This window comes from Ambystoma mexicanum, chromosome 5q (assembly GCF_040938575.1).
Source record: "Ambystoma mexicanum isolate Mex_15411 chromosome 5q, UKY_AmexF1_1, whole genome shotgun sequence".
NCBI lineage: Eukaryota > Metazoa > Chordata > Amphibia > Caudata > Ambystomatidae > Ambystoma > Ambystoma mexicanum.
In genome coordinates, this window is record NC_090933.1 from 855264413 (window position 1) to 855336501 (window position 72089).

Here is a 72089-nt window from a genome sequence, read left to right on the forward strand (position 1 = left end):
ATGCCGAGGGAGACCCCTGCAACCCCCCTCAAATCTCACATTCCCAATGAATACCTCTACCCCACTTACCATCGATATTTGTGCAGAAAAGTGCAAACAATCAACCAAAAAAAAACTAAATGTAAAGGGGTCCGACATTTTCATCCTATCCTTTATTATATAAAATGTAAAACTGTAGCCAGTTGAATGTTGAGGGAGACTGAACAGCATACTCTCAGAACTAAATGACTCTTAGGGGCTGACAATTTTCCAAAGTTTACAGATTGACCATTTTGACAAGTTAGGAAAAACGAGATTAATTTAGTTGCACAGGATCACACACCTTTGTTAAGAGATGAAGTTAAATATCTGAGCCCATTCTACAATTTCTGCACTTCAGCACATTTTTTCCTATCATAGAGCAAGCTATTATTTGTTACTGTTTCACTTTCATGAAGTAAATCAATACCCTATTGTTTTTAGAATTGACTTGGAAAGCAAGCAAATCACATAATGACCCAGCATGACAGCATTTAAAAATAATACTTTATAGAAGCATTTAATTCTAAAGGACACTGATTCTAACTTTATTTTCTCTATCACCAATACAACATTACAAGCACCACAAGATTAATTTATGTGGGCTTAAAAGGTTTTTTCTGGAATTTTCAATTGCATTTTAAAGCTTTAAATATATCCAACACGCAGAACTGAATACTGTTATTTTTTATGTACAGAAGTACCTTTGGAATTGTTTAAGAATGCACACTGTTGTGTGCCACATGCACAGACCTGAAAATGTGCTCACCAGAGGCTTGTGACATTTGGTCTGCTCTCTTCTGTCTAGGAATCCTTCAGTCAAATGGCCTTCATAAAAAGAAATATCAGGCAATGGGTTAAACAATGCCACTAGTAAGTGAGAAGGCAAACCTTTTCACAAAGGAAAGCACAGTACTATAAGTGATATAAGAATATGTGTCCAGGATCACTATCTTCCTCTGGCAAAGCCGGCATATTAGCCTCAACGATTTGGTTCCAGCGTCTTGAATTTGACTGCCTAATCATATCTCCCTATTAACACATTATGCTCCTCATTGGGTCTTGGCTGCCAGATTTAACAATGCTTGTTTAGAGGAACAAAACATTGGGGGTTGGCTGCCAGATTTAACAATGCTTGTTTAGAGGAACAAAACTCTATACCTGCATCAGAATGATGTTCTGTTACTTTTTATAGATAGCGCTAACTGGTGCAGTAAGTGTTACTATTGCAAAAGTGTATATATTCAAGTTTATCAATCTCAGACCTAGGAAAGGCTGAGTCGCCCTTGCTGGTATTTGGGATTGTGATCTGGCATATGAACACAATTCTCTGTAACGAGTGCTTAACAAACTGATCTATCTTTGGGGCAATTATCAATATGTATTTCAGCATTTGGTACGGCACGTGATCTACATATTCCCCACAGAAGGATGAGAATACTAAAGGAGTTGTCTATCGTGAATGGACAAACTATGTGCACTACAGTGAACACAAAAAGTATTATAGGATTCATATATTTATAAACTAATGTACTTATTTAATGATAAAATTCACAGGGACAGCAATGTGTTTTTGGCACAAAAACACATACAGAATTTACCATAGATAACCTAGAAGAGGACCTTTGCATTGGAGTGAGAGAATGTGACTTGAAGACCAGATGTTGCAGGGGAAGGTGGAAACATAAACCAAGGACAAGGACAGGACAGAATGACATAGGGAAAGGATGGAAGTGTGACAAAAAAGTGATGTTGTCCATGAAGGGTAGGGAGAAAGGAAATTAGGGTGATGCAGCAGCATAGAGTGATAAGAAACATCATCTTAAGAAAGAAGGAGAGCTTTGAGGTTGGATTTAAATAGTGATAGAGTTGGAGGAGTGTAGAGAGGAAGAGGAAGGAGATTCTAGAGAAGGGGCAGGAGGAGAGAGCGAGAAAGCAGAAATGAGAGAGAGCACACGGGGCTCGATTGGTGGCAAGGCAGTGAGCTGAGGAGGAGAGTAGGGAGCCAGATGAGCAGACAGGTAGGGTCGGGCGAGTCCATGTATAGTTTTGAACATGATGAGAAGTTTACACTTAACCCTTTGTTTCATAGATAGCCAGCCAATCTGTCGACGAGCATAGAAGGTACAGGCAAAGCGAGGAAGGTTGTAAAGTGTGTGGACCACTATGTTGAGGACTTTGTCCAGAGGCGAAAAGGCATAGTTGGGAAGGCCCTAGAGGAGATTGCCACAATAGTCAGATCTAGAAAGGAAACAGAAGAGATTAGCTGTTTAGCAGTATTGAAAGGAAGAATATGACAGAGGTTTCTGATATTGAGGCGGTTGAGTCTGGCTGCAGTGGCAAATCTGGAGATGAAGAGCGAGAAGTTCTGTGTTGGGTCGAAAAATAACACACACTTAACGAGTGGAAGCAGAGTAAGGAAGTTAGTCAGGACAGAAGAGAATAAGAGGAGGAGAGGATGAGATAGCTGTTTTGGCTGGGAAGTGGAGAACGTTATTTTTCATGGAGTTCAGCATTAGCGAGTGAGATGCCATCCAATATCTGATGGCAGAGAGGCAGTTTCACATTTTTGACAACAGCTCATTGGATAAGGAGTGAGAGGAGAAGAAGATCTGACGGTTGCCATCAAAGAGTTTATAGGAAAAGCTGTAAGAGGAGATCAGGGCGCCGAGATTTGACGTATAGTGAATGAAGAGAAGTGGACCAAGGAGAGGCCTGTGGGGAACTCCAACAGTAGGGTGGGTCAGTGGGGAGGTAAGGATGTTCCAGGACACCTACAAGTGTCTAGTGACACAGCCTGAAGTTAACCAAGCAAGGGCCTTGTCTCTGATGCCAAGGAGAACTGTTTGGAGGAAAACATGTTATTGTTTTCGCAGACATCCTACAGTTAATGTCAGTGAAAGGGCAATCAATTTCAAACATTAGGACACAAACAAAGAATGCTGCAATACTCTCAGAAGCATTGGAAATGTAAATCTCTGGCAACATTTTCATTACAAAGAACTAACTCAAAACATGCGCCAGCCTGCAGACCTCACATATGCTAACATTTTAAAAAGAATTAAAACTGGTCTGCTTACTAAAGATGCAAAATCCATCTTAAATAGTAGACTAATCCATGCACTATATGAGTTAAACACATCTGCTCCTGATGTCATGGAACAATTAACTCAACAAAATCTAAAATGTATGTCCTTAATGCCAACCCTTCCAAGTAGTAGTCAAGCCAACGAAACAATGTTGAAAAAAGAAATGCAACCCACAATGCAGATTAGCTCCACAAACAAACTAGAAGTGCACGGCATGACACTTCCTATGTGGCGACAAGCAACAGCATGACTAAATAGCTTAGAAAAATGTATCTCAACACAACCGGATAGGAGAAAATATTGACTTTGTGTCTAAACTGCAGAGTAATTCTAAAACGCACCTTGATGTAGAACCAGGCATAGTCAATGGAGCAATTGGTACAGTTGTTGGCTTCCAAACATATCCGCATCACAACACATTCAGTTTGTCAGTATACACTTTGATAAACTTGCAGAAGTTTAAAAAATTAGCTGGATAATCGGATGTTTCCTTCTTTTCAAAGACATGTACATACGCAGATAGCATTGATTGACATTGGCAGCACAGTCTTTTAAGAAGGTATGAGTTATGTAGCACTTTCACGTCTCCGTACACTCAATGGTCTATTGCTAATTAACGTTTATGCAAACAAAGTCAATGCTGACATCCTTGAATTCTGCGATACAACAGGTTGCAGGCACTATACACCCTCATATGTAGATATGTACCCTGTACCTTAAAAAAAGGATACCTTTTAAAAGACAATGACCAACTCCTGCATCACAATGCAAACAATACAATCACAAAATTGTCTAGTACAAAATCAACTGCACATCAATCACAAAGGAAAACACACAAACCGCTCTTTTCCCAAAAGTTCTGAAGGCCTATTAAACGATCCACAAACAGAACTCTCTGGTCCATTTACATTCAGAAACTCAACTGGAGTAAATTGTTATGCTAATGTGACAATAAATATTCTCTTTCAATTGCCACCAATTGTTCACAACATTTACTTTAACGGCTCATACCAGTTGTGTTTGCAAATGCTCGCCCTTCACAGAAAAGCCACAAATAATCCTGATAACACTTACAGTGTCTCAGGTATAAGGCAAGAATCGGACTGCTCTGCAGGAATGGTCAAATTTATCATAAACACACAAGAAGATCCACAAGAATACCTAATGTACTTACTATTTACTACTTGTTCTGGAAATCAAAAACATCCCTATCAATGACATTTTCAGATGTCATACACGTGGAAACATACATGCACTCTCTGCAACCATGTTTCACAAGACCACATCCCTAATGAATGATTTGTATATGTATCACTACCGAATTGTGAATCCATTCCATTGCACCAGCTTCTGGAGAATTATGCACTTTTTGCAATTCAGACAATCGTTTCACCATACAAATAAAACTCACATACCCACTATGTCATACTAATGCTTCTAAGGTACAATGCAGATGGTACCAAAAATAACTGTAAGCTTACAGGCTTCACACACAGCCAAGTATCTCTTGGACAGAAAACCTTCACAAAAATAGGTACAATATACCACAGTAGTGCAGCAACCACTTCAGGGCACTACACTGCATGTGTCAAAAAAGAAGTGGTTGGTTTGAATGTAACAGTACCTCTGTTTCTCCAAAACATAGAATACCTGAGCATTTTACAAATGCCTACTTAATATTCCGTTAACCCAAATGTATTCACTTAACTATAGAGCAATTAACAGTTACAATATGACAGCAGGTATCTAACTACATCCAAAATACTACAATAGTACCTTTGAAGGTCAATCTAGTTAGAATATGCCAACAGGTACCTTACTACATTCCCTTAATTACAACATACTTCAAACAAACATACTATCACCCTTACACTCACATAACTGTAATTAGTTTTTTTTTATCCCGTACACATTTTCTTTCCCAATGACCCATTGATTATGTAATGTTCAAACAACAGCAGTGTGTCATCCACTAATGTTGTACCAAACATAGTACTTAAAAGGTTCTGTTTATGAAGGTCTAAAAAGAGAATGTATATTTAAAACTGTATAATACTACAGATTTTGAACTATCATAATTAAACAATTATACTGTTTTTTTTCTCCACAGAAAAGAAACCAGAGATTGCAGCTTCATAACGCGACAACACTAAGTGACCACAGCAATTATAATCAACTACATATTCTAGGTGGACGCAAATTAGGGGGGTGCTTCCTGCGAGTGCTGTCCCTCTTCACTGCCAGACTGGCCAGACCTGCTTCTCCTACGTGCTTTATTTTGCTGCCTTCATTTGGACACAGCATATTTCTACTGCTTTGAACTCATGCAAATGCTATAAGCTGCAAAGACTTTTCTATACCCCTACACTACTCTGCAAAGAGGATATGGAAACTAATATTATTTTATTTTACTTGTAGTGCCTAAACTGCACCCCTTTTTCCCAGCGGGCATATCTGCAAGAGGCCGCGCGCATCGGTTTGTGCGCATTCGGGGGGGGGGGGCATACAGCGAGTGCTGTTCCGCGGTTCAGAGGTGCCGGGTGTAGAATCTCTCCTTCAGTGTGAATATTTTTTGGGCCGTGTTATTTATTAATGTCCTGTTTTCCACCTTTTTGCTGGTTATTGAAGTTATGGCCACGTGTACTCTCACATCCGATATGCCATTGGAAACAAGCAGCAAATCTACTCGCATGCATGCAGCAACCCCTGTCAGAAAAGGTACTGTGAAAATTAAGCAGTTGTGCATGTTAATGAAACAACCCAAACCATTGGGTTCGGATATTCGTTACTTTTGACAAACAAATAAGAGTAATTGTGTCCCCTCACCAAATGATAGTCCTCTAAGTACGCCTACCTACTATTAAATCAGATGCAGGTATTTTCATTACTTTAGACAATGCTCATACAAACCTACCGGCAAATGTCGAATTTGCTGCACCCTTAACAAATTCGGCCATGTTAGAGTGTGGTACACCCATTGTTTCAGAGAACGAATTAGAGCTATTCACAACACCTTTGGCTCCATTTCTAGCGGCAAAGGTGCTTGCCACTCAATTAGAATCAAATAATGAAGCAGATCAGGTTGAAGAGGAAAGTATGAACCTCTCGACCTACTCCATCTCATCACTACCAGAATTGGACCCTATTTGGAGAGTTTTCACTATCCTCAACATTCATCTGTAGCTAAGAGGTCAGTCAACTCACGTAAAGTTGAACAAGAGTTTCCATATTTTCGAACTCTTGATCAAAAAAGAGCGTCTTTATATCAAGCAATCCAGATAAGGAACAAAACAATGAAAAAATAACTCATTTGTGAAGCCCTGCTCCAGTATCAAGATTGACGGCTCAGACAGAGTGCAAACCATTCAGGTAGTCTAATTTCAAAGCCAAGAGTTAAATTTAGCTCTGATTTAGATGGATTGCTTTTGACTATATTTGATAGGCACAAAGATGATCCATTCCCAGCCTGCAGTACTATACTTGCTGCCTTTCAAAGCATCCCACATTTGAAATACATACAATCAAGTGATATAGAGGCAATCAAATATACAGACAGCCCTAGGTATGACACAATTGAGCCAGTTATTCCCTCAAGTATTGTGGCCGACCTGCTCTGGCATTTAATAAATCACCTGATGCAGGCTGGTTTTAAGCTCACCAAGCAAAAAACTAAGATTGCCTAAAATTCAACTCATAGAAAGAAAGGTGTAATAAATCACTTCCGAATCATAGACACAAGAACAATTCATCTAACTCTGATTCAAAAATCAAGCGGAAGATGTGGCATATCAGCCTCATACGATTAGATATAATAACACCCGACAAGGTGTGGGACGTCATGTCCAATTTAAAAATAGTCCTTCACCTCGACCTCAGTCAAAATGGTCTTGGCTTTCAAACAACCATCTCAGAAGCTAACTTCAGTTCTGTCCAGTAATGCCAGACACCTCGAACCATGTCCTTGTCCATGGCAATATGGACTACACAAGGTTTTTTTCACCTACTCCACTCGAAGAAACGCAATCGAGCTTCCTATGATATATTAGCATTGCAGGAGACTTGGAGAACGTGCCAACCGTCTTGGCCAGATTACCAAGTAGCCTGGATTCCATCACTCATAAAAAACAAAGGACACCCCTCAGCTGGTCTTTTGACTGCTGCTAAATTAGATTCTGGTATTTGTCTGAAAGCATGGGCCTCTCCATATCAAGGACTACAGCTAACCAAATGAGTACAGATAACACCTCTCACCCACTTTTTCCTCAAGCGGCCCTATTAAATATATATTGGAATCCGATTGCCATTGACGACAACACATTCATTATGCATATGGCACAACTTCTGGACCAAATTACCCTAGAGCCTCATTTATCTGCAAACTTAACAGTAAGCGACCTTAACGTTAAATGCTTATCTAATCAAACATTGCCTCTCTTACAATGGGCTGCAAGATGGATTACCTTAATGAAAGCCCCAAATGCCATAATTATAAATGGTACTATCTGTGGTGACGTACCTCCGGCTCCCACATAGTCCAGAGTAACATCTGCTGCGATTTTAGACTATGTATACCTCTCTGCTAACGCTATAAATAAGATCCAGACATTTACAATCATACCCTCAGATGCCAGCGGCCACAATATATTAGAAATCAAATGGACCTCGCAACCAATGCCACTTCGTACAGCATTGAATGACAACTTTAGTCTGAATTCTGGCAGAAATAGAATAAGGTAGTCACCGGCCAAGTGATCGTATTTGAAGTCTGCTCTCACCGAATGAGTGAATGAATATGTATATATATATTGCTGAGTTGTATAGAATATATAGACACACTCATGCTAATGTCAGAAAACTCAAAAGGTTCCAATCGGCCAATGTTTAATCATCGACATCCATTGAATTCAGCATTTCACCTACTCAAAATTGCATTACGACACAACCTTAGGAAATGTTCCCATGCTGAGGGGCAAAAAGCTGAAGTAATTCTTCATACACGGTATAAAAACACCATTCGCCAAATTCGAAACAAACGAAGATAAATAGATGGAAAAACAATGTTGTGGCAATACCAAACAAATGTACCTCTGAGATATGGAACCTTTCAAATAAGGAATCAGCATCTGCTACAACAACGGTTTTGGTTAACTCAGACAGTGAGTAAGCACGGGTGAAACATTTCTCGTCACTATTTTACAAATCCTTGCCACAACATCTGCCAATACCAATCATCCAGGCTGATTCAATGAATCTTAAATTCGACTACACGGACATAATGATGTTCATTAATAATCTAAGTAATTTGCGCCCGCCAGTCCCTGATGGCTTGTCGTATGCGATGCTCAAAAAATATCCCTATGAATGGGCATTAATATTAGAAATTATTTATAATGTCCATATTACTGGTCTTATTCCTAAAACTTGGAAAGAATCCATAATAATACCCATCTTTAAAAAAAGCAATCAAGACAACCCAAGTAACTACCGTCCCATAGCTCTACTTGACATCCCAGTTAAATATTTGCAAATCTAATCATGAAAGAATTACAATAATGGATGCAACATGCTGACCCCTTTGACTCTCATCAATCAGGATCTGTAAAAGGAATAGGTACATCCTTAAACATCCTCCTTTTATCTACCATTAAAACACAAGCTTTTAATACAAGTCAGCCGATCTATTTAGCCTTCCTAGATTTTAAGCAGACACTCAATTCAGTTTTGCGCAAGTTGCTTTGTTTGAAGTTGGTTCAAGCAGGCTGCCCGTCATACTTAATTTATCAATTTTATTCAGACACATCTATTAAAGTTAAACTAACAGAGATGGTCAAATGGTCTACTACCTGCAACAATTCCAACTACTTCTGGTCTTAAAAAAGGATACATTTTAGACGCAATTCTTTTTCATTTTTACATTAATGATATTAACCTTGTTTTAAACCAGACACGTTATTTTGCTCCAAAGATTAATAATGTACCGGTATCTTGGTTTTTATATGCAGATGTTTAGGTTTTATTAGATCAAACACCAGTGGGCCTTCAAATAAAGCTGACTGCCTTGGCTTACTATGCCCATGAGAAGGGATTAACTATTAACATTCAAATATCAAAGACCCTAGTACCATTACCTATATGGAGAAAATCAAGATGCAAACCTCGCTGGACCCTTAGCAACACCTTACTTGCAATTGTGAATGAATACAAATATTTAGGACAAAACATTATCAATAGCGTCACAGATCTTCCATATAGAAAATAATTGAAACTGAAATGCACACATTACTTTCACAAGCAAGGCTAATTCAAAACAGTTATGGAAGGTTTTCACACATTCCGACAATCACATTTTATAAGCAAAAATTAGTGCCAGTAATCACGTACTGTGCCCAATGTAAACAACCGCAAACCCACCCTAACTGGGATCAAATTGAAGGTTTGTACTGGGAAAGAAATATAGCGGTTCCTAAGAGTACATCAATCGCAATATTACATTACGAGCTGGGTTTGGTCTCCTTGGCCGCTACAGTGGCATGGCAAGCTTTAAGCTTATATAGAAAATGCATTAACAAATCCACTAAAACAAAGACTATCCTGCCTTTGCTATATAGGGCCCTTAATGGACCTGTCGCAAACCCATTATACAATTGGGAAATATACTGTAAACAATGCCTGATAGACGCTGACATTTCGCTTCAGACTTTGATAGAGAACCCTTATAAAGCCAATTCTAAACTTTGGTCATGGTATTGGTGCTCCACTTAGAATGAATATACAACCTATTCAATTGTTCACGATGTTGAGTTTGCCTTAAAATCTCTACATACAACCCCAGCGTATTTAACTAAGTTCCCAGATAGCAGATACTCTACAGTTATATTAAGACTACGATTGAACTTAAAAAAGTACAGTCTTCTATATGCCAAAAAAACACTAAATATGGACATTAGCTGTCGTTTTTGCAAAAATTAAGATTCTCCTGAAACACTAAAACATTTAATTGTCTCGTGTCCAAAACGGGCACAGCATAGAAGAGATGTATTTTTTAAGTATTTTAGTCAATACAGGATTTTTAACTGAAGCGATTTTATGGTCAAAGATTTTTAATGCGGAATCAGTCTTGCTTTATATTGCTATAGTTAAATTCGTACTTGGTTTGACAATTCATAATGATGCATTTTATCTTAGATATTTGTAATCCTGTGATGAATTTTTGTATTGTCTCTTAAATTCTAAAACATGAAATGGTTTTATGTAATCGTGTTAGTTTTATCACAATATTTTTATAATTGGTTCTTAACATACTCTCACTCTTGTTAATGGCAACTGTAAAATCTATTGATTGTTATGTATTCTATTTTCACTGTTCTAAATTAATTGCAAGTGTTATCATTATTTGAAAAAGTTGTAATTTTCAACTAAAACAAATCAAATTAAAAAGAAAATATTTGGTGAGGATTATCCTCAATTGTACTGCAATCATAAATACCATATACAGTTTAAATAACATTGTTCCTTCATACTGCAAACACTTTGGACTCCCACTACATTACCTACAATTACTGTACACATATTGCTAGTTTGATGATTTCGGGTCATAGTGCTACTACATTATCTATAATTGCTATACACATATTACTACTGTGGTGGTTGTGCCCAGTGCACATATTCTTGGGGCCAAGGCCTGCGGTCATAACCCCCAGAATCTGTCCACTGACCACAACACAATGAACTATATAACATGTACATGTTATACGCCGACGTGTTGAAGAACAAGTCTGCGCTTCCTGAATGGGTCGTGCTTCACAAACAGTTTGAAACTCGATTTTCAGCTGATCTAGGAAGTTTCCATCTGAACGTTTACCCATGCAAAGCTGCTAGACCCATTTTTACTGATTTTCCATCTGAAACCCAGGAGACAGCACATGCTTGGAAGAATATTAGCAGAACTACTATTTATTGGTAAAAATGACATCAGTCATGGCCACCCCACCCCCAGGAGCCACCACCACCACCATCTAGATGGCCAGGACAACAAAAAAGCACAATGATACAGAAAGAATCATGATGACCAGGAAGATGAGGTAGAGCAAATACCTACCTTAAGCACCCAGAGAGAATGATGGGTGTGGCGGTTCTTTACCACCGTTGGAGGTGTACCGAAGGCTAAGGCTTCTAATGTGAAATGCACTGAGTGCAACGTTGTACTCAGTCGCAGACAACTTGGGCAGTACACCTACGGGACCACCTTCATGTGCCCCCACACCAAAGCCAACCATTGGGATGCTCGGAGAAAGGCTGTTCCTTTCTCCGGAAGTAATAGGCTGTCTTCCTCTACCTCATCTTCCTCAACCAATACTGCCAAAACACAGTCTACTCCTGTGGGACCGAGGATCCCACCAGCTACCTTACAAGCCATAAAATAGGCTGTTGATCCATATCTTTTCAAGACAACAGTACTCTCTATATACTGCAACACACCACTCTGCAGGGGGAGCAATTTCAAGTGCTTTCAAGGCTACAATCAAGTAGCATGAGGAACACTGCCCCTTGCCTTAGATTTAAGGCACACCCAACACCTTCCCCTCTCCACCTGTCCCTATATATCTGTCAGTGGTGCCGTTTCTCTCATTTGCCTCCTTGCTTCCTGGCCTCTCTTGCAAAAAAACCCCCAAAAACACAAAAATAAAAAAATAAAAAAACACAAAAAAAGGTTCTGTTTGGAGCCACTACTAGCAGTTAAAAAACAGAACAAAAAAATCTTATAGATTCATCTACTTTACATTTTTTAATAAAGTAGTTACACTTAAAAAGATTCACCAACATTTCCAATACCATTTTGAATTATGCGAATGGAAATAATGGATAATTGTATAGTAAAGAAAAAAATTATAGAAACATTTTTCTGTCAAAAATACTTTTCTCTAGAATACAATAAGGACCATAATCCTTCATAACCTGTTTCCAGTCAAGGCATCATTAAAAGACCTGAATGGCACGTGCACACCATCATGCAGTGTAGCCCTTCTCCCCTTTTTACTTTTATGTTTCTAACATTCCATCGTTATCTACTTTCAAACACACACAAGTCCATCTAGCAATCACCTCAAAAAAATCTACATGTATACCTATCAACATATTAAACTTCCACACACCAAAAGCCACTTACCAATGTTCTAGACATATTTTCCATCTACATTTCTCTTACTTAAACCAAAAAGTGTACACAGAGCTGCTGTAAATGCACATATGCATTATGCAGTGTGAGAAGTGCATGAAAAGAAGGGGGAGTACGGATGGGCAACTGCTAAAGAGAGCCCAGGAATAAGGTGCTAAGGAGTACCAAAGTAGGAGACCACTGCCCTAGTCTTGGGGCGAGCAGTCCCAAGAGTCGGGTGTACAGCCACCAGGCCATGGGTCTGAAAGCACAATGTTGAAGAAACGGTGGGGTTCTGATGTCAATTAGGTATATGTCTTGTAACGTGAAAATGTAAATCTCTGGCAACATTTTCGCTACAGAGAACTAACTCAAAACATGCATCAGTCTGCAGATCTCACCTATGTTAACCTTTTTAAAAGCATTAGAACTGCTTTGCTTACTAAGGATGCAAAATCCATCTTAAAAACTAGACTAATCTATGAACTAAGCTGAGGTATAACCTCACATTCCGCGCTCACGTTCAGATAGAATATGAAAATCGTTCTATCAAAATTCGCCAAATGGCTTGCTTTATTTGGAAGTTTATAAGCAGGTATAATCACCTCACGTAACTTGCAAAAACCGTCTAATTAAGTAATCTCTTTTAGACACACTCTAATAATGTGGTCCAAGAGTATAAGTTTGTTAGATTCACAAATTTGCTTACTCACAAGAAATTATATATTTACCTGTCTCACACAGGAGTGATTAAATAGTCCTTGAATGGCAACTCCCAAAAAAAATTGTTTTTTTTAGTTGAACCTTTGGTTAACACACAAAAGAAATTGGATATTCATTGATTTGACACAAAAGCTATTGAAATATGAAATCACAAATTTGCCTGCTCCAAAGATACACAATTTAGAATAGCAAGCCACCAACACGTGTTTCAACCCACTAGGGCGTCATCAGTGCACGAGAATGATGCTGTAACACTTCATAAGTATGCGGATGAAAAAAGATTAAATGGCGAACAATTTGAAAGAACGTCCCTCAGAGTATGATTCCTTGATAAGAATCACAAATACCTGCCTGGTGGCAGAGATTGGTTGAAATCGCATGCGAAAAAAGATGATCAATGCGGTTTGATAGCCTGCATTGGTGTGAATGAGCATACGCTGGGCTGCTTCAGAAACATCACATTATCGCATAGTTGTGTCCATCCACGTCCGTCCTTCGTTAACTGCTAGAGTGCAGGAAGCTAATGCCGTTCGAACGAAATTATTATGTATGCCATTAAGGTACATGTTTTAAAATGACCATCTTACATTTGAGGCAGCAAACAGGTCCTACCTACAGTTCTTGAAAGATCTAGATTGGCAAGAGGGACATCAACTAGCCACACTGGATGTGACAGCACTTTATACCTCAATTGATCACAGTCTTGCCATTAAGGCTATAGATTATCCATATTGGGATTTTTCGGCATCTTACCTCCCTCATGTGGAGATGTTGAAAGCATTTCTGAAATTTACACTCAATAACAATGGGCCTCATTACGCGTCTGGCGGTAACCCTGCCGGTGATACCGGTGGGTTGCCGCCAGACCCATAAAGAATTACTGCCGCCTGACTTCCCGGTAACACAGGTGTATTACAACCCCAGGGCATCCAAATCAGGCACCGGTAATTCTGTTAATCCCAATTCCCATGGAGTCCCATAGGACTCCAAATGGAGTGGGGACCACAGAAGCACCGGCACTGTTAATAACGGTGCCAGTGTTTCCATGACGGCTTGCCTACCATGGCTGCTGTGTCTGGCAGGGTCTGCCCTGTTGGGCACAGTGGCTCCAGTAGGCAAACCCGTAGTGCGCTGGCCTGAAAACAACGGTGCCGGTAGGCTTATCGGCACTGTTGTTTCTGGACCGGCACACATGGAATGAGGCCCAATGTCTTTTTGTTTGATGATACATATTATTTGCAGACCAAGGGTGTTGCCATGGGCGCTAAGTATTCTCCAGCACTGCCCAATATTTTTATGGCAAATTATGAAACAATGCATGCTCTCATGAATAGTGATTTTGTTAAACACATCATTATTTGTATAATAATGCACTGGTCTTTTGCAATAAGGAAGCATGGGATACATTCACACTTCTGTCAGGCTTTGATTTTAGGGAAGTTGGGGTTTGGGCTGGCTGCAGGGTGGCAGAAACAGTTAAGCCCGAGATGACATTGGAATCACTAGTAGCCATCCCTACAAACATCAATTGAATACTTGCAGTACCTGTGTAGCAGTGATGGATATACAGAATGTAGTTATTGTCTCACGTTGTACTGTGCTAGTCTAAGATGTGTGCATCACCAGCAATTGCAGCAGATAATAATAATAATAATAATAATAATAATAATAATAATAATTTGGCATTTATATAGCGCTACAAACTTTTTAAGCAGTGAATCATGCAATATTTCCACAGTGCCTTCCTCTCCACCTACCACACTGGCCTTTTACGTCAAACACAAAAACACTGGCAGCCCTTTTTTCACTGCGATGTAGTGCTGTATGCCAATCACCAACACCACCTCCCCAAACATTTCCCGCACCCACAATTATTTTCAGTTCATGCAAAACAATATAACTGTTTGTGTTATGTGTGAGTGCACCTGTTGGAACAGGCTGACTCTGGACAAACTCCTCCTCTCCCCTACTGGTCATTACACTCAAGCAGTGGTGTGATGTTTACACAGCCGATCTACCTGCCACAAATGTTATGTCATGTTGATGTACACCGTACACCACTGCCATTGGCATGGTTTCCAGGTGCTCACATAGCCCTGTAATTAAAGTCGGTATGGTAGGTTAGTGAGGGAGAGAGGGATGGTATAGAGTTGTGCTCAACTGCTGAGTCGTGCAGACCCAGGAGAAAATGACATCTGTGCATGTGAGCTTTCTAGGTGTGCTTTGTGATGAGCACTGTGCTTGGTGTGTTCGGAAGGGTAGCGTCCAGGGTCAGAGTTGTTTGTTGCTTGCAGGTATTGGATTTTTAGCATGATAAGAGAGGGATTTGTGGCTTGCGCCTTTTTGGTAGGTTGTTTCACTAGCCTTCTGGTTCTGTGTAGTACGTGAGAGGTGTGAGGGTGTGGAGAAGTGGTGGTTCTGTTTTATTCTGGTGATCTCACAGTCACAAAATTCAAATGTGGTAGCACCTCACAGTAGCAAAATCCAAATGTGGAGAAATCTCAGTAAAAATGAAAATTGGTGAAATCCCAATAGCGCAAGAACAGGCAACCTTGAAAAATATCGTAGCCTGAGTAGTAAATATTATTTTAAGAAACAGTGCAAGTGTTCCAGGCGAACAGCTTGAGTAGCACACTAGTAATGAGACATTGCTCTCTTTGATAATATAAGATGACGAAACCGTTTTATCAAAATTCGCCAAATGGCTTGGTTTATTAGAAAGTTTATAAGCAGGTATGTTCACCTCACATAACTTGCAAAAAAAGTCTAATTAAGTAATCCTGTTTAGACACGCTCTAACAATGTGGTCCAAGAGTATAAGTTTGTTAGATTCACAAATTTGCTTACTCACAAGTAATTAACAGGCCGATTCATGGAATTAATGTGCGCCGAAAATTTCAGCGCAAGCGTGCGAAAGCGTGTCAATCGCAGTGCCAGTGCGAAAATCGCAGTGAAACCCACGCACAGCGATTCATGGAAGTCCGTGCGCGTGGAAATCCATGGATGTGCGTCAAAATCATGTTCGGCGCACGCTGGCGCACACGCCTTCAAACAGCATGCGCTAAGCGCACAGCGAAAGCGCACATAGCGCGGCGCACACAACAAAAGTAGGCGTAACACAGGGCGTGACACGCGGAATGGGGAACAATGCGTGAAAATGTGGGCGTCACGGGGGAAGTACAGGAGGCAAGTGCGCGGAACACCCACACGCTCACTTACAACATGTATTCATGGAATCATATGGGGCTAATGCGTGCGCCAAAAAAGACGCGCTAATCTGGAAACACGTACGCCAGCAGGAAGCAGGCGTACGTGGACCCGCGCAGCATAAAAGTGCACGCAAAAAACAAACAAGCACAGACGCCAGGATGCATATACAGTTCCTAGCAGCAGTGGTCGTGGGATACCGCAGGAGGAACAGGAGGAGGATAGTCAGGCCCAGAATTTTCACACCCAGAACCAGCCTTTTTGGGATGCCTGATGACCAGGTGTGTGGGAGGTACAGGTTTCCACCTTACATAATACTCGACCTGGTGAGTGAGTGGGAGGATGACCTCACATCACCCACCCTGTGCTCCCAAGCACTCAGCCCCCTGGAGAAGGTCCTCAATGTACTGCACTTCTTGGCCACTGGATCATTTCAGCAGACAAGTGCCATAGTAGGGGGGGGTGTCACAGGCCACGCAGTCACGCTACCTGCACCAGGTGTTGGGTAATATGGATGCACGCCCATCAGTCCACAGGCACATATACCTGCCCAGAACACCTGCAGAAAGGCAGGCTGTCGTCCAGGATTTTTACGGGGTGGCACACTTCCCCAAAGTGCTAGGTGCCATTGACTGCACCCATGTGGCTCTACGTCCTCCCAGGGCATCTGAGCACATCTCTAGAAACCGCAAGCATTGGCATTCCATCAACATCCAGGTAGTATGTGATGCCAAGGGAATCATCACCTCAGTATATGCCAACTATCCAGGGTCCACCCACGACAGTTTCATTTACAGAATGTCAACCCTAAACCGGGACCTAGAAGCTGGGCGGCATGCTGATACATGGCTGCTTGGTTAGTATAAAGGCCACAGCACATGCATGCATGTCAGATACTGAGTAATGTCACAACCCCACTAATGATACCCATCACCACCTCCCCAGGGGACAGTGCCTACCCTCGGAGCACCCACATGATGACGCCAATTCGGAACCCCACCACGCCACCCAAGGTCAGATACAACACAGCCCATATTGCAGTCCGGGGCATAGTGGAGTGCACATTCGGAGTGCTCAAGTCACGCTTTCGCTCCCTTGACCATTCTGGCGGGCAGCTGTTATACGCTCACCCAGTAGTGTGCAGGATCATAGTGGAAGCATGTGTCCTGCACAACGTTGCAATACGCCGGGGCCTGCCGGGGGACATGGTGGTGCCCCCACATCCCCAACCAGATGCACGCCCGCTGCGCATGGGAGGGGAAAGGGCATGGGGTGCGGCAGCCCGTACGCAGCTGGTGGCTAATTACTTCACCTAAAATCACACCCCTGTGGAGTGCACACAGCCCTGGCACATACCAGCTGACAATCAATGATGATGACATAAGGGACAGTCAACTGTCACAACCATACCAGCCTGAAATTGGTCACCTGGAAGTGTTACATTGTCTGCATCCCTACCTACACAAACACCACCAATGCTGTGTCATCAAAAGACACTTCTATGCTGCTAAATTCATGACCCCCTTGCAAAATACAACATGACAACAGCGCCATGTCCCCCAACCCCTCCCCAGCTCCTCCACCCAACACACCATGCATGTCATGCTATGTGAAAGCAAACAAAGCAATCCCCAAAACCTGACACAAGTGTCACAAAGTACACTGTCCCTAATGGAAACTGGCCACACACAATATGCTCCCAGTAATGTAGAACTAACAACACACATGGCCAAATAGTTACCAACAATACAATGCAGCAACACAACCTCAAACATAGGAAAAACATGACAGTAGTAAGTTAAAGTAGTCGTAGTCTTACAACCTGAATATGCCACCACATCTACCACTTCCAACTGTAGTGTTGCAGCCTTCCAAATTTGCCAGTGTACTGCATAGAACATGAACTCCATCTCGAAAGTAGATGGCCTTGTGAAGACATGAGGAATGAACCTGCAAATTTGGAGGGAGACAAGGAAGCACAAGCACGTATCAATACACCATGCAGTGTACAATACAACAACAATATCCACTAAGAATGTATACACAGTATTGACTACAGACTGCCCACACAGCTCATGGGAGTCCAACGTCACTGTGTAATTCACTGTCACTTGGGCACACACTTTGCAAGCCCATGGAAACGGGAAGCAGGAGGGGTGTGTGTCTCACGAACCCAAGCATCTAACTCAAACTCAGGACAAGGCTGCATGTGCCCAGCTGGAATACAGTGGATGCCCACGGGAGCCACACAAGGCAACACACTGTAAAAAAATTTAAAAAATCAAAAATCAAAAATCAAAAATGGCCATGTGTGGGCCGGGGGGAGGGCACCCAGGAGGTCCGAGGACAGGGTGTGCACCAACAGCCACCTGTGTGGATGTTGGGAGAAAAAAAAACACCTCCATGGGCTCATGGCCTGCACGGCTATGCTATTGTGGGAGAATTGCTGCTGTCGCTCTCATCACCCTCTGCTGCTGCATCAGGAGGTGGTGGTGCTATGGGAGGCAGCCCACGCAAAGCCCTTGTATGGTCCTCCATGGCAGCAAGCATGCAGGTGTTGAAGGTCTGATTCTGGAGGATTAAAGTGCGGAGATCCCCATGTACCACCTCAGGGGTTGCATGCATTTCTGAACGCGTGGCCTCCCGTGATGTCCGGATCTCCTCACGTGTTGCCTGCATCTCAGTTGAGAGCGAACGTGTGAGCCACTCCAGCTGCTGTTCTGACCTGTAGTGGAAGCCTCAAGGTCAAAAAGAGTCTCCCTGAGGTTATGGAGTTCTTCCCTCAGGGCTTCCCTGTGGGCCTGGGACTCTATTGAGATGGATTGGCGCAGAGTCTCCAGTGCCGCCCATCGGTCCCTGTTGGACGCCAACATGTCTTCCCTGTGTGATTGGCAAATGGAGTCTGTTGCCTGCTGTAGTAGCTCCATCTGCCATTCAGGGGGGACAATGGAAGTGGCCACCCTCTCCATTGCTTGAGCCATCATCTCAACTGATGCTGCCTGTTGGGTTGCCATACCGTACATGGATTGTTCCCATACGGTATTTCCTGGTGGCATATGGCCACCGCGTCGGCGGGCACCACACCTGTTTGGGGCAAAGCGATCTGCACCTTGCTGTGCAGGTACTGCTTGAGGCTGCAGGACTGCATTCCCCCTCTGATCTGCTGGCCCAGGAACAGGATCAGATGTTGTGGAGTGTGTCCCTGCATCTGTAACGGCCAAAGGCGGACTTACCAACACTGACATCCCCATAGAGGGTTCTACCCCTGGTGCAGGTGGATTGGACAGAACAGTATCCCTGCCAGAAACACTTACCTGCGACGGCACATAGGTCTCATCATCCGAATCAGCACCTGAATGGAGGTCTGGGGAGGTGCACCCAGAGACAACCCTGGACAGAATGGTCTGCAGCAAGATTGGGTTCTCACCCACCACCACACCACGTCCCCCACTGGTGCCCGGTCGTGCCTGAGAATCCTCCTGGATCTGCACCATCTCCTCAACCTCAACAGCATCAAGTGCGTCATCCCCTGCAAAAACATGAAAGACAAAAAATGGAAACAGGCATTAGCACCAGAGCACACAAATAGGCCTGACAAGCTACAGAACCAGTATATGATTTACACATGTCCCACATGACTATAACCCTCGCATGCATGCACTGTCACTGAGTTGGAAGGGGAGGCAAAAGCCAGACACTGATGGAAGAGCAACACATTTGCTGCATGCTGGGTAGCACTGCCATCACACATTGGCCTGTGAGTGGCATGTACAATACACATACATGACACATGCCATCACACAGATGGCATGTACCATAGCCATGGTACATTCCAAAAGTACATACATATGTCAGTGAATGAGTACTGTCAGCCATCCATGTGAGATGGACATGATGAGATGAAAAATGCTGCATAGTGTGACAAAATACGCATGTGCCACACACTGCAACACATCTAGTGTACAAAAATACAGTGATTGCAGGCCGATGTACACATCAATGGTTGTGCACTTCAACATGACAGGAAACAACTATCATGTTCCACATTCAAACAGGCCCCAAAAATGTATGTGATCAGGCCAATACTCAATCAGCCTGAATGGTCAAATCATTCATCTAACAAGGTAACACATGTGGGCCAATGTGGGGTTCATCAATGACAGAAGCATGTCACATATGTGACAATAGGGCTGAGGAATGTATAGCAAAAGTGGGAGAATTGAAACAATCAGCCTGAACGAACACTGAAAAATACAAACAATGTTGTTGCAAGATGCCACTTCAAGGGCAACTGCCGTAATGTTGCGCTAAATTACTACTGAGGGCAGAAGGGATACTGTTACACCCAAATCCAAGGCCACTGAATGTTTTGGATGAAGCACACATTGTAACGCTCACCTGGTTCCCACAGAGGCGCGGCGTCGAAGGCGCAGAACTCTGAAGATGGACAGGAAGGGCCCCTCTATTCTGGCTTCCCTGGCTCGTTGGATACCCTCCTGTGCGTGAAAAGGGAGTATTACCAACTGTGGAACAATGCTCAAGCCTCCCACTCCCTTCCAACCCTCCACGATACCTCCTCCACGATTCCCCATGAAGCCTCACCTTAGGGTTTGGAAGGATGAGCTCTCCATCCTGCTTCTGATGCAGGGGCGCGTTGAAACCCAGTTACTTCACTGGATTGAGGATTGATGGGAGTTCAGGTAAGCTTGACTGTTCAGGTAAGGCGCTGTAAAAGTTCTGTTCAAAAGTTCAAGCTTAATAATAAAGTTCGTTGTCTAATTGCAGCAAGCCCTAATGCTTATGTCTTTTTCCCCTTAGGGGCCGGGGTTCGGAGTGCCGGAGATATGGCGCCGACCCGAAGTGAAACAGTTCTGGATGAGCGCTCAGGTAATGTCTTTGCATTCGCTCATTCAATGTCTTTGTCTTTTTTCCCCATAGGGGCCGGGGTCCGGAGATGCCAGGAAGCGGCAGGACCCGAAATGCAGTGGGAATAATCCAACAGGTAAGACTTAAAAGGAAACTGAGCTTTCCTTATTCCTTTTCTCCCTCTCACCTTTGTTCTTGTCTTTTTTCCTCTAGGCGCCGGGGCGTAGCTGAATCCGGAAGATCGCTGCTGAAGATGGAAGCGCCTTGCCAAGGTGAGTAAAATGCAGCGCTGCAGCGATCGAAACGAAATGCCTTTAAAATGATGTCTTCCTTTTCAGGGCCGTTGGAGAAAAGACTCAGGGATGCAGATTTAGCAGGTAAGGGCTTTTCTTCTCCTATTCTCTTCCTTTCTCCCCTTGCAGGTGTCCCAGGGTGTTGGCAGGCGTGGCTGAAGTCAGGATGCAGGAGCTGACACGGTGAGCGTCCAGCTGCTAGGTGCAGAACAACGCGAAGCACGCGTGGCTGTTCGGGTGGGGTTTAAATAGCCTTGGAAGAAGTTCCTGGTATGTATCCTTCCACCAATCAGGTATGTATTGAATCCAAAGGATGTCTTTCCAATTTAACTCGGATTGGTGTAACATGCACCGCAGATATTGCTCGAGAGTCTGATTGGTTCTCTCGGTTTGTCCGTCGGTCTGGGGGTGGTGGCTGGTGGATAACCGCACGTCTATTTGTGCTAGTTGGCAACATTTCTTCCAAAAGTGGGAGATAAATTGACTTCCACGGTCTGAGACTAATATGGAAGGGAAACCATGTAACCGCACTATATTTTCCATAAATTCCTTGGCCAAGGTGGAAGCTGACGGCAATCCTTTTAAAGGGATAAAATGGGCCATTTTGGAGTATAGATCCACTATTACGAGAATCGTGTTGTAACCACCACAAGGAGGCAGGTCAGTTATAAAGTCCATTGACAAGGTGTGCCAAGGTGCTGGTGGAATGTCCAAAGGTTGAAGTAGGCCGGCTGGCCTTTTCTTTTGACTCTTATTTTGGGCACAGATTCCGCAAGACAACACAAATGACTTTATGTCTTTTCTCCAAGAAGGCCACCAGAAGTGGCATTTGATCTTTTCTTCTGTTTTCGCGATACCGGGGTGTCCTTCCATTAATGATTCATGATGACGGGTAATGACAAGTTCCTGCAATTCTTTACTTGGCAGAAATAACCGCTCTTGGAAGTAGGGTAAATCATCCTTAACGGTGTAGTGAGGACCCTTTTGACTCCATTCCAGTAAGTCAGAAGAGTCAAAAAGCTGTTTTACTTGAGCTTGGATGTCCTCAATGGTTTGCAATGAAGTCAAGCCCAGAATTCTTTGTTCCGGTATGATTGGCACAGGTTCTAAACTCGAATTGGGTTCTTCAATGCCTATCCGGGATAAGGCATCTGCCTTACCATTCTTGCAGCCAGGGCGATAGGTAATTACAAAATCAAATTCCGCAAAGAATAAAGCCCATCGGAGTTGTCGCGAAGATTGAGCTTTGGCCGTCTTTAAATACTGCAAATTTCTGTGGTCCGTAATTACGGTGATGGTGTGTCTTGCACCGAGAAGATAGTGACGCCAAGCCTTGAAAGCTGATTTAATAGCCAGTAGTTCTTTGCCGGTAATTGCGTAATTGAGTTCAGGTGGAGAGAATTTTCTGGACCAAAAGGCTACAGGGTGTAGTTGGTTAGTTTCTGGGTCTCTTTGCGACAGGACAGCTCCCATGGCCGAACTGGATGCATCGGTTTCCACGATGTAAGGGAGATCTGGGCGCGGGTGCTTCAATACAGATGCAGAGGTGAATTTGGTTTTCAGGTCCTGAAAGGCTTGTTCAGCCTCAAGAGTCCATTCAAAGCGTTTATTTTTCTTTAGGAGAGCTGTGATGGGTTGAACAGTTCGAGAAAATTCCGGGATGAACCTTCGATAGAAATTGGCAAAGCCAAGCATGCTTTGCACTCCCTTCACAGAGCTAGGAGATGGCCATTTGAGAATGGCGTCCACTTTCCGCGAGTCCATTCGGATTCCTTGAGGTGTCAGGATGAATCCGAGAAACTCCACTTCTGTGGTATGAAAAACGCATTTTTCGAGCTTGGCAAATAATTTGTGCTGGCGCAATTTCTCAAGAACTGCCCTAACATGGTTTCTGTGATCAGATTCTGAGGAGGAATACACCAGGATGTCATCAATATAAACGATGACACAAACATTGATAAGTTCCTGAAGAACATCATTCATGAAGTACTGAAAGGCGGCAGGTGCGTTGCACAAACCGAAGGGCATTACTTGATATTCGAAGAGCCCAAATTTGGTGCGGAATGCAGTCTTCCACTCGTCGCCCTCTTTTATACGTACCAGGTGGTAAGCTCCTCGGAGATCTAGCTTGGTGTACACACGAGCATCTTTTACTTGGTCGATAAGCTCAGGTATCAGGGGCAAAGGGTAACGATTCTTAATAGTATCTGATTTAGGGCGCGGTAGTCAATACAGGCCCTAAGGTCTCCTTCCTTTTTAGGTACGAAGAACAAAGCGGAAGAGACTGGTGACTTTGATGGGCGAATGAAGCCATTGGCCAGGTATTGATCCAAATACTGGCGCAAATTCAGGTTCTCAGGTTCAGTAAGAGCATAAATCCTACTACAAGGTAGTTGTGCATTGGGTACCAAGTCGATTTGGCAATCGTAAGATCGATGGGGAGGTAAGGCGTTAGCCTGCTCTTTCTGAAAAACGTCTTGGAATTCTTGGTATTCAGATGGTAGCTGTACAGGGTGGAAGTTACAGAGGCTAGACCCATAGCTGGATTCCTTGGGTAACAGGTTGGTTCACAATCAGGAAAAGTTATCTTCTTTGCTCGCCAGTTTATTCTCGGATTATGTGTTTCTAACCAAGGGATACCAAGAAGTACTTGAAATTGTGGGGCCTTGATCACATCAAACACGATTGCTTCCCGATGTCCGTCCTGACCCACCAGAGTGATTTCAACTGTGGAATGCGTTACAGGCCCTGAGGCTATTTCGGTTCCATCAACTGTAGTAATTACATCTTGGGTTACTTTCGGGCGGAGAGGAAGCTTAATCCTGGAAGCCAATTCACGGTCTATGTAATTTCCAATAGCTCCACTGTCTATGTATGCTTTTATAGCATGCAACTGCTGAGGCTGTTTTGGGTTCACAAGCACCATTGGCATGACAAAATGCGAGGTCAAAGAGTTTGTTTTCAAGCTCGGCAAGCGGACCCCTACGCTTGTTGGGCTAGGTCGTTTCCCGAACCAGGTGTCAATAACTCGTTATCAGTGGCTCCAACCACCTTCTTGGGTGGTTTAACTGGACAACTTTGAAGAAAGTGACCGGAAGTTCCGCAATACAGACAAAGTTGCATTTGTCGCCTTCTCTCTCGTTCCTTCTGCGTTAATGGTCCTTTAACACTGCCAATTTGCATAGGTTCGGAAACGTCAGTACTCTTGGAGTTAACGTGGGTCTTGATAGGTACTCTGGTTTCATACTTGAGCCGATCTGCTTTTCTATTTTGAAGTCTGTGATCAAGTTGAACCACTAAGTCTATGTAGTCTGCGCAGGCCTGGGGTGGATCTACTATCTGAGCTATAACATCTTTAAGCTCTCCGCGCAGGCCTCGATGAAACAATGTGATCCTTTTATTTTCAGGCCATCCGGTTTCCACAACTAGTCTATTAAAGGTGGCGATATAGGACAAAAGATCCTGATTACCTTGTCGTAAGGATAGCAGTTCGTTGTCAAGGGCCTGTCCCTGCGAGTGTCGAGCGAACAATCTTTCCATGCTGGCCTGGAAGCCCTGTAAATCCCGGAGAATGGGATCATCCTGATTTACCAATGGAATAGACCAATCGGCAGCACAGCCACTGAGGTAAGATAGTACAAAGGCTACTTTGGTCTGGTCGTTGGGGAAGGCCCCGGGCCTGCATAAAAAGTGTAAACGGCATTGGTTCATAAAAACGGCATATTTCTTGGGATCCCCCGCAAAACGTTCCGGCGGGGCCAAAGGCATGTGTCCAGGTAGATTGATTTGTACCGGGTTATTCGAACCCATTGTTGTAGAAATATCCCCGGAAACAGGTAAAGGAGTGTGCTCTGCCTGGCCCTGCAATAACCTTTTGGCCAGATCATCAGTTCTTTCCTTGGATAGGATTAGTTCCCTTCTGAGAGCATTAGTCTCCTGGCGGGCTGAGTGCACTTCTGCCCGTAATTCCCCTACAAGATGGGCCAGCTGATCTGTCTCGGAAGTCTCCATAGCGCCCAGGTGGGAAATTGTGGTAAGGCTTTGCGTTCTGTAACGCTCACCTGGTTCCCACGGAGGCGCGGCGTCGAAGGCGCAGAACTCTGAAGATGGACAGGAAGGACCCCTCTATTCTGGCTTCCCTGGCTCGTTGGATACCCTCCTGTGCGTGAAAAGGGAGTATTACCAACTGTGGAAAAATGCTCAAGCCTCCCACTCCCTTTCAACCCTCCATGATACCTCCTCCACGATTCCCCGTGAAGCCTCACCTTAGGGTTTGGAAGGATGAGCTCTCCATCCTGCTTCTGATGCAGGGGCGCGTTGAAACCCAGTTACTTCACTGGATTGAGGATTGATGGGAGTTCAGGTAAGCTTGACTGTTCAGGTAAGGCGCTGTAAAAGTTCTGTTCAAAAGTTCAAGCTTAATAATAAAGTTTGTTGTCTAATTGCAGCAAGCGCTAATGCTTATGTCTTTTTCCCCTTAGGGGCCGGGGTTCGGAGTGCCGGAGATATGGCGCTGACCCGAAGTGAAACAGTTCTGGATGAGCGCTCAGGTAATGTCTTTGCATTCGCTCATTCAATGTCTTTGTCTTTTTTCCCCATAGGGGCCGGGGTCCGGAGATGCCAGGAAGCGGCAGGACCCGAAATGCAGTGGGAATAATCCAACAGGTAAGACTTAAAAGGAAACTGAGCTTTCCTTATTCCTTTTCTCCCTCTCACCTTTGTTCTTGTCTTTTTTCCTCTAGGCGCCGGGGCGTAGCTGAATCCAGAAGATCGCTGCTGAAGATGGAAGCGCCTTGCCAAGGTGAGTAAAATGCAGCGCTGCAGCGATCGAAACGAAATGCCTTTAAAATGATGTCTTCCTTTTCAGGGCCGTTGGAGAAATGACTCCGGGATGCAGATTTAGCAGGTAAGGGCTTTTCTTCTCCTATTCTCTTCCTTTCTCCCCTTGCAGGTGTCCCAGGGTGTTGGCAGGCGTGGCTGAAGTCAGGATGCAGGAGCTGACACGGTGAGCGTCCAGCTGCTAGGTGCAGAACAACGCGAAGCACGTGTGGCTGTTCGGGTGGGGTTTAAATAGCCTTGGAAGAAGTTCCTGGTATGTATCCTTCCACCAATCAGGTATTTATCCTTCCCTGACCACACCCGGGTGGTGAAGTAGTCTTACAGGTAAAGTAGTCCCATTCAGGCCTCAAGAGGGCCTGGATGAAGCAGCAAGGTCTGCATCAGATAAGTGTGCACCCAAGCACTTAAACACATATCCTCTTCTATGAGCCTGGCGCCTAAGGCACCAGGACTGGGGTCCGCTATGAGCCTGGCGCCTAAGGCGCCAGGACTGAGTCCAAAGGGCCCCGACTTGGGCCCGCTGAGACTTCCCTGGGGAAAATGATGTCTGCCTCTGGGGTTGCTGGGCCCGGCCTGGCTCCTTAGAGGTAGGCATCATGACACACATGCACACACACCCTCACCTTGCAGTCAATCAGAACCCGTCACCCAAACAACATACACATGGATTACACACACATGCATGGGCACTCACCGGACAATGCGTCGTGATCAGGTAGTTCTCCCACACCTTGGATCTGTTCCTCTGTGATGAAGGCCCCAACAACAGACTCATGTTCAGTGAGTTTGTTGTCCTTTGGTGGAGACCCACCGACAGTCACCAGAGTAGCAGCATGATTTGAGGCCAGCTTGTTCTTTGCTCTGCATTTCAGGTCATTCCACAGCTTGTAGCAATCATCAGCTGTGCGCCTCACAAATCCAAGGGCACTTATGCGGTCCGCGATGGTCTGCCAGTGTGCCCTACGTTGACCAGGTGTGGTCTTGCACCCTGGAGTCACCAACATTTTGCGGCTATGTGCTGACACATAGGTCACAAGTGCATCAAGTTCCGGGTCATTAAAGCTAGGCTTCCTTGACGTGCCGGAGTGTGAAGCCATGTCTGGGGTCTCAGCCTGTTGTGCCAGAGCACCCTTCTTCCTCTTTTTTGAAGGTGGAGCGGAGCCAAAGTGGCTTATGCCACTCTCATCAGTAGGGGCAGAAGCACCGGTGGACTGGGTAGTAGGAATGTGGGAATGCACAATGACCATAAGTCTTGGTGCAGGCATTGGTTGCAAGGTGTTCTTGGCCGGGGGAACGTCAGTTTGATGGACCTTGACCAACACTGTTCTGGCTGGGAGAGTCAGAGCTGGGGCGGATGGAGCTGCAGCTGCCCCTGCAGCCTCCCCACCCTGCCTACTTGGGGCAGCAGATGACATAGCTGCCCCAGATCCACGTGGCTTGGTGACAACAACTTGTACCACCACACGTGGCCTAGACTTGCTGACCTGGAAGTGAGCCTGGGGGTCATCCTGTGCCAGGTCAGGTGCCACAATGGGCTGGTCTAAGAAGGGCTGAGCTGGGATGGTCTCAGCCACGTTTCCATCAACCATGGGGGGGGCATGGGTGTCCCTGATAGGTCCTCCACACATGGGGGTGTAGGGGCACCTTGCAAATCCCGGCCACGTCCCCTACAGCGCCCACCACGTCCACCTTTTGAAGGTCGGCCACCTTTGCTTCCCTTACCGCTTGGTCACCTCCCAACCATGGCACTGATGTTGTTGTGCGTACGGGAGGAGCAGTAAACTATTGTCCTGGGCAATTGGGGGTCAAAGGCGTAGGGTACTAGATGGAATTCGTACCCTAGTGCTCTAACAAGGCTGTCTGTGACCCCTGGGGGAAGATGATGGGTCACGCGATGCACAGGCAGCCTAAAAACAAAAACTAACGCGCACGCAACCCCTCATAGACCACGTGCGTGGAAAAATGAATCCGCACTACGCTGTGGCACCCAAAAACACAAAAATAAGCGTACGCGTAACACACGCAGCCTACAATGACCTCTGAAGGGGTACGCGGCACACGGGGCAAGCACAGTTGGTAAATATGTGCGCAACTCACCGTCTGCCTGGAAAAGGAACGTGAAAAAGAAGCGCGTGTGCGCGTTGGCAACACCCCAGCCAAAAGAAGAATTGTACGCTGTCTGAGGAGACAGGACAAAAGGAGAAGTGAACGCTGTTTGAGGAAACAGGCCCAAAAAATGATGAAAAATGAAAGCTGCCAGAGGTAACAGGGAGTACGAACTAGAAACGCTGTGAAGTAATTGCGTGTGAACCGACAAGAAGTACAGATTTCAACCACTCGCTCTCCACGAAAAGCACGTACAAGGAAATGGCATCCTACACGTAGCTTTTAAACCGGCCCACACATACACGTCACATACGCGTGTACGCGGGCCCTTTCCTCCAATTACACGCGATGACACTCGGACGTGCAGTTTTTCCACGTGGGCTCTGTCATCACGTGCTATGAGGGAAACACCCGCGCCGTCACATCACAGACGCGCTTACGCGCTAAGGGCCTTTGGTCCAATGAAACCGCGTACGTGTGCTGACGCGCTTATGCGCTAAGGGCCTTTCCTTGAATTACACGCAGACGTGCAAGATTTTCACGTGCCAAATCACTCCGTATCAAGCTGGCCACGCAACAACACACGAAAGACCATGCTCCTGCCCAGAAGGCCGAATTACTGCCCTCCAGAGCCCTGAGCACGCTCCCACCTGCCATCTGCTGCTGCCTGACTGCCTGCTGCCCAGGTGCCCTGCTATTTGCTGCCTGCACATCAGCCAGGGGTGCAGTTGCTGTGACCACCCCTGCTGGAACCAAAGACTACCGACTGGTATACCATCGCTCCACAGCCCAGCCCCAGGACCCAGTTGCCCACCCACTCCTGCCTCTGGGGTTGCCATGTCAGGCACAACATCATCTGGCACCACTGGCAACCCCCAGCCAGAGAGGCAGAGGGCCACCAGCTTTACTGCCACCGAAGTTGATGTCCTGGTGGAGCAAGTCCTGGGGCAGTATGTTGCCCTCTTCGGAGGTTTGCATGTCGACAAGGAAGGATGGACCAGGATCTGGATGGACATCGTGACTGCCATCAACGCGGAGGGGATGGCAGTCCGCGACTTACAACATGTAAAGAAGCGCTGGGTGGACTTCAGGTCCAGGACCCTCAACAAGGCCCGGCGCCACCTGTCGGAACACCAAATGAGGGTCCTGGAATGCATATGCCCAGCGCTCCACGTCCAAGTCCTTGAGAGGCAGACCGGTCTGGAGTCAAGCGGTAAGTGTACATACATACTGATTGTACGCTGTATGTGTCGTGGTGTGCCTTTAGTGGGCAGGTTGCACATGTGTTTTTGTATGGCAATGTATGGATGTGTATGTACAGGGGGGTGATGCTGACACATGCACGTCCTCTCATGTGTGAGACAAATGGATGGTGTATGTGTGGGTAAGCATGCAGGCCAAATGCAGATGTGGGAGCACACATGTTTGAAATTCTGTGTATGTACGTTGGCATGGTTGTGGTGTCACACATGGATTGTGGTTCCTGCTGCATGTATCTGCACTGTGTACATGTGCATGTGTGTGTATTTGACAAGTGTGCAACTGTGATACAACTTGGATGCATGTGACACTGACATGTAGAAGGCTGAATGCCAGATGTAACATGGATGGCGATCTCATCACTGTGACAGTTGGTGGACATGTACACATGCTTGTAAGTGTGGTGGTGTGTGTGCATGCGTTGTGCACTCCCCGTGTTTCATGTGACGTCAGGCTCACCTTCGGATGCTCATGCTGTCGTATGTGTATGGATGGTGCTGGCTGGTGAGTTATGGCTGTGGAATTGCTCATGTGTGTGAGTTGAAATGATATGTGTGTTGGGGATTGTGATGCCATGTCTGAAGTTTGACACTGCCACTCGTGTGCAACTGGCATTTGCGCATCAGTCCATTGTACAGTGCCCTGATACCTGTGTTCTTTCTCTCCCTGTCTGCAGCATCAACTGATGAAGAGGGCGGAGAGGGTGCTGTGGAGCACAGCGGCAGGGATCGCAACGCCAGCCGCAGACGCAAGGCCCGGCTCCCCTCCCAAGTTGTCATCTCATCAGGGAGTGAGGAGTCCAGTGCCACGTCCCAGGCCTCAGCTGCCGAGGGTAGGTCCAAGAGGCGGAGGTCAGAGTTGGACTCCTCGGCAGCAGAAGGGGCAGCTGAGACCCCACAGGGTCCGACGGAGGAAGATGGCATTGGGTCATCCAGGTTGGGGGGGGGTTGGTGGAGGAGGAGGCCGTGGAAGGGACAGACATGGGGCCTGCAGGTGGGGATTCCACTGGTGCTAGTGGTGCAGTGCAGGGGCTGGGACAGGAGGCAGCACAGGTCGCGGTGGAGGTGCGTGTGTGTAATCCTGTCCCCGATCCTGTGACTGCATCATCCTGCACCAGCAGGGATGCCTATGTCCAGACCCGTTTTCAGGGAGGGGATCCGCTTACAACAACTGGCCTTCCTCTCCCTGCGGACGTGGCTATCCGGGATCGGGTTGAGCCTGTCCTGAGTGGGATGGCGTTGCGTCAACGGGGCATGCGAGGTGACCTGCAGTGTTTTCGTGAGGACACTGCATGTCATCTCGAATGCCTTGTTGGCCGCATTGACCTACTGGGACAGGTCACCAGGGCCGGATTCCTCCGTTTGCTGGACCTTGTTCTGACCCCCTCCTCACCTGAACCCCCTTTGCACCAGTCGTCCTCCATGCCATCTTCCCACCCATGTATCACCTGGGTACACTGTGGAGCTGCCACTGACCCTGCAGCCAGGCTGGTGGAGGAAAGATCCCTGCCACAGTCGGGGGTCGGACGTCCATCAGGGGTGGCCACCTCGACAACTGCACCCCAGACAGAGGAGGACGTGCAGGCAGCAAGAGCCAGGGCACAGGCACAGCAGCAGCAGCAGCAACAAGGTGGGAGCCATGATGGCTTGGGCCTTCAACATCGGAGGGGCAGGCATTGGCCAGAGGGCAGGAGGACCCAGGACTGGAAGTGTCTTCCGTGTGGCAGCAGTTAGGCCATGCTATAGATGCAGAGCGGCAGTGGGCGGAATAGGCACGGCTCATGATGGTCAGGGCGGAGAACTCAATGCGCAGGGCTCTGAGGCGGGCCGAGTCCCTCGAGGTAATTCGCAGGGACCTGGAGGTCCAGATGTTGTCGTCCCTGCGAACCCTCGGGGCCATGGAAGAGGACCACCTCCGGGACATCGAGCAGGAGTTTGATGATGCTCTGGCCCGGGAAATCGGGAAGTGAGCCGTCGGACTAGCCCGCTGCCATTGTAAATAGTTTTTAGAGTTAGGTTTCCTTTTCGTTTTCCTTTTATTTGTGGTGAATGGACAATGCCACACACATTTGTATATAGTAGTATTTTTAGGTAGTTTGTTAGATAGGTTTCATTTGTTTGGTTGGGCTCATGGACCCTTTTCATACTCCAACAATGGATTTATTTGAAATATTTTTTGGAGTTTGCACATGGATTAATGTTTTTTTTTTTCCACATTGGATTGTAAATAGTTGGACTTTTGAGTCATTTGAATTTTTTTTTTCATCATGGACATGAAGCAATGGATGTTCTTTTCCTTTCCTTTGGATTTGCGTTGGTGGAAGGAGAGTTTGGACTGTTTTTCTTGCATATTTATTTGGATTGGTTATGATTTTCATTCACTCATCTTTTGCACATGCTTTTCATTTCATTTTTGCTATTTTGGTATGCTTCCTTTCCATTGATTTATTCATGTACATAATACATTTTCAAATTTTAGTTCCATGTGTGGGATTCCCTCATTGGGTTGATGCATGTGAAAATGTGGGTTTACACAATCAATGCCAACCAGAGTATGTGTGTGACAGACATGTGTTGATGTACATAGTTGACTTTTGGTTTGTGTCTTGAGATATGAATGTCAATGTGGGGTGGATTGGGAAATCATTGCGTCTCAAGAATAGGGTGGCGTGAAGTGTTTTTTTTGGTGTAGAAGTAGGCCATGATTGTGCATCATTATTTTGTGTAGGGGGGGACATGGTTGGGGGCCTGCTGGCAGGTGCCCTTGACTGCTGGGGGGTGGGGGAGCAGGCGGACATGGGTGGGGGCCTGCTGGCAGGTTCCTCTGACTGCTGGGGGGTGGGGGTGCAGGGGGACATGGGTGGGGGCTTGCTGGCAGGTGCCCCTGACTGCTGGGGGTTGGGGGTGCAGGGGGACATGAGTGGGGGCCTGCTGGCAGGTGCCCCTGACTGCTGGGGGGTGGGGGTGCAGGGGGACATGGGTGGGGGCCTGCTGGCAGGTGCCCCGCACTGCTGGGGGGCGGGGGTGCAGGGGGACATTGGTGGGATATGGGTGGGGGCCTGCTGGCAGGTGCCCCTGACTGCTGAGGGGTGGGGTGCAGGGGGACATGGGTGGGGGCCTGCTGGCAGGTGCCCCTGACTGCTGGGGGGTGGGGGTGCAGGGGGACATGGGTGGGACATGGGTGGGGGCCTGCTGGCAGGTGCCCCTGACTGCTGGGGGTTGGGGGTGCAGGGGGACATGGGTGGGGGCCTGCTGCCAGGTGCCCCTGACTGCTGGGGGGTGGGGGTGCAGGGGGACATGGGTGGGGGCTTGCTGGCAGGTGCCCCTGACTGCTGGGGGGCAGGGGTGCAGGGGGACATGAGTGGGGGCCTGCTGGCAGGTGCCCCTGACTGCTGGGGGGTGGGGGTGCAGGGGAACATGGGTGGGAGCCTGCTGGCAGGTGTCCCGCACTGCTGGGGGGCGGGTGTGCAGGGGACATGGGTGGGTCATGGGTGGGGGCCTGCTGGCAGGTGCCCCTGACTGCTGGGGGGTGGGGGTGCAGGGGGACATGGGTGGGGGCCTGCTGGCAGGTGCCCCTGACTGCTGGGGGGTGGGGGTGCAGGGGGACATGGGTGGAGGCTTGCTGGCAGGTGCCCCTGACTGCTGGGGGTGGGGGTGCAGGGGGACATTTGTGGGACATGGGTGGGGCCTGCTGGCAGGGCCCCTGACTGCTGGGGGGTGGGGGTGCAGGGGGACATGGGTGGGGGCCTGCTGGCAGGTGCCCCTGACTGCTGGGGTTGGGGGTGCAGGGGGACATGGGTGGGGGCCTGCTGGCAGTTGCTCCTGACTGCTGGGGGGTGGGGGTGCAGGGGGACATGGGTGGGGGCCTGCTTGCAGGTGTCCCTCACTGCTGGGGGGCGGGGGTGCAGGGGGACATTTGTGGGACATGGGTGGGGCCTGCTGGCAGGGCCCCTGACTGCTGGGGGGTGGGGGTGCAGGGGGACATGGGTGGGGGCCTGCTGGCAGGTGCCCCTGACTGCTGGGGTTGGGGGTGCAGGGGGACATGGGTGGGGGCCTGCTGGCAGTTGCTCCTGACTGCTGGGGGGTGGGGGTGCAGGGGGACATGGGTGGGGGCCTGCTTGCAGGTGTCCCTCACTGCTGGGGGGCGGGGGTGCAGGGGGACATGTGTGGGACATGAGTGGGGGCCTGCTGGCAGGTGCCCATGACAGCTGAGGGGTGGGGGTGCAGGGGAACATGGGTGGGGGTTTGCTGGCAGGTGTCCCGCACTGTTGGGGGGCGGGTGTGCAGTGGACATGGGTGGGTCATGGGTGGGGGCCTGCTGGCAGGTGCCCCTGACTGCTGGGGGGTGGGGGTGCAGGGGGACATGGGTGGGGGCCTGCTGGCAGGTGCCCCTGACTGCTGGGGGGTGGGGGTGCAGGGGGACATGGGTGGGGGACTGCTGGCAGGTGCCCCGCACTGCTGGGGGGAGGGGGGGCAGGGAGACATGTGTGGGACATGAGTGGGGGCCTGCTGGCAGGTACCCATGACTGCTGGGGGGTGGGGGTGCAAGGGGACATGAGTTGGTGATCAGTGGTGCAAGCTGACATGTGGCTTGGCTGGGGGGCATTCCCATGGTGGATGGGCTGCCTGCGGGATATGACCAGGGGTGCGGGGTAGTCCCCTGTGGTGTGGGCTGCCTGCAGGGGCCGTCAAGGGTGTAGAAGAAACACCTGGGAGGACCCACACTGCCAATTCACGTGTAGGACTCTCCGCGCACCCCTGAAATACACATACCCCACTCGCACAGGGCCTAAGGCATGTGAAACTTCCCGCGCACCCCTGAAATACACGTACCCCACTCGCACAGGGCCTATCGCGTGTGAAACTTCCCGCACACCCCTGAAATACATGTACCCAACTCGCACAGGGCCTATCGCGTGTGAGACTTTGCGCGCACCCGCGAAATACACGAACCCTGCTCAAATCACGTGTGAAACTTCACGCGCACCCCTGAAATACACTTACCCCACTCGCACAGGGCCTATCGCATGTGAGATTTCCTGTGCACCCCCAAAATACACATCGCCTGCTCAAATCGCGTGTGAGACTTCACGCGAACCCCAGTTATACACGTACCCTGCTCAAATCATGTGTGAGACTTCACGCGAACCCCAGTTATACACGTACCCTCTCGCACAGGGCCAATCGCATGTGAAACTTCCCGCGCACCCCTTAAATACATGTACCCCACTCACACAGGGCCTATCACGTGTGAGACTTCCCGTGCACCCCCGAAATACACATACCCTGCTCAAATCGCGTGTGAGACTTACCGCGCACCCCTGAAATACACGTACCCCACTCGCACAGGGCCTATCGTGTGTGAAACTTCCCGCGCACCCCTGAAATACACGTACCCCACTTGCACAGGGCCTATCGCGTGTGAGACTTCCCGTGCACCCCTGAAATACACATACCCTGCTCAAATCGCGTGTGAGACTTCCTGCGCACCCCCGAAATACACATACACTGCTCAAATTGCGTGTGAGACTTCACGCAAACCCCAGTTATACACATACCCCACTCGCACAGGGCCAATCGCGTGTGAAACTTCCCGTGCACCCCTGAAATACACGTACCCCACTCGCATGGGCCTATCGCGTGTGAAATTTCCTGCGCACCCCTGAAATACAAGTGCCCCACTCGCACAGGGCCTATCGCATGTGAAACTTCCTGCGCACCCCTGAAATACAAGTACCCCACTCGCACAGGCCCTATCGCGTGTGAGACTTCCCGCGCACCCCCGAAATACACATACCCTGCTCAAATCGCGTGTGAGACTTCACGCAAACCCCAGTTATACACGTACCCCACTCGCACAGGGCCAATCACGTGTGAAACTTCCCGCGCACCCCTGAAATACACGTACCCCACTCGCACAGGGCCTATCGCGTGGGAAACTTCCCGTGCATCCATGAAATACACGTACCCTGCTCAAATCGCGTGTGAGACTTCACGCGAACCCCAGTTATACACGTACCCCACTCGCACAGCGCCTATCACATGTGAAACTTCCCGCACACCCCTGAAATACACGTACCCTGCTCAAATCGCGTGTGAGACTTCCCGCAAACCCCAGTAATACACGTTCCCCGCTTGCCGTGTGCTGTGTGGCAGCCCTGTTTACTGGTACAGGGTTAGCGGAGCCCTTTGTGCTGGATTGGGGATTTTGATGGCTTTTCCTTGCGCGAGGGGCGTTCTTGGGGGCGTAACTGGCGCTGCTGCAGGGTCGCTGCGCCACTGTGCGCCACGGCTGGTTTTGGTAGTTAAAATCCATGAATACGCTGTGCGCAGAAATGGATTTTAGCGCACGCGGCTGGCGCAGAGATTCGCACGCGCACACTGTGCGCCAGCCGCATGTGCCACTTGTGCACTAATTTCTATGAATTACCGTGTAAATATTTACCTGTCACACGCAGGAGTGATTAAATAGTCCTTGAATGGCAACTCCCAAAAAAAAATGTGTTGAACCTTTGGTTAACACACACCTGAAATTGGATATTCATTGATTTGACTCAAAAGCTATTGAAATATGAAATCACAAATTTGCCTGCTCCAAAGATACACAATTTAGCATAGCAAGCCACCAACACGTGTTTCAACCCACTAGGGCGTCATCAGTGCGCGAGAATGATGCTGTAACACTTCATAAGTATGCGGATGAAAGAAGATTAAATGGCGAACAATTTGAAAGAACGTCCCTCAGAGTATGATTCCTTGATAAGAATCACAAATACCTGCCTGGTGGCAGAGATTGGTTGAAATCGCATGCGAAAAAAGATGATCAATGCGGTTTGATAGCCTGCATTGGTGTGAATGAGCATACGCTGGGCTGCTTCAGAAACATCACATTATCGCATAGTTGCGTCCATCCACGTCCGTCCTTCGTTAACTGCTAGAGTGCAGGAAGCTAAGGCCGTTCGAACCATTAAGGTACATGTTTTAAAATGACCATCTTACATTTGAGGCAGCACACAGATCCTACCTACAGTTCTTGCAAGATCTAGACTGGCAAGAGGGACATCAACTAGCCACACTGGATGTGACAGCACTTTATACCTCAATTGATCACAGTCTTGCCATTAAGGCTATAGATTATCCATATTGGAATTTTTCGGCATCTTACCTCTCTCATGTGGAGATGTTGAAAGCATTTCTGGAATTTACACTCAATAACAATGGGCCTCATTACGGGTCTGGCGGTAACCCTGCCGGTGATACCGGTGGGTTGCCGCCAGACCCCTAAAGAATTACTGCCGCCGGACTTCCCGGTAACACAGGTGTATTACAACCCCAGGGCATCGAAGTCAGGCACCGGTAATGCTGTTAATCCCCATTTCCATGGAGTCCCATTTGACACAAATGGATTGGGAACCACGGAAGCACCGGCACCGCTAATAACGGTGCTGGTGTTTCCATGACGGCTTGCCTACCATGGCCGCTGTGTCTGGCAGGGTCTGCCCTGTTGGGCACAGTGGCTCCAGTAGGCAAACCCGTAGTGCGCTGGCTTGAAAACAACAGTGCCGGTAGGCTTATCGGCACTGTTGTTTCCGGACTGGCACACATGGAATGAGGCCCAATGTCTTTTTGTTTGATGATACATATTATTTGCAGACCAAGGGTGTTGCCATGGGGGCTAGGTATTCTCCCACACTGCCCAATCTTTTTATGGCAAATTATGAAACAATGCATGCTCTCATGAATAGCGATTTTGTTAAACACATCATTATTTGTAGAATAATGCACTGGTCTTTTGCAATAAAGGAGCATGGGATACATTCACACTTCTGTCAGGCTTTGATCTTAGGGAAGTTGGATTTTGTGCTGGTTGCAGGGTGGCAGAAACAGTTAAGCCCGAGATGACATTGGAATCACTACGAGCCATCCCTACAAACTTCAATTGAATACTTGCAGTACCTGTGTAGCAGTGATGGATATACAGCATGTAGTTATTGTCTCACGTTGTACTGTGCTAGTCTAAGATGTGTGCATCACCAGCAATTGCATCAGATACTTTTTATGCAGTGAATCCACACTGGCCTTTTACGTCAAACACAAAAACACTGCCAGTCCTTTTTTCATTGGGATATAGTGCTGTATGTCAATCACCTGTGATCACCAACACCACCTCCCCAAACATTTCCCGCACCCACAATTTATTTTCAGTTCATGCAAAACAATGTAACTGTTTGTGTTATGTGTGAGTGCACCTGTTGGATCAGGCTGACTCTGGACAAACTCCTCCTCTCCCCTACTGGTCATTGTACTCAAGCAGTGGTGTGATGTTTACACAGCCGATCTACCTGCCACGAATGTTATGTCATGTTGATGTACAGCATACACCACTGCCATTTGCATGGTTCCCAGGTGCTCACATAGCCCTGTAATAAAAGTGGGTAGGGTAGGTTAATGAGGGAGAGAGGGATAGTATAGAGTTGTGCTCAACTGTTGAGTCATGCAGAACCAGGAGAAACTGGCATCTGTGCACGTGAGCTTTCTAGGTGTGCTTTGTGATGAGCACTGTGCTTGGTGTGTTCGGAAGGGTAGCGTCCAGGGTCAGAGTTGTTTGTTGCTTGCAGGTATTGGATTGTTAGCATGATCAGAGAGGGGTTTGTGGCTTGTGCCTTTTTGGTAGGTTGTTTCACTAGCCTTCTGGTTCTGTGTAGTACGTGAGAGGTGTGAGGGTGTGGAAAAGAGAAGTGGTGGGTCTGTTTTATTCTGGTGATCTCACAGTAACAAAATCCAAATGTGGAGAAATCTCAGCAAAAATGCAAATGGGTGAAATCTGACAGTAGCAAGATTCAAATGTGTTGAAACTTCCAACCAGCAAAACTCACATGTAGTGAAACCTCACAGTAGTAAAATTCAAATGCGGTGAAACCCCTCAGTGGCAAAATTGAAATGTGGTGAACCCTCAGAGTAGCAAAATTCAAATGTGGTGAAACCTTGCAATAGCAAAATCCAAATGTGGTGAAACCACACAAAAGCAAAATTCAGATGCAGTGAAACTTCACAATAGCAACAATCAAAGTGGTAAAGTTCAAAACTGCAAAGGTTCAAGGTGGCAAAACCTTATAATTGCAGGATTGAAACAGTAGATTTCCACATGGTGAACAAATGATGTATTCAAACTTGTGGGTCAGCATGACGTTAGGCTGCTGCGCTGTGCTGGGTGCCTGGCGAACAGGGAGATTGCCCGTATCCTCTGCCCTTTGCCAGCTGCCTGTCAAGACTGCGCTGGGAGCATCCATTAAGAGTGCTGGTTGAGTCCCCACCACCACTTCCAAACATTTATCTAGCACCACCCTCCTCCGTCCTACTGCTTAATGTGCTCAAGGAGGTGGTACATTTCATCGCACAGGCAATCAACCTGCCACTAATACCCACTGCCACCACCTCCACCAATTTTCCAGTGCGCCCCATATACTTCCATGCTCCCTCAAAATAATGAAACTGCGTGTTTTGTTTGTTAGTGTGCCTGTTCAAACAAGCTGGCTCAGTGCAAATTCATGTTCTTACCTACAGCTACTCAGTGTGTTCGAGCAGGCAGTCTGTTGCATCACACAGACAATCAGCCTGCTACTAGTGCACAATGCCTATGCTCACTGCAAAAACCTCCAACGATTTTTCATCCACCCTCAAATTCTTTTCTGTTCCCCAAATCAATTCAATGGCTTGCTTTGTTTGTAAGTGTGTCTGTTCAAACAAGTGAGCCTGGATTGCTGGGGTGTTTGGTGTTTGGGAGGAGTTTCAATACTGTTGCAACACTGTGGCTGCTTTGCCATGCTGTCTTTCTCCTAGGTCTTTCTACTGTGAGTGTTATCAAGGGGGAGGCGTTTATTTTACAAATACTCAATTTTCCGCCGAGCATGCAGTGTACCAGTGTGTTTTGGTGTTTGGGAGGAGTTGCAACACTTTGGCTGCTCTGCCGTGTTGTCTTTCACCTAAGTCTTTCTACTGTGGCTGTTAAGCCTTTTTCCACATAGCGTGCAGAGAGCCAGAGTGTTTTGGTGTTTAGAAGGAGTTGCAACACTGTGGCTGCTCTGCCGTGCTGTCTTTCACCTAAGTGAATCTACTGTGGCTGTTATCAAGGAGGAGGCATCTATTTTACAAATAGTCAATGTTCCCTGGAACGCGTGAGTGCCAGAGTGTTTTGGTGCCTGGGAGGAGTTGCAAAACTGTGGCTGCTCTGCTGTGCTGTCTTTCAACTAAGTATTTCTACTGTGGCTGCTATCAAGGAGGAGGCATCTATTTTACAAATACACCATATTCCCCGGAGTGCCGGAGTGTTTTGGTGTTTGGCGTGTGGCGCTTGCTGCTTTATTTATTTATTTATTTATTTACATTTGTTTAGCGCGCAGGCAGCCCAAAGGGCAGGCTGATTGGGAGGAAGTGAACTGGGAACTGGGTTGCCTTGTCCGTTGCAATCCCGACGAGTAGAGCATTCTACAGGGCTTAACGGTAAGCAAATGTGGCTGCTATTTCACTTCCTCCCAATCAGCCTGTCTCTTACTATGGTAACTACTAAATCTTTTTGTGCTGATTCGTAGTGATATATAATGCACATGCCATTTGACCCTTGTGTACTTCTGAATTTTACCAGCTCACTAGCAAGCATTTCACCTTTCTGGACTTTAGAATGGACTGCCTTACACAGTAAATGGTGCGTTCCACAAGAATTACTGCGGTGAAGCCGCTGCTGCCACGCTCCTATGCAACCAGAAATCACCCCTCATTGCACTCAGGGGCCAGCCAGGTGCAATCTAAACAGGAGGGCTCCTGAAAAAGCCAGAGGCCTAAACAAAGGGCCCTACCTGGCAAGTTCTCCTACTATATCAGTGGACTTTGATAATAACCATTCCCTGCTAAACTTGTGTATGAATCTTCAAAGATCAAATGATAAACAAATCAGTCTTTTGACCCAGGCACCAAATTCACACTTTGTAGATAATATTGCCGGTACCAATCTTTCTGCCACTCCAGATTTGGCAGGCTTAAATTTCGAGTTTGAGAGAAAGATTTGAAGCAAGTTTGGATAGTTCAAGGCCATCATCAGCCTCGTTATAATCTTCCCATGACACTCCATCATTCAATCCCAACTTGAATACGATTTCGGTTACAATAGATTCAGTATTGTTCCTCAATAGCGCAAGAACAGGCAACCTTGAAAAACATCGTAGCCTGAGTAGTAGATATACAATGCAAGTGTTTCAGGCGAACAGGTTGAGTCGGACACTTGTAATGAGACATTGCTCTCTTTGATAATAGAAGATGACGGCACAGGTGCTGTTCTTCCTGATCAGTCAAAGTCTTTAGACAAGGACACCCAAACACAGGTTACGAACATGGATGGTGCTTTGTACCCCAAAAATGATTGGAGCATTGATAAGAAGCCTAATAGTGAATTAACCCCACCTATAAACAATGCGCACATGGCGGTTTGCAATCAAAGCAGTCTCAAAGGAAAACAGAAGAGAACTCAGAAGTGGCAATTAACTACAGCAAAGGACAAGCAGACCGTTACGGGTCTTCCCCAGAAGCAGCTGAAGCCTCTGGATAGTGAGGAAAGACCCTGTTCGATTACCTGTGCAGCAGATGGGGATGTGCATGGGGCTCTCAGCCACTTCTCTGGTCCTTTAAGTGTTCACCGGCCTTCTCTTCCCCAGTTCTCGCTTGCTGATCAAACCGGTTTGGTGACTAAAATGCCAGACAAAGATATGCCAGCTTTTTTCTCCAATCTTCCAAAGATTGTCAATCTGTTGCCACACAATGCAAAGCTGTTAAAGCCAGTAATACTGGAAGGCATGTTCCACAACCTTCAATCCCAATTGCAATTGGTGAGGAAGATCCAGGCTTTATTCTGGTCCCTAATAACAGTTAACCGGATGTATTGCATAGTGAAGTGGACTTGCTCAGTAACCCAGGTCTTCTTGTGTGAATTTTGCACAATTCACCTGTTGTGGCAAAGGAAGTAACAAGTTCTAATTGGGACCCTTGGCTCATTCCTCTAGCTCTTCTGTATTTGGTAATGACTAGCAAGTCGGATTTAGATTTAGAATCAAATTGGTTTGCTGATTCAAAATACATCAAACTCATTGAGCCTTATCCTACAGCTGCAAGCCCATTTCTAAATCGTACTTGGCTTCTTGAGATGTTTCATCAGATCCCAAACTTGAGTATTATTTCTTCAAAAAATATTGAAAGTCTGGAATTGCCCTTTTTTCACCAGCATAACCAATGGGGCTGTGGTCTCGTTTGTCTCCTCTGTCACGGCAGAACCAATGGGGCTGTGGTCTCGTTTGTCTCCTCTGTCACGGCAGAACAGATCTATAAAAATGCCAAGGCGTTTCAAGAGATAGGTTTTGAGGTGCTGGTTTTTCAATCCACTTTGCCAACAGCCAAACTGGCTGCATCTCGACGTAGGTGGGAGTACAATCAGTAAGTTGCTACGAGGCAGTCTGCGAGCATGATAAACAAATGTTATCCCCCTTCCTTTTCTTTGTCTATGCAGAGAACCACACAAGAGTTAGCAAGGATGGTGAGTCATAAGTCTCACGTTACAGAAACTTTGTGCTGACCAGCTTGTTCAGTCATTGACTCTTTTTTCAATGCTTTGTCTTGGAATACTCGAGGCTACACTTCATTTATTACTAATCCAAGGGGGAGAGACAAACTTATGAAAGCACAATTATTCTTTTTTGCAAGAGTCTTGGCTAACGTCCCCTTTTGATCTAAATGGGCACTCTATAGTGTTTTGTTTGGATTTGCCCGCCCCCCTTAAGGGGGATTGTGTATAGGAGCAAAGGCTGACCTTTCATTAAGTGCCTATTCTGGAGTAAGAGCACATCATATTTGTTATGGCAGTTTTACCCAAATTCCCTGAGGGCACAAGAGGTACTCTGGTGGCCAAGCTTTACGATCCACCTGAGGGAGGTTCTACTGATGAATTAATGATAATTGATACTGACACTCTCAGATTGTGGTGCTCCCAGTCTTCTAAGGGTGGAATAATATATGTTAGTGATTTTAATGTTGACTGCTCGCTGCCTCCATTGGGAGACAATCGAGAGTGAAAAAATGCATGGGCATCAAAAAGAGGCAGGGAGTGGCTGGAATTGTTGCCTGAATTCGACTTGCACCCTCTAGTCCATGAAGATCCCAAAAAGTATGTTATGTGGAGTAACGTAGTTCATAGTAGCCATATTGACTTTATGTTTGCCAACTCTGTTATTTCTACTCTGTTCCCTGAGCTCTCGATGTGTCCTGTTGACATGAGTGACCACACAATGCTGCGTATGAAATGTAATCTGAAATTACAGTTTGGGGAAAGTTGTGTGTCAACTCATCAGTGAATTTGCAGGCAAATCGTCTTTTGTGAGCTACAGATAATATAAACATTCTTAACGTTATACTGATTCAAAGCGGTTACAAATATAGGGAATTTTTGATAGACAGCAATTGGGACCTGAATGAGATGTTGGATTTGATTTGCCCATCTGAACTTAGACATACAGTAAACCATAAGTCCTTGGGTAAGTTGGGTGTGCCCTATCACCTAGGTACAGCTAAAAAGAAATGAGAACTAGCTTCTATTCTACATTAACTTAGGAGGAGTGCTTTCTTACAGGGGGTGAAAAAGAAAACAAATAGCTGGTGCTCTATTCGGATATAAGTCCTGGTAACTATAGATATAGAGAAGTCAGATCTAATTGGATGTTTATCAACATTTTCATTAGAATCCATGACACTTAAAAATTGTGGCACCTACTAAGTACACATAGATTGGGTCCAGCTGCTAACAAAATATGTAGCATCAAGGAAGAGGCTTGGAGAGTACTTTTGGGAAGGAAACAAGCAGCCTGACATCCATAGTTGGGAACGCTGTCTGGACACATTTGTCAGAAGCCGATCTGGTTGGTATAACACCTAAGGCTAAAGCTTCTGAGGCACAAGGCCCCGACTGCCTGTCTAATGCTGTCATTAAGCATGATCCTCTGTTGTGGGCAGACCTATTGCATGAATAGTATCTCCATATTTGTGAGGTTGGCATAACTCCTCTGTCTGGAAATTACAGGCTACTGACTATGCTTGACTGCAGTGAAAAACATTTTTCAAGCCTTTTGCTGGAAATGTTAACATCCTGGTCCGTCATAAATAATCTTTTGAACATACAACAGACCGGTTTCAGAAAGAGCTGTAACACATCACATTCAGTCTGGGTCTTTCTTACATTCATTTCCGATACACATCAAAATCCTGAGGCATCTTTGTACATGTGTTATGTTGATTATCCTGCAGCTTTTGATAGTGTCCTAAGGGCTGAATTGTGGGAAAAATTGGAAACATGAGACATCGACCCTTCATTATTATACTTTATTAAGTCACTGTATAGTGATACATCTGTTAAGATGAGGTTGTCTAAGGAGGGCACCCAGTCTAAGTCTTTTTTTTTTAAATACCGGTATTAAGCAGGGGTGTGTTCTCCCACCCCTCTTATTCAACTTATATGTTGCATATCTAGCCCTGACATTGAACACTACCCATAATTTTCCCCCTAAGTTTGGTAGCGAGAGCATCCTTTGCCTTACTTATGCGTATGACATTGTTATTTTGATTAGGACGGCTGTGGGACTACAGCACTCGCTAGCCATCCTAAAACAGTATGTTGATCAAAATGGTCTTCGCATTAACTCAATAAAAACAAAGATAATGACTTTTGGCAAAAGGGCGTATGTTGGTGCATCTTATTGATGGAGATTGTGAGGTTCTTGTTTAGAACAAGTACAAGAATATAAGTACCTGGGCCTACTTATTAAGGAATCCTCTTCATTCACATACCTCTCTGAGGTGATCCCTCCCAAAGCCTGGCAGAAATGGTTAGCCTAAAAAAAAGTAATAGATACTTGTGGTGGTCGATCCATAGAGGCTAAGGTCACAATACCTATAATATATCAATGATCCCAGGGATTTTGTATGTTCTTGAGGTCATCGCTGAGAAGATTACCTAAGTTAGAGGCCAACATTTTGCATTCATTACTTGGCCTGCCTGGGGCTGTTCCAGTGGAGGCCATTAGACTTGAACTGGGGCATTGATGTTGTTATGGAAGATGGCTGTAGTTAAGCTCTGGGTCAAAATCAATATTGCTGGGTCAGCTTGCTGATTGCTTGTGAGTCGAACACTTGATCATGCAAAGCTCTGTTACGGAAGCATCTGGTACAGGGCCACGGAGGGCATTGTCAGCAGTCATTGTCAGGACATCGGCTTGCCAGCCTCCCTAGCATCGGAGGTGGCTTTGTTTTTGAAAAACATGGATGTTAAGTCGATAGCACATGACAGTGTATTGTGTCTGGCTGGGTTGGCCAACAGGACAAAATATGTCCTCTACACACAACAGGGAATATTTACTGAAACTGCTCACAGTTACCTGAGTAAACTGAACAGACCAGCGTTAAATCCATTCATTTTATATTTACGTTTAGGTATTTTACCGGTTTTTGAGTATTTAGGTGCCTGCAAGGGTGTATCAAGGGAGGGGCACCTTTGACAGTTTTTGTAAATTACATGTGGAAACTTTGTGCCACTTATTAATGGGTGTCCAGCCAAAGGGTCGAATACATTGATGCGAATTACAATAGTTTTGCGTCAAAAGGACCGAAAAAAAGGTCAAATGCCTTATTTAAACTGTATTTTTTTTTGGCTTCCGTATATGGAAAAAAGTGGGTTTTACACCAAAAAGTGGTGGTTTGGGGGGAACCCCCCCGCAAAATAAAAATAATAATAAAATAAAAAAGAATTCCGGTCCTTTTGACTCAAAACTATTGCATTCGAATCAATTGCAGTCCCTTTCACCTACAACCTTATTAATGGCATGTACTGTGCTCAGACCTAATTAGGAGAAAGGTTATTCTACATTTATTGCTATTCCAGTCTGACACATTCTGGGCTACAGTATATAGTGCAGAATCACTGGTGGTTACAGTGGCTGCCTATATATATGTATGGCTGCGGAAATGTTGGATGTAACTTCTCCCTTGAATAGGTGATTGACCACTTAGGTTCTTTTATAATCCATTTTTAAAGTGATTTTTAAAGTGACATATAGTTGTTATGTTTTGTCTGTGTAAAATTTAGATTTTTATGCTTTAAAATTGATTTTGTGTACATTATATATGTTTGGTGTAAATATTGGTTTTCCAACTATAAGCATTTAATTAAATTTAAAAAAAGAAATGAAGAGAGCCCAGTATACAGTCCTCTTCCAGCCTACAGTTCAGGCATGCATGTTGCATCACACAGCCATTCAACATGTTACTAACCCCCACCACCTGTGATCACCACCTCCAACAATTCTTATAGCAACCCCACCATGTGTTCTAATCCCTCAAAGTTGTGGCACAAACATTAAAATGAACTGCTTGTATTCTACACTCAACCAATCAAGCAGCCCCAATATATATCTGCAAAGAGAATTGTTGAGGTGCCTGTAAAAGAAAGTGACATTTCTCAAAAAAAGCCACAGCCAAAGAATCTGCCACAAATGGCTACCACCTGTAATCGTCACCTCTAATGATATGTGCAGCAGCCTCAAATGTGTTTCTGTTCCCGAACGGTTGTGGCAAAAATGCAATTCAATTGCTTGTATTTGAGCACATGTTCAATCAAGCAGACCCAGTGTATTAATGGAAAGCACATTTTTGAAATGCCAGGCAGAGAAAGTGAAATCTGTGAAAAAGTCCCATCAACTATCCTGATAAGGTTTATCGGGCAAAGCTGTGGGCTGTGCTGGGGCCTTTGAACTGCCCTGATGAGCTGATCCAGGTGCTGAGATTGGTCCACAATAGGAACTAGGCATGTGTACGATTTGGTGACCAGGGCCAGTGCACATCCTTCTTTGAGGTGAACCTTGGGGTTCGCCAGGGCTGTGTGTTGGCCTTGGTTCTTTTCACTCTCTATATAAATGGGTTTTACCAGGCTCTGGTTAATACTGGAGTGAACTTTACATAGGTGGGCAACCGGGCCCTCCCCCTGATAGCATATGCAGATGACACTGTCCTCATTGCTAAGACAGGTAACGCTCTCCAGAAACTGATAGAGGAATCCACTAGGTTCGTGAATGCTCTATACCTTAAGGTCAGCAATAATGCATGTGGGCATGGGAGGAAGTAAATTAGGATGCGCCCCATGTTGAGCGATGGCTCAGTGATACCCTGTGTGCACAACTTTGATTATCTTGGTATCCATTTCACCTCATCAGCAACAGGCCAGACACATATCAACAGGTGTGTTACCAAGATGGGTCAATCATTGTGAGAATTTCTCGATTTACAGCCAGATTTCAAGGTCAACCATTGAAGATGATTCTGGAAGTCTACAAGGCCAGGACAAAGGCATCCAACAATTACATGGCATTTTTCTGCTGCTTTTAGAACTTGTTGCAGCTACAAATTAAGGAAAATAAATTCCCGAAGGGTCTTTAGGGCCTTCCTCTGTATGCTCGATCATATGCTGTTCACATAGACTTAGGCTTGAGTCCAATTGAGGATGACTGGACTTTGCCGCAGTGTTATTTTGTCTTAGACTGTGGGCCAACGACAGAGCATCTGTGACGCATCATGTACTGAGTGGCATCATGGAAGAGGATGGCTACTGTAAAATCCCCTGGCTAAAATACATCCAGTTCAGACTATTCTAGATGAATTCCAATGTTTTCCCCCTGTCCAACAATCTTCTGAGTGTTCAGGAGAAGAACCCCTATAAGAAATACTTTGTAACATTCTTTAAAGCTCAGAGTGAGACACAGAGATTGCAGGTTAGTGCATATAGAAAATAGCTCAAATAAACAGGATATACGGTATACACAGTCCTATCTCACTTTTGGTAATCTGAGAGCTGACAGATGGGCTATTACGAGAGCCTGTTTTAATTCTCTCATGCTTAGAGCTGACACAGTAAAATGTCATGGATTCCCAGAAGAGTCTAACTGTACACTATGTGACTGCGCCATGGAGGACATTATTCACTTTGTCTTGTTCTGCCCTGCGTTTGGTCACATTAGAAACCAAACACTTGTCCCAGTCCTAACTGGTGCTAATATTAAACCTTGTCATCATGCTTGTTTATCATGCAAGCCAAAGAAAGTAAAGTAGCATTGGCACTGTTATCATATATCAAAAGGTCACTGAGAATCCGGAAACTGCTAACACGATTTTAATGTCAGATTGTTTAATGGTATTAACATTTTATGTTGAAATCTGTATGGCATGTTTAATGGATTTTTCTATAATCTGAATAAACATATACAACTAATCACGCTCTCTCCTATAATATTAATGCATTACATGTAATGCTGCTTTGTTTCAAAGATCAAAAAGCCTGAACCAAAAATGAAAATGCTCCAACTCCCATCAGCAACAGACACCTGAAGCATCTCTTTCTTTAAATTGTCCCTCTTATGTCTCTCCCTTTAAATATCTTAAAAGCACAATCCAAATAAACATAGACATTAAAATAAAATGTTCCAGCTCTCAAACGGCAACAGGCATCAGTGCACACAACCCTCCTCCCTCTCTAAATAATTCCCAGTGACTGCTAAAGAGCTCCACCAGGCCCCCGCTAGATATAGCTAGGTGTATCTCCCTGACCTACTAAGTTACCCAAATCTCTTAAAAGTTTGGGAAGTTCAGCAAATCCAGTAAAAGTGTGGGTGATTTGGGATTCAGAAAATGTACATCCGGCTAAAGTGGCTCCTGGAATACCTCCCAATTGATTCTGGAGTAGCTGTCCAGTTGATTTCTCTATCTGGGGTGAGTCTTCCTCTGTGATGGGACACTGGCACAGTTTGTGTTGGTGGGCTCACAAAGGCCTGAAGGAAGTGTTTGGTTTACATTTTTCTTAGTACTCTTCTGACAGTAAAAAGTGAGTGTTTGACTGTTGGGGAGCCAATGGAAGGACTTGACCAATTAAAATGTGCATTATCATCAATGACAAAGTGTGCAAATATTTTAGATTATTAATGTGGTGCATACAGAAATATGATACTTATGAATGGATTATGTGCATCTGTGGAGGGACCTCACAGACAAGGCAAGTTGTCTTTCTTTATTTTTCCATTTTTCAATATCGCTTGGCAATGTTGCCTGAAGAACTGGGGTGAGTTTAGGCTTTTGGTTCTCTTTTATTTCTGTTCTCTCATGTTTTTAAGGTTAACTGATGTGGCTAAGACTTTGTCTTTCATTTTAATACTTCCCTGCATTGTAGACACTCACGCTGGAAATGTAACTTTCTTCAACAAGCCTAGGATGATTGAATGCTCTAGTTGAACTGGCCATGGCATGAAAGGTGAGCATGGGTCCATTGTACATAAAGGACACTAGCAGAAGACCTAGGTTTATTTAAATGCCTGCTCTGGTGAGGTGCAATGATTTTTTATTTTATTTCTTGAACAGCCAGCTGGGTACGTTTTCATTGACTGCCTCCTGTGTGGTCTATAAATCGAGGGAGGGATAGGTTAATGCACAGATACACCAGGGTTATACGCACAGCAGTGCCAAACTCTGGTAGGCACTTTTATGTCCTCACCAGGTGCTTGTATGGAAAGTGGACTAGGATTTCAGGTCTTTTTTCTTTGCTGACTGGCACAGATTGCAGACTGTGCAACTGTGCTCATAGATGAATCACTGAAGTGAATGTGAAGCCCATATTTGTTAGAAGCTGTCGTGCAATATTCACTGTACCCCTCCATGCTGAGTAATTTGCAACCAGTTGCTGGTCTTCACTGATTTTTTTAAATTGTTCGGAGCAACTGGTTACATTGCAGTTATCACATTCTGTAGGTAATGTGCTTATAGATCGGCTTCTATCCTGTTTCTGCTGTAAGCAAGAGACAGAAATGACTTTGTTAACAACATGGGATGAAAGTCTTTAAATACTGATAATGGACATGCTACCCTTCTTCTAATGTTCAATCTATCCATGACATTTGACACAATGGTTTGACACCTTACTGTCAGGCTTATCCAACCAGGTGCACATCTCAGATCAAGCCCTAGAGTGGTTCTATGCTTTTTTTGTATGGGAGATTGCAGTGAATTGTGCAGTTCTGCAGGGATCTCCACTGTCACCTTTACCTTTTAATATGCATATGTATGATTGCGATTTGAAATGTTTAATACATTTGGACTACAATTTCATTTGTATGACAACGCCTACCTTAATGTCATTTCATAACATTCTTAAGACATTTCTTTTCTTCCAGTTATGGGGTTCTCCTTTTATCTGGTGACTTTACATCCTAGATATTAAATGCTGCCCGCCTTGATCCAGTTTAATATATCCGTTGTGACATATGCATCAAATTAAATAATCCTGAGCACCAGCACTGATCAAGTGGGCCTGCGGCACTGGTTGAAGAATTGAAGAGTCTTGGACCATGTTGTGATATTTGCTTCAAGTGTCAGAGCAGGACACAGCCTGACTACCATTCCCTATTTCCTGGCAGAACACTACTCTTACCTGGGGTCATTCTTTCCTCCTGCCAAAGTGATCAATCATCCATTCCAGAGCCCAGACATGGACAAATATGGTGGGCCCACTCTTCTTTTTTTTCACTAAGTTCACCTTGGGGGTGCAGTGCTAGACTTTGGGCCTCATTATGAGTGTGGCGGTCTGGAAACAAGGGTGCCGGTAAGCTCTTCGGCACCCTTGTTTCCAGACAGCCTAACTACAAGTCTGTCTGCCAGGGCAGCCGCACCCCACTCAGCTGACCATGCCGGGTGCAATGGCCCCGTTAGGCAGAGTTGTCATGGAAACATCGGCACCATTAGCAATGGTGCCAGCGTCTGGTGGGACTCCACAGGAATGGGGACTTACTGAATCCCCCGCCTTACTTGCCACTCTGCTGGGACTTGACATTTCCTGGTTGCACTGGAAAGTAAGGCAGTGGATTCAGTGTTTAGAGGTTGGCGGCAACCCTCCGGTAGCACCGACGGGTTACCCCCGACCTCATAATGAGGCCCTTTGACTCTCTCTTATTTTTTCTTCCCTTTGTTCTCTTTCATGCTGGTGGACCTATGGCTTCATGGACCCAGGCACACAGAGAAGGCATCCTACTGTTCCTTCTTTGATTCCCTGTGAGTAAGGAAAGGATATGCAGGGTGCATTGGCAGACCTAAAACTTGCCTGAGATTTCCCTGTCAGGACCACTCAATGCAGCAGCTATCTCTTTTAACATTTCTCTCAGCTGTCAAAGGTCCCATTTTGGGATCACTTCCAGGCAGGCTGAGCACTGAGTTTAAAGCGGCTTCCCTGGCTCCCAGTTCAGCTGAGTAAATTCTAGCGCTCTGGATTGCGACAGTGAAGCTATCAGACTTAGTACCCAGAGAACATCTTCCCTCGCCTTGGTTCAATGCTGAATGGGCACTTGCTACAATTTACATGGATTTGGAGGTCTTATGCCACCAAACCTCATTTGTCACATTTGCAGTTGCACTTCTAATATCAAACCTTTCAGTTTGTAACAGTGTTCTTCCAATGCTGATAACCTACCAACCTAGCTGCTTACTCATGAGCTCACAGGCTCTGCACACCCGTCCACAATACTATACCTAATGCATACAACATATAGTTAGGCTGAAATGGAGAGAAGCATAATCTGCATCACATAACACTTGGTGGTTAGTTAGCATTTCATCTAATGAATGTGCCAGAGTCACAAATTACCACGTTCGAAAAAAGGAGTTTTATTTACATATTAAAACCTACATATTTGCTATTATCACATGACCCTCCAAATGTCTCCCTATTTGCATATAAAATCAATCACATTTGGTTGAGTATAACAAGTAATATCCCCATACTTGAATCCATCTACAATGTCCCAAACATGGGGCATCAAAACATATGAGCTTTTGCAACACAGAAAGTCCATTCCCGCATGGGTTCAATCCAATTTCCACTGACAGTGACACAAAAGCCCAGTCCAATCCTAAAGACTCTGCTCAGTTTGAATCACAATTCAAAAGTAATACTGTAAAAAGCATTTAAAAGCCTACTCTGAAGTTTCCAAACTAAACCTAATGCTTAGACCAATACATTATTCAATATAAGTCAATGGTCCTCATTATAAGGTTGCCGGTCCGGTAACAATAGTGCCGGTAAAATACTGGCACCGTTGTAACCAGAATAGCAAACTATGAGGTCTGCAAGCGGGGGCCATTCCGCCCACCAGGTTGGACCTGGAGGGCGGAACGGCACCCGCTCGCAGACCTTGACGGATGTACCGGCACCATTCATGAATGGTGCTGGTGCATCTGACCTCCTCATTCCCATTGAGTGCAATGGGACTCAAATGGTAATGGGGAGAAATAGTTTTCCACGCCCGGCAATTGCCAATTACCGGGACCACCAGGCCGTAATGCCCCAGTAAGTCCCCATTGCCGGAAGCCAGAAAGAAAAAGGACTCCGGCGGCAGCCGTCCCGTTTTTACCGGCATGGCTACCGCCAGACTCATAATTAGGCCCATTATACCTTCATAACATCATATTTAAAGCACATTGTTCAAGCAAGCAAAACCCATTGCAAATAAGGTGTAGTCCAACAGCAAACACTCCCTCTAATCAGGGTCTCAAGTGCCCAGGACGTCAGGACGTCAGGATCTCAGCAAGACCACGAACCAGCCAGCTCCTGAATAGGATACTGCCCTGGCATATAAATAGGGGTCTTCTAAAAATGTCCTTACCATCAAGCTAGCTGTCATCTGGTGGGCAGATCCCAGCTTCTAATGATGGGCTGTGGAAAATGGATTTTAGTGCCCTCTCCCATCTGTTTAATTTAGGGAAAAGAATTTAGAAGTACATTTATTTATTTATAACGTGCCTAATACTGTACCTGAGTTTCGTTTACAAGTGCGGATCCATGATTTGTACCTCTGTTGCTCTGCGTTGTCTTGTTCCCAAGACCAGCGCGTTGCCTCTGTGCTATCCTCCATTCATATCTCCTTTGGTAAGTATCTGAGTTATCAGTTCTTAGCTTTGCAAGGTGCTCTGAAAGTGTCTCTTTGCTTTATTAGTTTCAGAACGTGGCGACAATATCAGTCCCTTTGCAGGTTACTCGAAGAGCATCTTGCTTTAACGTGTCATGCTGTTTAATAAGAGCTGAGTCATGGCCCTCATTATAAGTGAGCCAGTTTGGAAATAAAGGTGCCAGTAACAACCTTTTCCGGACCAGCTCATTTTAAGGCTGCCGGTAAGGGTTGTGAACTACCAGCAGGCCTGACCTGCCCGTAGTTCTGGCCCCTACCAGCAGATTTTTCACTGAAGCACCCACCATTACTAACAATGGCAGTGCTTCAGGGTTATTATTCTAATGGAGTCCTGGACTCCACGGGTATGGGAACTTACAGTTCCCCGCTGCCTTTGATATCTTGGTAGCACCGGGATATTAGGCAGCGGAAACGGTAAGGTGAGTCTGCCGGTAACTCGCCAGTAGTACCAGGGGGGTACTGGTAGACTCGTGATGAGGGCGAATGTCTTTGTGTGTACATGTCTGTGCAATGCCTCTTCTCATCGGCAAAATGCCTTCAATATGAAGAATGAAATGGATTCCAAATCATGTCCTGCTAGTGCAGAAATTTTAAGCATATGTGATTCTTGCACCGTCCTGCTTATAACTGTCTATTTGAACATGTTTGCGTGCATACATGTATGGATTGTCCTGCTCTTTAGAAGTACTAAACACTTGGCTATATCGAATGCCAATGTGTATTCAATGTAAGGCAACACATAAATGTGGCTGTTAGGCTAATGCAGGCCTCTAGCGCTTAAGTTTCTTCTGTTATATAAAGCAATACATTGTTATTTCTAAATAACTCATAGTGCACTGCTCTTTAAACACATAGCACATTACTGGCTTACTTGCTTCAAGGCACTATATTATAGCACTATATTCAACTTGGCCCTGACAAGCCAATGATGCTCTACTTTTACCCTGAGGCAGCAGAATGGGTCCTACCACATGACACAGCTCAGTCCTGTATTTTGGTTGACAATCACTTTTATTTGCAGACACTGGGCTGCACCAAGTCTCATGTCACCTGCATGGGTAACATTGTAATTTTTCAAAATTGTTGGTAAATTGGGCATTTCTTATTTGTAAACATCAAGGTGTGTGGGATGTTTATTCTGCATGAATTAACTGATGGGGTTTCTATATACGTTATTCTTACTAACATGGGACCACATTGTTTCCTCAAATGTATTTCAGGCTACACCCCTTAAAATTGATATCCCCACCCAAAAGAAATAATGGTGCCTAAAAGCACCTTTACCGGCAAACCTGCCTTACTGTCTCCGCTGCCCGATATTACGGTATCACCGGGATATTATGGGTGGCAGAGTGAAACTAAGTTCCTATTTCCATTGAGTCCATGGCCCCCACTGGCAAACTTGAAGTGTGCCGGTCCAGTAAAAATGCTGAGCTGGAAATACTGGCAGTTTTACCGGACGGCACACTTGGAATGAGGCCCATTGTATATGTACAAACTTTCTGCATAATCAAAGCACACTTCCCCTGTTGCTTTAATTTTTCAGCAGGTTTCTTTGTAGCTGTTCCACCAGCATAAAAGATTTGTTACACTAGGTCTGCATCAAGGCACATGCATAGCGGTGTTATTGCCAAAACCCAGTGCTAATACAGCTGAGAATTATCCCCAGCCTCCAGCTGGAAGAAAATGAACCCAGTTGCCATGAATCAACCCACAGGTGAACACAATGCACACCAGACGGCTATATAAGACCCACTCAGGCCCTAAACACTGTTTCCAACACCATGCTGCCATTATTTGCTACAAGCTGGGACAGACAGTTGCTCATGCTGTGCTTGGACCTCAAGATGCAGGACAGCCAGGACACAGGCAATACAGGGGGCAAGAAGGGGTGAGGAGGAGAAGGAAGTGTGCAGCCCCAGCAATGCAAGCACCCATCCTCAGGGTCAGGCCATCCCCATGACACTCAGTGACCCACAGTTGGTAACTCAGTATCGCCTGGACAGGGAGACCATCACTGAGCTGCTGGCCACAATACATGACATTGGGAGCAGGATTAGCATCCGTACAGCTGTGCCCCCGCTGGTGATGTTGGTGACAGCCCTGCAGTTCCTGAAGACAGGCACCTTCCAGCACTCCATGGCCATGTTCCATGGCATGGCACAGTCAACATTCTGTTAAATCATAATCATGTATTGCCTCCTTATTAAGAATATTTGCCTAAGCCCATTCGCGTTACAGGAAGAACCGTGTTGCAAAAGCTCCGATTTTGGGTTGCCACCATTTTAAGACTCATCCGCCATTTTGATTTCAACTCATGTTCCATGTTCTAAAATGGTGGACTGTGTTTTCATCTTGCAGTCAAGCTGAACAACCTTTGAGTTCTGTTAATGTGTAGGGTGTCTGAGAGCCGTCTGTTCAAAGAGACCTTGCACTTCATATGAACTGTCATTCAAGTGTTGTCTGTGTTCACGAGCTTCATCCTTGTATAAACATTGAAACAATGAAGAGTAAATGTTGGTCGTATGTCTTAGCTGAACTACATTGTAGTGACTCTTGAAATAAGGCTTACCGCGGCGCGGATCCGAGAACCTACAGCATCATTGTATTTTCATGGAGATGTAAACCTGTATAATCCTTTGCATAATATTTTAACATCTGTCATGTGAACTAGGCACAAACTCTAGCCTGTGAAACATTAACGTGAAGAGAGGCTGGACAATGTTGTAGAAATTGTATAAATATGCTTGTGTTTAGATGTCCAACACTCTCTTTCCTCACTGTGTCAGCTGGTACATGCAAGTTGTTGGGAGCCAGAAAGCTATCTGTTTTGCTTTGTAAACTGTACAGTAATAAAAGATACTTGTATCTTTTCAGCCGTGATTGGTGTATTTCATTTGTGGTACTCAGCCTCAATATTTCTTTGTTCTTTCAGATGGCGCCCAAAAAGGGACGCTCAAGATTGATGCCACCTCATTGAAGAGAAGACGCGGCTATCAGACTGGGATCGGACAGTGAGAAAAAAGGGGGCCCCTTTTCTATGAGAAGCGATACCTCGACAGTACTGCATGATCCGATCCCTGAATGGTGAGCATGCGGTCCGAGATGGCATCTTGACGAGGGTCCATATAGTGAGACGGGCAGTTTTGCCTAAATCACCAACCACGAGGGTCCTTTGTCCTTTGTAATCTGATCGGACCTCCTTAGTCCTTTGCAATCAGGTGAGTCGTGCCCTGATTCCTAAGTATCCTGATTTTTGTCACGAGCACAAATGATGCCAGGTAACACCAGTAATCTGACTTGCCTGGGAATTTGTCTGACTGTTTCAGGGAATTATTCCGCAGGGACAGACAATCTTTGGAATTTGGCTGACCGGCCCCACAGGAGGGGTCGCCGGCATGTACTATGTACTGTAAGTATGGCATTGGTAGTATAGTATTCATCGATATTTGACATAGACAAACTAGACATGCTCCCGAATTTCAGTGGCCAGTCAATGTTAGTTTTGAGATTGCCCGAATAGAGTATTTAGAGTCCATATTGGTAAAGAAAAAAGCTAGACCTGCAGCATTTGATATAATTCAGAATTGGAAAAAAGAAGCTATGCAGTAAAGAGAAGCATGCACGTCGTCATATGTCAAATTCAGAAAAGGCATTATTGTACGATCAACAAAAATAGTCAGAGTATGTTGGAAAATTGGATAGGGCTTTTCAACTTGGTGTACAGAAAATATATCCATCTAAAGATTTTCATGTCTCCGATGAACTCATTGATAAACTTTTAAATGAACGTTGGCCTGGTGCCACTGCACCACCTCCTTATGTACCTATTCCTGCTGTCTTACCTCTTCCCGCCAAGTGCTGAATCAAAAGTATCAGAAGTTGTTGGCTAGTTAGGTCTGGTCTAACGTGGCGACATGTTATACTCTCTACTATCTGTATCCTTTTAGCCAATCCGTTTATTGCAGTAGGTCACGTCTTGCTGGGTTGTGGTTTAGCCGAAAGAGACCACAAAAGCAGGTCAAGTTGAAAAATAACCCAGAAAATGCACTGCACCCCAGGTTGCAAAGTGATTGATTTATTGCATCTAAAGATGTGTCCTTCCTGATGACATGTGTTTCGGCCTTTCTTTAGGCCTTTTTCAAATCAGGTCTGCTTAATCGAAACAACAAAAGCATAGGATATTACAAAACATATTACAGAAAAGAAATCAAGAAGCACGCACAATTAATATCACCAGTGTGCAGTAACAATATGTGTATGAACAGTAGTGTGAGAAAATAATGAATAGAAGCATATAAATAAAACAAAATAATAAAGCCAGATAAAAAGGGGAGGGGCGTTGGGGAGGATGCAAGGGAGGGGAACAAGAGAAAAACAAAGATAATGTTTAGTTTGTTGGTTTTGTGCATGTTAAGTATCCATGTGAATGTTCCAAGAAATGATTAAGTGGTGCCATGTTACCTAGTTATCTTGTATGCCCCTTAATACGTTAGAAAGCATCTCCGCTCATCATTATCCGGGTTAGAGCCCTTGAAAAGAGAATAGGTTGATTGTCACTCTATGTCTCAAAGGGATTCTGTATAAATATGGTGATTCGAATATTATTAATTCCCTGACTTTTCATATTGGTTATAAGTATTTTAGTTAGAGGTAACAGCCTTCTATCTGTGATTAGGTATCTCACAAAAATTCTCATCCTAATTCACATAAAGTACACAGGATTAGCCCTGTGCTTATGAAATACAATCACTTGTATCTACAGCTGTGCGCGCATATTCGCGCAGCGTTCCATCATCAATGTTAAGTTCAAGGTATCCGCCTTGATACTCCTATCATATACACATCAGTTGCATAACACGGGATTGGCCCTGTTCTTAGAAAGTGCATGCACTTGTAATTATGGCTGTGCGCGCATGTTCGCGCAGCGTTCTGTCAATACTTCACTTTGCAGAATGCTAATTGAAAGGCAATCCGCACATCACAGACGGTCTGTTACCTTCTGACGGTGTTGAAGCGTAAAATCGCATGGTTCCTTGACTCCAGGGGGCACCAAATGGCGTCCTTTCCCTGGTTATTGTGTGCAAAGGTCGTCATGGCAACGAACTCACAAGAGTCCATCCTCAATGTTTTTATTGAGGGGATGGGAATACATTTGGCTGTAATGTGGAATAAATTGACAGACATGGATGTCCCACAAGGGTTGAGGGATTTGAATGTTTTAGCCTATTCAAGGGATACTGCAGAGAAAGTAAATGAACATGTCGAGAGGGTTTTTGAGTTAAGAAGGGAGTTACAGAACTATGAAACAGATGGTGATAGATTGGATACTTTGTACGTGCAGAAACAGTTCCTTCCTCCTTGTAAGTCAATGAGCGAAGAGACACAAATTTGCACAAGGGATGTGCTTAGATGGATTTCAGATGTGTCGATATCTCCCATAGTAGTGTATGATACCTTTAGTTAGAATACTACAGAAATGCAGAAGAAAGTGTTACAGCTAATGGTAGAATACCTACAGAATGAGTGTGTAAAGAAAAAGATGTGTTGTCCTGCAGAATTGATGATTATTTATAAGAGAGCTTTTGCGCCTGATTCTGCTTCCACCACTTCAGAGCTCGACCTAGCTTTGTAGCTTAGCAAACGTTCAGAGTTGCCTACTTCTCAGTTGCCTACGAGAGAGGCTCCTCTGACATTTGTTCCTAAAGTTGAGATTGCAGCTAATGTCGCACCAGGTACAGCAGCCGCTACTATTGAAGCTCACTATGTATCACAATTTGTTAATGTCCCGTTCTCCAGACAGGAAGTGAACACTATTAGACAGTTGATTCCAGACATTAGGAAAAATCCAACAGGGTTTTTTAAAGAAATATAATCTGTCTTGCATTTGTCAGTTTTCACTCTGGTTGATATAGATGTGTTGTTCACTTTGATCCTACCTGCTCATTTATGAAAACAGATTAGAACTGTAGACGATCAAGCAGGGCTGGGTGACACATGGGTTAACTTGGTCAGGTTAGACGGAGAAAGGAAAGCTGGTGAGAGACCACTGCAAGTGATACTGACTTTGCCAGACAGGATAGTAACAAAATTAAAAACTCTGGTTCTCGAGAGAAGGTTTGTTTGGGACAAACTCACTGCTTGTACCCAAGGGAAATCTGAAGGTGATACCGAATTCTTTAATCAGTTCGAACAAGTATTTTCACAATTTAGTGGACAGGATTTAAGCACCAAAAAAGGGAAAAGGTTGTTTGTGGATACATATGTGCATGGATTGTTGCCTGATTTCCAGTCAAAAATTGTGACTTCTGAAAGCGCTTGGCAACCTAAATCGCAGTCTGAAATATTGCATATGGCTCAGTATTACAAAAATCAATAATGAAAAAGAGAGGATCGAAAAGAAAAAGAGAGACCTGAAAATCAAAGTATTATTGCAACAGATAGTTAGAGGACCTAGAGGTGGGAGTACACAGATTCGAGGTCAGTTTGTTCCACTAAGTAATGCGCAGTTGGGCCCTGTACACATGAACCAATGTGCTTATTGCAGACAAGAGGGTCATTGGCGAGCACAATGCCCGATCCTTCAGCAGAGGTCGAATAACACGTATGGTATCATGGGTAGACGATCCAGAGGCCGCCCTGTGGTAGGGGGTCCTGATAAAAGCCAGTTCGCTCAAAATCCACAGCCATTCTTGCAAGATAATCTGCAACCTAGCATAGATAGCAGGAATATGTTTGATAATCCTTCAACTGCCTATCTTTCTGAAGATCATGTTTTTGATGATATATTGTTTCGTTAGGACAGCCTGAAGCAGGGTCTGGAACCAACGCCTATTCTCATCAATCAGAAAGGGCCCTACGTTGAGATGAAGGTGGGGAGTAGGAAGCATCTATTTTTGATAGATACAGGAGCAGAGAAGTGTTCCATTGATCATTCACGGGTTCCAGGCATTCCACTGCCAGGGCAGAATAACGTATCTGTAGGGTTTTCCAGCACCCCAGTGCTTAGTCCGGTTTCTTTGCCGGTACCGATTACATTGGGCCCACTCACGGATTGCTGTCCATTTCTTCTAACAACAAATTGTGGTGATAATTTGTTGGAGTTGAATCTGTCGAAGGAATTAAATGCGGTAATTCATTGTTCTTCGGATGGAGTACGTTTGATGATTTCACCCCAGCAATCTTCTGCCTGAACGTTTTTGACTAGACATTTGCCTCCTGAATTTAGTGAAGTTCCGGCGTGTTTATGGGCAGTTGACGACAATGATGTCGGTATGTTGCAAATTGAGCCTGTTAAAATTGTTCTGAACCCAGGAGCTAAGTTGCCACGTATTCCACAATGTAACATTTCAGTAGATGGTGAGCAAGCTCTAAAGAGCATAGTTCTGATTTTGTCCACCTTGGAGTAATTGAGGAAATTGCAGGAAGTTTGTGCAATAGCCCGATTTTACAGGTGTATAAGAAAGGGGATAATACAATTCCTTTTCGTTTCATTATTGATTTACGCGCTATCAATACAATTGTTGCTCCACATTTTCCAATTGTGCCTGATGTAACCATGATATTAACAATGATCCCAGCTTCTGCTACACATTTCAGTGTGGTGGATTTTAAGAATGCCTTCTTTAGTATTCCCATACACATGGTTACTCGATATTTGTTCATATTCACCCTAGGGGGACACTTGTTTACATTCACTCGTGCACCACAAGGGTACACGGAGAGTCAGAGCATTTACACAAGGGCTTTAAAAGAACAGCTCGATACACTTGAGTTGCCTTCCACTTGTACATTGTTGCAATATGTTGATGACCTTCTCTTATCTGCAGACTCAGAAATTGCTTGCAAAGAGGGTACCGTGTTGTTGCTTATCCATCTAGCGGAGCATGGGCATAAAGCTTCATTAAAATGGTGTCAGTATTGTCGACAGGATGTCGCCTATCTAGGCGATCTCCTGTCAAAGGAGGGAAGAAGATTGACACCTGAACCGATAAGAAGCATCTCTGGCATGTATGTCCCAAATACACAGAAAGAGGTTAGAGCCTTGATAGGAATGGCTTCTTACTGTAGACAGTGGATCCCAAACTTTTCACTAGTGATAAAACCAATGTTGGCATTGACAAAGAAGGGCATTTCTCTGCCATTGCCATGGAACTTGGAACACCAGAAAGCTTTTGATTTGCTCAAGACTGCACTGTGTTCAGCACCAGTTTTGGGTGGACCAAATTATGACAAGTCCTTTGTGTTGTATGTGCATGAATGTGATGGATGTGCTTTGGCTGTGTTAACACAGGAACATGGGGGGAAGAATAGACTGTGCAGTTATTTTTCCTCCACACTTGATCCACTTGCATGTGCTTTGCCGAGATGTTTGAGAGCTGTCGCTGCTACGTCTGTAAAACAAAGTGAGGGTATGGTTTTAGGTCACACTTTAACCGTGATGGTACCCCACCCCGTAGACATTCTTTTAAACAGAACGCAAATGCAAAACCTCACTTCTGCACGATTAACAAGATACAAACTGATCCTATTTGCACTGCATATTCAAATTGAGGTGTTGCGTATTGAATCCGGCTGAATTATTGCCTCTTCTGCAAAGCATTGCTTGCAGTGGCCAGATGTCACAAGACTGCCTCTATACTACAGAGCAAGAAACCAAAGGTAAAATTGACTTAAATGATACATCTCTGAATGATCCACAAGGGGAGCTGTTTTGCGATGGCTCCAGCTTCAAACTTCCGGATGGTACATCCACTGCTGCGTATGCCATCACTACATTAAGCACGATTGTGGAAACCAAGAGAATCTCGCATAACTCTTCACAGGCCGCAGAGATTGTTGCACTGACTCGAGCTTGTGAACTTTACAAAGGGATTAGAGTAAACATATTTACAGATAGCCAGTATGCCTTTGGGTTGGTTCACAACTTCGGTAGACTATGGGCAGAACGAGGTTTCTTGACCTCACACGGAACAAAAATCCAACATGGCACCTTAATAGTTCAGCTACTCTCAGCACTTGCGCTTCTACTCAGCTAGCAATCACGAAGTGCGCTGCACATCAGAAAGTAATAGATGATGTAGGGAGAGGAAAAGCTTTTGCTGACAGGATAGCTAAACAGACCGCTACCGATTTATGTTCAGAAATGGATGTATGAAAGAAGCTACGAATACCTGTACAATAGATGAAGGGATTGACTCAATAAAAAATATTCAAGCTGATGCCACTCCAAAAAAACTTAAACACTGGAATGAGGGTTTAGCAAGTTTGGATGAGGAAGGTTGTTGAGTGGACAACGATAGAACAAGATGGATGCTACCCGATGCATATGTCACCACCATGGTTACAATGGCTCATGGTCCCACTCACATATGTGCTAGAAAAATTTGTAAATTACCAGAACCTGTCTGGGTAAATGTAAACATCTCAAAGACTGCTGAGCGTTTGGTCCAAAACTGTATGGTATGCTTACAGCATAATGTGTGGAAGGGTACGGTGACACAGAGGGGTCGTTTTTGTCCCCCCTATGTGCCCTTTGAAGTGATTCATTTTGACTTAATCGAAATGGAACGCTGCTATTAACTATAAGTACGTTCTGGTAGTTATTTGCTCCTTTAGCAAGTGAGTTGAAGCCTTCCCTGTAAAAGATGCCACACAATGACAACGGCAAAAACCATGCTTACGGAATATTTTCCTAGGTTTGATTTGCCGAGGGTCATCTAGTCGGATAATGGTCCACATTTTCTCGCTGCTGTTATCCTGCAAGTATGCGCGGGATTGCAGATCGATAAACGGTTCCATTCGGTTAGACATGCTCAGAATGCCAGACTTGTAGAACACCATAATGGTATTCTGGAGAACAAGCTAGCAAAGGTTTGTACCAGCAGTAACCTGAAATGGCCAGATGCCTTACCAGTAGTTTTACTGTCCATGCGAACGACCCCACAGACTAAAACTGAACTCTCCCTCTACGAAATCGTAATGGGGAGATCAGCTAATATTTGGAATTTGCCTAAGCCCGAGAAACTGAAAGATGTGGAGCATTTGCTTCTTGCTGAATACTGTGACCAGTTAACTCAAAACTTGTATTTGATTTATCAACAGGTCCGAGAAGCCCTCCCAGTTAAATACGAGGGGCCAGGTCATCGACTTCGACCTGGGGACTGGGTGCTCACAAAAGTCTTTAAAAGAGCATCCAGCCTCGCACCGCATTGGAGAGGACGATTCCAGATTTTGTTGGCCACACAGAATGCTGATCGAGTAGCTGGCTGGGGACACTGGATCCACGTGATGCACGTCAAGAAAATACCTTTTCCTTTGCCACTCGATGAAGAAGAAAAGAAGGAAATTGTTTGATCTGCTTCACGAGGTAAACCTGTCTTGAACAACAACGGTGTTTCGGAAATTCTTCGTGAGCCCGTGGGGCCTGTGGAGACTACTGCTTTGTCTTTGAATTCTTCTTTGGATCTTTCTGCACCCTTGAGTAATCTTGCCTCTGTTTCACCACTTCCATCAGGAAGCAACAACACTCTGTTTGCAGATCACGCTGTACCTGGAGTTTTGAGGTATGATCTGTGTCCGTGGCATTAGAGTTACAGCACAGCACGGCGATGCCCACAGGAAACGACTATTGAGCCAGTCGCTAACTCTACTCGTACGAAGTAACCAATCAATTGTGTGGCTAACAAAGACATTGGACATAAAAATTCATGGTCCTTGCAGACTTTCTGTTTTCTTGTAATAATGTTAACAGTTTGTGATCGCTCTTGGGATATGGTATATTGAAGGGATGCGTCCACTTGAAACTTTGATACCCACTGAAAGTGTTCCTACTATATCTTCTCCTTTCGTGCATTTGCACACTCTCTCTTCTAGTGATTCCCAACACAGACAGAGTTACCACAGCAATACACTTTTGTTGATCATGAATGTGACCCATGTGATTTTGAATAGAACTAATTGCTGGATATGTTCGCATTTGACACAGCACGGGGAAAAAGAGTTGGGCTGGTATATTCATCGACAAGAAAATGTGTGGAGTCACAAACAGAATACTTGTGCGCTATTTATCACTACTATATTCAGAAAAGGCGTCTCTAGCAGCAATTCCGTACCCACCAACCCATCCACAAAGGCTGGCAACAATTAACAATAGTATAATGAAAACGGGGGTAGGAATGCGCTTGACACTGATAAACTAAAGTAAATCAACAGTCTTGCTGAATACAATGTTTTTAATAATAAAGCTTTCTTTGAAGAACAGCCGACACGTGTTTCGACACTTAGGTCGTTTTCAAGGCTGGTTAACACACATCGTAAATAAGAATAATATAGATGTTCAAAAAGATAACAAAGAAATAATCATTGAATACATAGCAGTAGAAAGATAATCGTTAAAATAAAGTACACATCGATATTCCAAAACGATAACGGAAATGCAAAAATAAAATAAAATGAATAAACATACCAGGAAAACATGCAGAGGGCGAGGTACAGCAGTTGTGGATCAGTAAAAACACAGTGAAATCAAAGATAACAAGAAAAGAAACGATTTAGAAAAAGATATAGACAATGTTCAAATGAGAAATCATCCATACGTATTACAGTTGGTACTCAAATATCATCTTAAAACTAACTGTAGCCAGCACCCCGTGGCACAACCACATGCGAGCCCAGACACCAGGAAAAAAAAAAAAAAAAAAAAACAAAAAAACAAAGTGCTAATCACAGTCCAGAATAACCCAAAATTAAATGGAGGGATATTGTAAATACAGCATCAGCTAATATTACGTGATACTAAATAATTAAAAGATACCAATTATATAGAGTAGCATAAGGATAATGCAAAATTCCTTTCGATGATAATATGATACAGAAAAGTCACTTACCACACAAAACTAAAGATCATCAATTAGCTGGTTATATCCTATTCAAAGTAAAAATATATAAAACAAAAATAGAACTCAGTACAGGAGCTATGAAATCAATTGAACAAAATGATGAGGACTAAAATAAATCACTCACCGGATCAAAATATTGAAAAAGTTCCCATCACTTGGGAAATATAATTATAATTCAGTCGGCCAATACGGCAACTAGTACCTTGTTCTTTTGCATTTCGCCATATTTCCCAAGTGATGGGAACTTTTTCAATATTTTGATCCGGTGAGTGATTTATTTTAGTCCTCATCATTTTGTTCAATTGATTTCATAGCTCCTGTACTGAGTTCTATTTTTGTTTTATATATTTTTACTTTGAATAGGATATAACCAGCTAATTGATGATCTTTAGTTTTGTGTGGTAAGTGACTTTTCTGTATCATATTATCATCGAAAGGAATTTTGCATTATCCTTATGCTACTCTATATAATTGGTATCTTTTAATTATTTAGTATCACGTAATATTAGCTGATGCTGTATTTACAATATCCCTCCATTTAATTTTGGGTTATTCTGGACTGTGATTAGCACTTTGTTTTTTTGTTTTTTTTTTTTTTTTTTTTCCTGGTGTCTGGGCTCGCATGTGGTTGTGCCACGGGGTGCTGGCTACAGTTAGTTTTAAGATGATATTTGAGTACCAACTGTAATACGTATGGATGATTTCTCATTTGAACATTGTCTATATCTTTTTCTAAATCGTTTCTTTTCTTGTTATCTTTGATTTCACTGTGTTTTTACTGATCCACAACTGCTGTACCTCGCCCTCTGCATGTTTTCCTGGTATGTTTATTCATTTTATTTTATTTTTGCATTTCTGTTATCGTTTTGGAATATCGATGTGTACTTTATTTTAACGATTATCTTTCTACTGCTATGTATTCAATGATTATTTCTTTGTTATCTTTTTGAACATCTATATTATTCTTATTTACGATGTGTGTTAACCAGCCTTGAAAACGACCTAAGTGTCGAAACACGTGTCGGCTGTTCTTCAAAGAAAGCTTTATTATTAAAAACATTGTATTCAGCAAGACTGTTGATTTACTTTAGTTTATCAGTGTCAAGCGCATTCCTACCCCCGTTTTCATTATACTACTGGTATATTCATCCTCTACCTTTAACTACTCCATGCTCGCCTCTCTATGGCACTATTCTTTGTTTGTTGGAATGATAGTATCTCTGGGAGCTTCGAAAGGGACCAATTTGAAAGAGTTTGAAAGACAAGTCCTGACGCCTCTGTGTTGTTCCCTTTTCGCAAATAGGAGCAAGCTCAATGTTGCTTCTATTAGGCCTTCTGATCTTTCTAGACCTTTCCAATTGTTAATCTCTTTCAAGATGGCTCCGTAGGCAACCGGGATGCCATGCCTCCTTCCTACACTATCAATCATAGCCCCAACTCTGTTTCCTTCTGCATACAGAGGGATGTTTCTCAGCCAATGGGTACTTTTGAGGGTTCTACCAACATTGCAAATCTGACTATGAGCACAGACCTTTGTATGTAGGTGATCCCGTGTATTTCGTCTGTGGCAATGAAGCTTATCCTTGGCTACCTAGAGATTGGAGGGTAATTGCTATTTGTGTATCTTGCTACCAGGGGTATTTGTAGCTAGCACCTCTGAGGTTTCTAGAGCTCGTCCAAGGCGGTACGAGAACAGTGATACTCCTCCACAGGTCATGGGTGATGTAGCAAAATCCTTTGTACCATTTTGGGGACAGATCATGAATTCCAAGGATATTAGGAGACTGGCAAGAGTATTGGAGAGAACCATCAACCGGGCCACTGATATAATCTACAAAATTATGTTAGAACAAAAAGCAATTAGATTAGTGGCTCTACAAAACCAGATGGTGTTAGACGTCATCTTGGCTGAGCGTGGTGGCGTATGTAAATTGGTGGGATCTGCTTGTTGTGTTTTTGTGCCTGACTCCTCCCCCACCATATTCAAGGCAATACAAAATCTGCACGTCCTAAGTACAGAGAACATGTTCCCGAGGGAATTTGGGATATTAGTGCTTGGTTCTGGGACTTTTTACGGTCTTGTGGATGGAAACTCTTTTCAGTCTTAGTGGTAATCCTTGGTATACTATTGTTCTGTTGTTGTTGCATACAATGTTGTCCTGCTATATGTTCGATGTTAGGGGGATGTTGTGCGCAAACTGTAGGTACATTAGGGCCAAAGATATATGCACCCAAAAAAATGACCAAAGTTTGAAGGATTTTACTGTCAAAGATCTAATGGCGATTGATATTTCTGAAGAATGTGATTCAGGATGTACAGACATTGAAACGTGGGGTTTTGAGTAAAGAAAATCTTTTAGTAAAGCTCTTGGCTAAGGCCAAATGGAGGGTTTGTTAAGCCATAATCATATAGTGCCTCCTTATTATGAATATTGGCATAAGCCCATTCGCGTTACGGGGAGAACCGCGTTGCAAAAGATCCGATTTTGGGTTAACTTTGACGACATTTTAAGACTCATCCGCCATTTTGATTTCAACTCATGTTCTATGTTCTAAAATGGTGGACTGTGTTTTTGTCTTGCAGTTGAGCTGAACAACCTTTGAGTTCTGTTAATTTTTAGGCTGTCCGAGAGCCGACTGTTCAAAGAGACCTTGTGCTTCATATGAACTGTCATTCAAGTGCTGTCTGCGCTCACAAGCCTCATCCTTGTATAAACACAGAAACAATAAAGAGTAAACATTGGGGTATATCTTAGCTAAACTACATTGTAGTGACTCTTGAAATAAGGCTTACCGCAAATCTGAGAACCTACAGCATCATTGCATTTTCATGGAGATGTAAACCTGTATAATCCTTTACATAATATTGTAACATCTGTCATGTGAACTAGGCACGAACTCTGGCCTGTGAAAAATTAACGCGAGGAGAGGCTGGACAATGTTGTAGAAATTTTATAAATTTGATTGTGTTTAGATGTCCAGCACTCTCTCGACTCACTGTGTCGGATGGTACACACTGCAAGGTTTTGGGAGCCAGATAGCTATCTGTTTTGCTTTGGTCATATACAGGAACCGGAATGACTACCACTCCCTGAACATGCAGGTGACCTGTGGCCCTGACTTCATCATAACCCACTGCTGTGCCCGCTACCTAGGATCCACCCACAACTCTATGGTCCTACACAACAGCACACTGCTGGGATGCATGAAGAGGCACAGAGGACAACGGACCTGTATAGTGGGTGAGTACAAATCCTGCCATATATGCACGTTAAAGCACATAAAAAGGGGGGAATAGCCACAGGAAGAATTGCATGTCAAGCGGAGGCACTGGCAGCACCCGTGCAACACCTGCACCATTGATGGGTGGCATACAAGTGTGCATGAACAAGTTTGACACACCTGGACAGACACATTTTGATGGACACACACCGCTGCCATCACAATGACACAACAGACCACATGAACCACAATGTATCTTGAATGTGGCACAGTGCAGATCCACACAGCAGCATCCAACATCATGTCCACCCATGCCACACGCCATCTGCCCATGTGTAGGCAAATGGGACAAGCCGCAGAGCACTCACCACAATGACACCAGGTGCATGTACAGGACAAGGGCATAATATAGAAACATACACATTGCATGGGCCAGATGCACACAAGAATGCTCACAGCTAACAATTGCCAGATACATTGAGACTGCAGATCCATGCATGAGACAAATGACTGATGTCCATATTCCATCCCATGCAGGTGACTCAGGATATCCGCAGCTGGCTTGGCTAATGACCCATGTACACCACATGAGACGGCCTACAATCATGCCCACATCTGGACCCGCATACGCATAGAGCGCACCTTTGAACTCCTGAAGGCACAATTCTGGTGCCTAGACTGCATTGGAGGGCCCCTTATGTATGATCCTTACAAAGTAGGGAAAATAGCCTTGGTGTGTGCTATGCTCCACAACAATTTCCTGAGGAGGAATGTGCCACTACCCCGACACTGACCGGCCACAGCCAGATTAAGATGGAGATGATGACCATGTGGCAGGAGCCAGGGCAGATACCCACAGGGATGACGTGAGGGAAGGGAGAGTGATCCGACAGGCACTAATAAATAATTACTTTTAGTGCTGTAAAGTCAAGGGTACACGCGGGGGGACGGAGTCCACCCACTTTTTTCAGAGGGTGGACTCAGTCCCGCACCAGCTAAAATGGGAAACATTGAATATCCTCTTTGAATTTATGAATTAAAGACGACTTTGGGGGAACCTCAGTCACCAGGTTTGCCGGCCAGACACTTCACCACTGCACTATATAACCAGATGAAAAATAACAAACAACTAAAGATGAAATGTCACATTTTGGTACTGCAAGTTGCAGGGAAAACATTTGTATTGGTTCTTGGAGTTTTAAACATGCACACCGTTGAACGTTTTCAAAAACACGATCAGAAGAAAATATCCTCTCTTGGTTTTGTGTGTGTGTTGATATTTTAAAAGGCAAATGCCATTCATCCTGTGCAATTTGGGTGGTTATGCAAAGCCAACTTAATTTCTGGCGACGTCACATCCCATTCAGTTTGTTGATGAGTCCCCCCACTTTAATTTTTAGGACTTGACCCCTGGGTGACCTGACCCGAGGATACAACCAGCACAGTGTGAATAAAGAGCACAAGAACACAATCATGTCCTCACATGTTATTTGTTCAACAGAACTGTATGTAACTGATTTCAACCAACAACCCCAGCATGCAATCCCCCCTCTCACCACCAACACCCAAGCACACAATCCCTGTCCCCCACCTACCACCAATGCCCCAGCACACAATCCCCCTCCGCACCCACCACCAACACCCCAGCTCACAATCCTGCCTCCACCCACCCACAACCATGTTCACAGCATGGCCAATCAGACCAACAAGATGGTCATGCCCTCTTCTCCCAACCCCAGAATCCAGGGAGACTGCATGCAGGTGGTACAGGGACCTCCGCCTAGGGGTGCCTTGTTGAGATTACTCAGGGGGGTGGTGGAGGTTGATGGAACAAAAGCTCCCACCTGCAGCTGCTGGTGTTTGAGGACATTGCTCTCCCTCATCTTCTCGGCTAGGGCAGAGACACCCTTGCGCATCTCGTCACCCTCTGTCCAGACCCTGTCAGTGAGGCTGTCCAGGCTTTCACAACTCTCCTGGTCCATGTATTGTCATGGGCCACCCTCCTTGTGTCCGCTTGGATGGTGTCACTGATAGCCGGTATTGGTGGTCATGTGCAGTGGCAATGCTCTCCATTTGGTGCTGCCATTCCTCCATTGCATTAATCTGCTCCATGACAGCGCCCAGGGTGGCCGTCAGTTGGGATGGAGAGGGTGGGCGTCACCTGGTGGGACTGACAACTGGGGAGCCATAGGAGCTGGTGTCAGTGTCTGCTTCCCGGGTGTGTGTGTGTCGGCAGCGTGCTGAGCCCTGTGGGTGTGGACACGCTCCATTTCCCAGACTAGGCACTTGGGTGTGTTGGGTGGTGGAGGGCAGCAACTGCAGGTTGCTGCATGGTGGCCATCACTGCTGTTGCTGCTTGTCCCTTTTCCTCCTATGTGAGGGTTGTTGGGGCTGTGTTCTCCCTGGCAGTCTGGACTACCACGGTGGTTACCTCACTGGCATCCTGGTCTGCCACGGTGGTGTCCTCACTGGCAACAGGTGGGCTCCTGGCGGGCCGGGCTTGTGGTGTGGGCATGCTCCTGCTGCAGCAGGGTGTGGTGGGGGTTTGGGCCTATTTGAGCTAAAACATTTGACCTAAATGCATTTGATCTAATTTATTTGACCTTTTCTTTTGTCTAAAATGCGTGGGGAGACCCCCACAATTCCCTCCACTTCCCCTTAACCTAATCTATACCCTTTCCCACCCCATATATATATATTTAATTGGATTTGACCAAGAAAAGGGTACACAATTCGATCAAATGTTTTAGGTCAAATGTTTTTAGGTCAATTATGCTGATACCGTGATGGGGTGCATCTTGTGCCTACGTCACATTTTGCGTCCCGTTCGCGGGGTGGTGGTCCTTGCAATCGGCTTCTTAGAATAGGCAAAACACACTTCTGGGATGTCATTTTTTAAATGGTTCCTAGGTTTGTCTTTGGTAGATGGTTCCCAAGAAATCTCATACACCAAGTTTCCCAATAGTGATTTTAATAGGAACTAGAGAAAGATTTCAAAAATAAAAAAAAAAAAATTTAATTCTTGTCCACACGAAAGAAGGGGCAACATTTTCAATGTTCCTTCTTTGCAAGGGAGAACATAGAGGGACTTACTGGCAGGGAAATCTTTCCTCAATTCTAAAGAAACTTTCATTTGATATTTTCCCGGTATCAAGCACTTTTGGGGACAAAAAGGATGTTGTCCTCTACAGTTTTCCTAATAGTTAGAATGGCCTGAATGCACAACAATTGAAAGACCACTTTAGACTGGAAAGATAACATTTCTCCATACTCTTTTATTAAAAATCCCATTCCACTGGTAGAGAAAATAACGTGTTTAGATTTCTCTCCAGATGTAGATGTTAAGGAAATGTAATCTGTTTCAATTCCTTGGGTATACGACCAATTAGTAGGAGCAGCGTTTCTATTACACTCTTCGCCAGATGTAATGTATGTGGGGCTAGTATCTACTATACTCAGATAGGTTGGAAGACAGATAGCCTTCAATAATTAAGTACTGTGACAATGAAGGAAGACATGGTGGGGGTATGTCCATTTTGTTTTCTATAGGTGAGGTGGATGGTATTAGGGAACTATGTGAGCATAGCAGAGATAGAACCTGCAGAGTTGGAACTAGCTTTGGGTGTGATGCCGAGGGTGTTAGGAGTGTTATAGGATATATCAATGTTATCTACGGATTGATAATGTCATGCCAGTATAACTGACCCTGAGAACTATGATCGTTGCCATGGAGTACATGTGCAACACTTCAAACGTACCATACAGTGGCCATTTACCTCTCCAAATAGTATTACAGTAACATACATCTTCTCTCTGCATAAATGTAACACCAATTAATTCAGAGTTGCATTCCCCGTGTGCAACCTCATTTTCAGTAATCAGTATTCATATATTTGTCCATATGAAAACCCTGTCCATCACTCCGGCAAGATCGCACCCTGCTGCGGTGCCGCCATCTGCTACAAAGAACGAACATAATATCTGCTTTTCCTGCAATATAAAACAAAAGCAAAAAAAAGAAACACATGTGAAACTTGTATTGAACTCGCTATCACGAAGGTGGATGTCTGGTGACTGCATCTCGCGCCTGAATGCACATACATGCTTTTATATTTGAGAGCAGTTGTAAGTTTATTTGAATTAAATAGCATTTATTTGAACAGATGTCGAAACGAGTTTGCATCAGCCATGTGGGGTTTACTCTTTGGCAGCAGCTCGTGTGTTTTGGATGTGTGACTCTTGCTAATGATCAATTGTTATAATGCATTCCCAGCCCCCTTTGCACAGAACCAACTGAACTGGCTTTGAGAGGGTGAATTAGCATGATAACATTCA